This window comes from Polypterus senegalus, chromosome 3 (genome assembly GCF_016835505.1).
Source record: "Polypterus senegalus isolate Bchr_013 chromosome 3, ASM1683550v1, whole genome shotgun sequence".
In the NCBI taxonomy this organism is placed as follows: domain Eukaryota; kingdom Metazoa; phylum Chordata; class Cladistia; order Polypteriformes; family Polypteridae; genus Polypterus; species Polypterus senegalus.
Genome location: NC_053156.1, coordinates 149585811 through 149657899, shown reverse-complemented (window position 1 = coordinate 149657899; position 72089 = coordinate 149585811).

The window sequence follows — 72089 nt, the reverse complement described above, 5'->3', positions numbered from 1 at the left end:
AATATTCTGATATTTGAATATTTTTAATTAGCTCTGTCAAAAAGCCTAACCGCTAAAAATCTTCATATATAATATGCTACCGTGTCTGTCCAGGAATTTAAATCACCTGTAGCTCACAAGCAGTTTGACCTATTGACCTGAAATTTGGTACACATTGTGAACCCGGCCCGGATACAGACAGGCGGACATGTTGATTTTCCACCACCACACGTTTATTTTCTACAATATTTACAATTAATTGTCACTCAGACACAGTCCGTGCACAACACAAACCCCCAACACACAGTCCTGGCCATTCAATGCCTTCTTCATCGGGTCGCCTCCACACTCCTTTTGTGCCTCGTCCTTCTTCCACCCGACTCCACCTCTGAATGAAGGGAGACAGCCCCTTTTATCTATATCCCGGATGAGCTCCAGGTTTTCCACCCCAGCGTGGCAGCTCACCGGGTGTCCTTTTTAATCTTCCCCCCAGCACTTCCGATGTGGCGGAAGTGCTGAGGTAACAGGTCTCCAAGGCATTGGGGCGCCTCCTGGTGGTGACCACAGGCCCCTACAGGGTGGGGCTTCCATGCCCTCAACCCGCGGCCCCCAAAACAACCAGGGCAGTTGCCCCCACGTGATCCAGGGTGGGCGCAGACCCACATCCGGTCCCTCACGGCGTCCCGGCCGGTTCGTTGCCCCTGGCATCCCTGACAACATATACTGCGTGACATCTAATATCCGCTTTCGGGGTGAAGACTGACCTCCAAGGTTATTCCTCTTTTAACTTTATTTTATTGTGGAATCAACTCTTGGCAGTGCCCATTCTTGAGGCAGATTAAAAACTTAAGTGCCAGCTTAAGTAAAATATTAAAGAAAACGTACTAAGTATTTGCAACACAAACACTGACTTAATCAGTTTTAATGGGAAAAGATGCAGACGAGAAAAGAGAAAAACCAGGCCGCTATGGTGGAGAAAAGAAGAGCTGCTCAGGTAGCAGCAAGTGCATCAACCTCTGAGCAAATGAATGCTAAACATACAGAGAAAGAGTGTGAAAACTAGGAATACTCAAGTCAACGTGCAGTGCACCATTACTGGTATCCAATATTTAACTGGTGGGGGTAAGTAACAAATTTCAGCTTATATTTATGTATTCTCTAAACCAATGTAAGCTAGACATACATACTGATAAGTTCTGATTATTCTTAACTATAAAGGAAAAATGATAAAGAAACAAAAATTAAAATGAAAAAACAAATCATTCCTGATTATTGATACTGACTTACACCATTTTCTATTAAGGCATACTTGGACATTAACCAGTCAAAATTTTTGTTAGACACTTGTACAGCAGGTGTAAATAATAAATATTGTATTTAATATTACTGAGTGCTATATTAGTATGAATTGATGAAATGGTGTTATAATTACACATTTGGGACTCTTGTGAGCAGTGAAAGTTAATGTTATATCTAGATATTAGGGTTCATGAAATGGTTAATGATTAGTTCAGTGATCTATAATATGGGTTAAAAAAAACCCTTATTAAAAATATACTATGAAAAAAATGTATAAACAATTAGTAAAACCTAGTTGAAAATAATTAAACTTCAATTTAAATTTACAGGACAGAATAATTTTATTTCCCTGAGAAAAAGTATAAAGGATACAGATATTGAAAAAAAAAAATTAGTAAAAGTAATAAATTATGATGTACAATGAATGAGGGAAATCCAGAATCATTAATATTTTTCTGAAAAGCAGGATATATATAAAATAAAAAAGACATGTATTGTCTTTTCAAAATAATTGTATTTGAATTTGTAATTGTATCCGCTTTAATAAAACCCCTGTGTGCGTCCAGGTGTCCGTGTGTGTGTGTCTTCTGGTGAAGTGCACATGCGCGGGGCCGTGCCGCACATCGCACCATGCCCCGCCCATGCGCAGGGCACTGTGGATGCACACACACTGGAAGCTGGGCACACAGTGAATGGCCTAGCCTCGGTCAAGCATGATAAGCAAATAAAGCACACACACAGGAAGCTGGGCACACAATGAATAGCCTAGCTGTGGCCGCGCATGATAAGCAAATAAAGGACATCATTGCTGGGGAGAGTGCTGATTGGGTAGTCATGACCGCGCACATAAAATCCGTTGCTGGGGACACACCACACATACAATCATCAGCTACACGCCACCACAGATTAAAATACTTGTTGGGGAACTGCACAGTACTTGCTGGGGAGACGCCACAGGCACGATTATCATCTGCACGGCACACATTAAATCAGTTGCTGGGGACACTGTTGATTGCCCACTGTTGTGACAGAAAATTAATGTCATATTACTGACACCAAAGCCAGTATTACTGTCAGAGAAATTTACAGGCATTTTACGGAAATACAAACCAGTATAACTGCGAGAGAAAATTAAAGGCACACAATACAGTGGCGCATATTACAGCCACATACAAGCCAGTATTACTGTAAGAGAAAATATTACAGACATATCTACTAACAACACTCCACTCAAATAAAAAGGACATGTCAAGTAGGACAAAAGACTCAGACAATCAAATCCTATATAAGCAACATCTCCTGGAAGAACGGTCAGCTCAACAAGTAAACATCAACAAAAGAAACGCTGAAAGACGAAGAAAAATGCGAGCAAATAGATCAATTGAAGAAAAAGAAAATGACCGTCAGAAAATGCTAAAAGAGAATGACTCAGAAGAGCAAACCTTAGAAAAAGTTGGCATTTACTTGGCAGAACCAGTATTCAGCCACAGTCAGTTATATTATCAAAAGTTAGAAGTTTTCCAGATGTTGTTGTCAAGGTTGTAGAATGTTGTCTATAATGAAATTTTATAAAAAAAATATTTCATGAGGTAAAAAAATAGAAAATGTTTCCTAAATATCTTCTTCAGATATTGTGTACAACGTATTACAGATTGTTACAAAGTTTTACACTAAGGCAATATTAATTATACTTACTGTATTGTCATATACGTTTCTATTTTATTTTTGTTATTATTTTACTTTAGGCTTCTTGCAAAAATATTTTTGACAAAAAAAAATTAAAACAACAAACAGAATGAGGTCAAGGTCCCTTGCCATTTAATATAGACAGTTCCTACTAATGTTTATGCACTACTGTTCTAGCGCCCGTTATTGTAACGGGATTAATGTCTAGTTGTATTGTATTTGTATAATAATGTGTTTTCAAAATAAGAAACATTTTCAAAATATCTTGATGCACAGCTTATTTTATCTTATTAATACACAACTATTTTAATAAGTATTAGTCCTTTGAAACTTTGCCAAAGTTTCTATAGTACAATTAATATTTTTAAACACTTGAAAACATTTTAAGTAACTTTTGATTGACAGCCATTAGGGTATAGACTTACCATAAAAAATGCCTTCAGCTAAAAGAAAGCATTACAAACTTGAAAAAGTGGATTATTTTCTGACAAACTACAGGAAACCATTACTGGTGAAATATTACTTTTTTCATATTTTTGAAAATTGTGACAGGATGTGATGATTTGTTCAGTCTTTCTGAAAATTTAAATAAAAATCTTTTGAAATCTAAATCCGCCTGCTTAAAACACCAATGTTTTAAGTTTTTTGAACAAAAAGAATACAGTAAAATGTATTTTTTGAAATTCTCTTACAATATAAAAATGAAAAAGTCATTCAAAATTGGGCTACATTGAAAAATGTGCAGATTCATCTCAGACATGTCACTTCTCAGTCTCATTCAGGATCTAGATTTGACTTACTGTAAGTAAAACCCCAGCTTTCTCTTCCAATTTATCAGGTTTTTCGCTATTAATTTAACCTGGTATTATTCTCTTTGTATTTTGCTATGGTTTATTCAGCTATCTTGTACAGTACAGATTATCTTGGAAAGTATCAGTAAAAAGGTGAAATATCTGTAAGATAAAAAAAAAAATTCATTATTCATTTTTTTATTTTTCTTCATTAGCCTTGTAATTGGAGCTGAGCAAAGCCAGAATATTTTTTATTTGATTTCAATAAAACCAAACCAGGAAGTATATACATTTTAAACAAGCAGGAGATTTAATAATCATTACAAAATTCACCGAACATACATACAAATGTTTGTATTGAGAATAAACATAAATGTTTTTGGAATTGTTAATACAATTTATTCTCCCATAGAAAATGTATGGGGAATTCTAGTTGATGACCTTTATTCTTACAAACAAGCTGAACATAATTTAGTGACCCAACACCTTCAACACCGATATTTTTTAATCAATTGTAGCAAATAATTACAATATTTGAAATCTTAAAAAAAAATTGGGACAAAATATACCTTTATGGAGTCATGAAGAACCTTAAGTTTATTATTTTTGTTTGTCTAGAAATGCATCACTTATAGCTACACCCTTAGGCTGAATTTTATTCAAATAGAATTGCATAAAATGAACATTTGGAGTTTTTTTTTTATCTGATACAGGGTTGGAAGGTGGAGAAAACCATATCCTGTTAGAAATTTTATTGAGGAATTCAAACTCCAGAGTTAGGAATTTTCTTTTTTTCCCCCTCGCGTAGTAAATTACATGGAATATTCCTGCGTTTGAGTCAGACAGCTTCATCTCTGTCACTAGATAATTTTTCTGACTTGCCTATGTTAGCTGTGTTAAAGGAGAAAAACAGCCCTACTCCATCTCCGAAAGCATACTAGAGGGAAATAAACCAATATTTTTTTTGATCTAACCTTTAAAAGGGTAGCGTGTTTCAATTTTTTTAATGTCCTTCAACCGTGTGCTGCTCTCTATTGGACGGTACTAGTTATAGATAGATAGATAGATAGATAGATAGATAGATAGATAGATAGATAGATAGATAGATAGATAGATAGATAGATAGATAGATAGATAGATAGATACTTCATTAATCCCAAGAGGAAATTCACATACTCCAGCAGCAGCATACTGATAAAAAACAATATTAAATTAAAGATTGATAACAATGCAGGTTAGGTTAGGTTTTACACCTTTTTAACCATCCCAAGTCCATTTTTATTTCTAAAAGGTGAAAAGCATTCAGGATGAATATTATTCAGTTTATTACCTTGTCACCTTTCTGGATCTCACTGTTGAGATCAATAGGGTATGTTATACACTAGCAGGCAGTGGATCCAGAGTTTGAGGGTCCTGTAGCTAAATCTTATACTATAAACAGGTTTATAGTGGTGTGTGTGTGTGTGAGAGGGAGAGAGTGTGGTGTACTATGATGGGGTTTATTAATGTAATTATTATTAATTAATGCACACCTCTGTCACACACACAAGCCACTACAGTTGTGGAGATTCACACACATTTATATTTTTCCTATTCTCTATTGTACTATGATAAAATTAACAAAACATGAAAGTTGATCTAAAAAGGCTTTTAGCTAGCATTTTGCATGCCTCTTTGAAGATTTCATATTCTGAAATGAGTCCAGGCATTGTCTGTATAGTGTCTGCATATTCCATCTGTGTGGATGAATGAGTGAGTGTGTGTGGCTGTGTGTTGCTACTGCAACAAGCACAACTGGTTCTTACCTTATAACTGCTACTCACATAGCTGGCTCCATTCCAGCAGGCTTGTAATGAAAGGTGTAGGTTAAGAAAATGGATTAACAGATTTGAATTTTTTTTAACGGAAAACAGTTCATATTATATTGTTACTGCTATTTTTCCACTAGGAACTACTTTTCAAAGTGACTTTAAGTTCCTTAAAATTCAGATTATATAAAGTTTTTGATATTGGCATCATGATGATGGTGCAATTAGTAGCTGCCTCCTCATGGATGCAGCATTCATGATTCAAGTCCAATACCTGGTCATAGTCTACATGTTCTTCTCATGTTTGCATGAGTCTTCCTCCCAAACCCTAAAGGTGGGTAGGTTAGGTTAACTAGCAATAACAAGCTGGCCCTATGTGTGTGTGAGCATGGCTACATGTGTCAATATGCCCACCACCTTGTCCAATGATATTTCTCATTTCTCACCCAATGCTAGCTGGATATGCACCAGTCTCCTCATGACCCTGACCTGGACTATGAAGGTTTAAAAATGATATGCTATGCTAGTAGTGTGTTAGAGAGTAGAAGTATAGGGTCTTTCAAAACTTGATTTCAATTATTTTAAAAAAGTTTTGTAAATGGCCTCTCCTTGCTAAAATCTTACAAGGTTCTAATAATTAAATCTAATATAGTAACAATCAACTGTGCTGTGCTAATTTTTAGTGCCTCTAAAAAGGTCTTCTAAATTCAAGGCCACTCATTGTCTCTGTGAACTCGGCAGAACCTTCCAGTTTGCCTGAGTGAGATTACTTCAATTAATCTGCATTTATCCTGACATTCCAAAGATTGTGAATGTTATGTTGTTGGCTGTTCCACAAATGTCAGGTAAAAGAGATGTTGGATGTGTGTGCTGATGTGCCTTACCACGGACTGGTGTCCATTGAGGCTGATCTTTATCTAATGCTTAAAGTTTCTGAGTGGATGCTCTTTATTCAGAAAAGCAAATCTGGGATAAAATGTAATCGAAAGTGGTAAAATAAGGAGATACCACTATGTAAAGTTATCTTCATAAAATAAATAATATCACATTCTTGTTAATCTGTACATTTTAATATTCAAAAACCCCTCTGACAGCTAGAAGTTCTTTTGACATTCTGATCTGAATGATATGCTTCACAGATCTGGTAAACATTTTATACAGTCCTCCATAATATTCAGTATATAAATGTGTGTATGTGTTAAATAGGGCTGTTCACTGTAAGCTGTCTCAGAGGACTGCTGAAATGGCCAAAGGCAAAGCTACATAAAGATTATCTTTAAATATTAAAAGAACACTCAAAGCTAGCATGTATAATGCAGGAGCCTTCAGGGTAGTGTGAAATATAGGGGGCCTGTGATTGTTCTGTAAAGTAATTGGCCAGCAAGAACACCCCCAAGCCCCCCTTACACACACTGCACAAATACATATGCAAAAACTAGACAAAAAAACTCTTTCCTTTTATTTAGCAAAAAAATCTGCCAATGGGGTAACATTTACTTGACAAGATTTCTTAAAGTAAGCTAAATAATCATAACTATAATTCTTACAATAAGGAAAAACAAGTTTAATGTCATGATATAAATACCTTTCACTTGTTTAGATTTCATTTTTTCCAGAGTATATTGTAACTCTAACACATGCAATTTGAAAGTGGCCACTCAGTTCTTCCAATTTCTGGCAGCATTTTGCATCTTTGAAAGGGCTGGACCTGCGGTGGGCTGGCGCCCTGCCTGGGGTTTTTATTCCTGCCTTGCGCCCTGCGTTGGCTGGGATTGGCTCCAGCAGACCCCTGTGACTCTGTGTTAGGATATAGCAGGTTGGATAATGGATGGATGGATGAAAGGGCCGGACATGAAGTACATGAAAATGTGTTTTTAGGTAAGGTCACAAAGCACTAAGAATAATAAAAAAAAGACTATCTGCTAGCAAATGTGACAGTCACAGCAATGGCATACACCATTAGGCTGAGTACTGGGAAATCAAAATGGCTACAGATTTCTGTCACAAGTAAGATTTTAATTCATCCTTGTAGTAAATGAATGGAAGAAAATATACACATGTTTCTTCTGTCAAAAATATCCAATATTCTCTACAAGTTACACAAAAATACTTTTTCTAGTATAATATTAATTTTAATTATAAAAAATAATTCTCTCAGGATCTTAAACAGTTTCTCCTCATATAATTCAGATAAGGTCAAAAGTTATTTTCAAATGTATACAGTGTATTGAATAGCAAATTTCTGCATCATATGCATCCATCCATCCATCCATTATCCAACCTGCTATATCCTAACCACAGGGTCACGGGGGTCTGCTGGAGCCAATCCCAGCCAACACAAGGCCCAAGGCAGGAAACAAACCCCGGGCAGGGCGCCATCCCACCACAGTGTATCATATTCAATAAAGTTTTAATTTACATTATGATTCAAGCTTTATTTTTAAATAAATATATCCATCCATCCATTATCCAACCTGCTATATCATAACTACAGGATCACGGGGGTCTGCAGGAGCCAATCCCAGCCAACACACGGGGCAAGGCAGGAAACAAACCCTGGGCAGGGCGCCATCCCACCGCAGTGTATCATATTCAATAAAGTTTTAATTTACATTATGATTAAAGCTTTATTTTTAAATAAATATATCCATCCATCCATTATCCAACCTGCTATATCATAACCACAGGATCACGGGGGTCTGCAGGAGCCAATCCCAGCCAACACACGGCGCAAGGCAGGAAACAAACCCTGGGCAGGGCGCCATCCCACCACAGTGTATCATATTCAGTAAAGTTTTAATTTACATTATGATTCAAGCTTTATTTTTAAATAAATACAACTTTTTAATTTTCCATACCCATTAGTTAGTGTCCGGATTCATTTCTATGATGTCACTTCACAACTATTTTGTGGAGTGTTTGTCTGATGGTATTAATCTGGCAGGAACACAGCATAGGCAAAACCTACCTGTGTTTTTAGTTACACTAGATGCTCCTGAATTTATGGCTGGCAAGACGAAATGCGGTAACCTGTTTGTATCAGGTTTACCAGACCAAGAGATACATATGTATCAAAGAAGCCATTGCAAGCATCGATATTGAAATTCAAAGAAACTATACTGTATTCAAAATGGAAGTGATGAACTATGGATGCAGCCAAAGGTGAACAGCCACACCAGCCAACTACCAAAAGATGTATTGTCACAAAGCTCAAAAACAAAGATGAAAGGTGAAGTGCTGCAAGTCAAAAATCCCAAGACGTGCTGTCTCCAAAATTAGACTCCAATCTGTTGATAAAGCCAAAAGGTCGATTGCTTTGAGTTGAGACTCTAATGGCCTTCAATACCACAAGAACACACAATGAAGTTGTTGAAGGGTTGAGTCCTTAACAAGCAAAGTGTAAAACTGTGATTAATGCCAAAACAAGAATTGTCAGAAGTCAACAACCAAAAGGTATAATGCCACTATAATTCTAAACCTGGACACAAAACAGCTTAAGAATCAGGGGTTATAAAGCGAAACAGGCAGTGTGCAGCAACAGTGGTGCCACGGCCCACCTGCCAAGTTGTTTGCCTGCCTATGGTAAAGTCATCCCTGATGGAGGATCACAGGAATCATGGGAAAGAGAGGTCCTTTCATCGGAGCAATGTTTCAGCCGTGGCATGGCCAAATGGAGATGCAGCTAGATGGATGAGGTCTCCAGGACTCTAAAAATATCGAAACCTAATTATGTCATATCATCTACTGTTAAACCGTAATTCTAAAATTTTTATTATGCTGTCTTAAGGAATTGTTCTGTTGTGTATATTGTATTGTATTGACCCCCTACTTTTGACACCTACTGCACGCCCAACCTACCTGGAAAGGGGTCTCTCTTTGAACTGCCTTTCCCAAGGTTTCTTCCATTTTTCCCTACAAGGTTTTTATTGGGAGTTTTTCCTTGTCTTCTCAGAGAGTCAAGGCTGGGGGGCTGTCAAAAGGCAGGGCCTGTTAAAGCCCATTGCGGCACTTCCTGTGTGATTTTGGGCTATACAAAAATAAACTGTATTGTATTGTATTGTATTGTAGGCCTTAGCAAAACAGTCACCCAATGTCATGGCATGTCAATTTCTAAACTGCTGACATGACCCATTGTTGAAGCAAAACAAAAATGGTGACATTACAGACTTTAAAAATAATGGTAATAAAATTACATTAACCTATTGCATTGGTATAAAAATAAGCCATATGAAGATATTAATGTTCAAAACTCAAAATACTGAAGTGCCCTTTAATCAATATGTAAAATAAGAAAATGGATTGAAAGTGAACTAAGTGAATTAACACTGATTATCCTGCCAGCGATAAGGACACCTGAGTAAACAGACAGCAATTAGAAAACCTGGACCTTTTGACTTTATTTAAACGGAGTCTCCTTGGACTTTTTAAACCTGGACTCTTTAATCCCATGTTAAACACACTCTGTGTCTATTTTGAAACAACTGCTATAGATTGATTTTAAATTCTGTATCTTTACTGGCTTGTATTTTTTAGATAATTCTTTTAGAATCTTAAACAGTTTTGTTATTTTATTAGACCTGGGGGTAATTAGGAATAGGAAGGACAAACAGCATGAGAAAGGCAAACACTTATTGATTATTCTTGTAATCACTGCTAATTTGATGTGAAGTTAGGCCTTTAAGTTTGGGTGCATGCTGAGCACACTGAAAGAAGGAAAGCAAAGAGAGCAGAGCAGGAGAGAGAAAAGCAAAGAGAGCCAAGAAGGAGAAGAGCCCAAAGAAACAGGCAAGTGCCTTAGCAGACTGAACACCAATCTGAAGTAACTCTCCACAAAACAACAACAACAACGTTTATTTATATAGCACATTTTCATACAAAAAAAATGTAGCTCAAAGTGCTTTACAAAATGAAGAATAGAAGACACAATAAAAAATAAAAATAAGTCAACATTAATTAACATAGAATAAGTAAGGTCTTATGGCCAGGGTGGACAGAAAAAACAAAACAAAAAAAAAACTCCAGACGGCTGGAGAAAAAAAAAAAAATCTGCAGGGGTTCCAGGCCACAAGACTGCCCAGTCCCCTCTGGGCAATCTACCTAACATAAATGAAACAGTCCTCTTTGTATTTAGGGTTCTCATGGAAGGACTTGATGATGATGGTCACGTAGACCAAAAAGACTGTTCTTCCATCACCTTAATTTTCTGCAAAAGTATTTTTAATAAGGCTGTTTTTCAAACACATTTCTTAACCTTTTTCAAGTATATTTCTTAATCTTTAAAGTCTCTCTTCAAATACATTTTGTACTTTTGTTACCATTGGTTCAACTGTATTTTTATTAGTGTTGCTTTATAAAAATATTAAGATTATGCTGTTTGATATAATCACGGTATATTGTGAGGAGCGCCTATTGTGGTTGATTTCTATATTCCCATAGGGGTTACCAGCTGAGAAGAGATGTTTTCATTGCAAAGCAGCGCCAAAGCAATTACTTGCCTTGGTGATTGGCACAGGTATAGACAACCGTTTGGTCTGTTTATGCAGAGCTAGTAAGTCTCTTTGCTTGAGGCAGTTGGCCTTGTGCAGGTAAGGCTGTACACATGGGGCACTATAAATCAGATATCTAACACTCATATAAGCAATATAGTTACCAGTAGCTATAGCATAGGTGAACCAAAATAACAAACACAGGAATCTCTATAATATATTCAAGGCATACAGATAAGAACACCTGGTGTGGACAATTGCCATATTCCCACAGGGTTTAGCAGCTAATTGGGGACACCACCAATAAAAAGTAGCATGGTGAGCAAGCACCTGCTTCGGTGATTGGCATAGATGTAGCTTAACTGTTTTACTTGCTTTGATAAACTAGTAAGTTTCTTGGCTTAAAGCAGCTGTCCAACTACAGATAAGTCTGTACACTTGAAATGTTATAAAGCAGCTATATTAAGGCAAATTTCAAACATAATGTACCTGCTGTTAAATCATTAAGCTGACACACCCATGTATTAATATTCCCAGACACATGAAGCCTCCAAGGACCCAAAACAAGGCAGCAGGAAAAATTCTCCTGGAGCAAAAATAAATAAAATAAAATAAAATAGCAAACTTGTCCAAATCATTACAGATGGGTGCCTTCATTTTCTGCATTGTTTTCATGGGTGTTGCCATAATGCTGACGGCATGGCACCCATTACTAATCTCATGAGAAATGGGAAAGAGACATTACCCCACTACCATTTTAAAAGATGGCAACATGTGTCAACCAGCATTTAAATTCTGCTTAAAAACCAAAAAGTAGACTTGTAATTTTTCTTATAAAAAGTACTAGTATGACATTGAATATCGCATGAACATATGACAGCAAATTCTGATCATCATTTTTGATAGAGTTTTTGCTTGATCTCTGTGCTGTGACCACTGCCTATTTATTGGCTACTGTGTGTTTCTCAGAATCTCTCTAAGCTAAAAAAATGTTTTTTCTATTATTAGAAACATATGTATAGTTCATTTGGAATTGTCATTTATTTATAGAATCATTATGGTTCCACTCCTGCATTCCTATTCTTACATTATGTGTGTAACAAATAATCTTCTTTAGAACAAAGTTTAATCTAAAAATTATGAGTTAAAATGATCCACTGTTTAATACCAAAATATAAAACCATCTAAGAAGTATACAAAAATATAGTAAACATTATCACTTTGCAATAAATAGCTTTATTTTTTTTCCGTACGAGTATGAAAAATAGTTGGATAGAAGTGCAATACAACCAGAGAAAACTGAGTTCTACAGGTTTGCAGATGATACTTCTAACTCTAGGGTCGCTCCTTTGGTAACTGTGCAAAACTGAAGGCTTGTATATGAGAACAATCTTTCAACTTGTTGTGAGCTGTTCATCTTAACAACTGTCAGAAGAAAATTGCATCTAGATTGAAAAAGATGTGACTCTATAAGGAATAATAAAAAAAATGACAATATAGTGCAAATATTAATATGGTAACTTGTAGAACTGCACTTTTGTTCTGTACTCTGTAAAATGTAATTTGTTGAAATGATGGTCAGTTGAAGCTCTAGGTAACACTTTGATTGACCAAAGCTGGCCATGTCATCTACTGAATGTCTCAGTCTTGTCCACTGCTGTTGCATTTACTGATAATTCTGCATTTGGGCTTTGACAATCGTTAAAATATTTGGGTTCTGCCACTTCTGAATACATCTTGACTTCCTGATCAAACTGTTCAGAACTAGCTGATTTACATACATGTTCTTTCAGTGGATGGATTATCTTTTTCTGAGAGCAAAGCCTTTAATGAATTTTAAAAACTTTCAAGATGCATGGCATAACATCTAAGGATTTGGACTTTAAACACTGAGGTTGAGGGTTTAAATCCTGCTAATGACCATGCGCAAGATACTTAACGTGGCTGTACTCCAATTGGAAAAACAAAAGAAATGTAAGCAATTGTATCATAAATGTTCTAAGTCATGTTGGATAAATAAACAAGTAGTAAATATTGTTAACATTTTTATTGTGTGTAATTGGGGTAGTGAGCTGTGATTAATATGATTTATCTCAGTCATTTTTATTTATAGTGTCTAACATAATACAATTTTGATTATAGAAAACTGACAAAATGTCTCCAATTTTTACTTTCTCGAATATGAAATATTGGGAAAGTATTGTAATCGTCCAAAGATTCGATGTCGAGATTTTGATGAATCTCGACATTTTAGGCCTCCCTGACTTTCTCGAATACTAAGTAAAAGGAAAGTATTGGAATCCTCCAAAAATTTCATTTTGACATTTTAGACCTCCCTGAGTCCGAAAACAATACATTTTTGGAATTATATCTGTGTGTATGTAAACACAATAACTTGAGTATGCTTTTACTTAGGTCAATCAAATTTTGCATACAACTTTTAGGTACAAAACTTAGATTTCTATCAACGTTTGGGCTATTTCTGCTAACCAGAAGTGGTACTTTACCTGAATACATACTTATTTTTTTCTTATTCATGCAGCTGTAGAGTCTGATTTATTCAACTTTACTTTTAAATAAATATTATTTGTAATAAAAATAGCAAAAGTAATTACAGTTAGAGTAAATCAAATATAACATTGCAGAAATGTATCTTTAATTACTTAAAATATGGTAGCTCTCATTAGTTGAAAAGCCCCAGTGGGCTAAAACAAGATGTGATAGTTTTTCAAAAAGCATTATAAACAGAAAGATAGATTATATTTTTTATTTGTAGCCATTCCTGGTTGCAATGCGTAAAGAGCTTAATGCCAAAAAAATAAATAAATTCAGTTTTAAATCCTGATAAAATCATTCTAAGGTGTCATGCCACAGGTAAGACAGAGTATGCCTCATGTTACCTTTGACTTAAGCCCACTGTAATGCCTTGGTTTCCTTGGGGCCCACTGCAAGGATTCTACTTAAAATTCTTCATACTGTACGGCGTGTTTCAAATACTAGAAGAGTAAAATGAATATATTTCACCCATCTGTACACAATACCTACTGCCACTCTCACACATTTTGACTTTCATTTTTTTTTTTTTTGCTTAAACGGCAGAAATCAGCTCATAATAAATGGGGCTTTGCCCTGCTGCTCAGAGCAGTGATTTTATCTTTCTAATTTCTCTTCTTTTCAGTAGTGGTCATTTTTTCCATTTCTGTTCGACAACATACCTAATGGGCAGCATCAATTCTGCTTCATCCTGCGGAAATGTTGCTCTTTGTAGATGTTACTAGTGTAAATTAAAGAACAGAGTATATTAGCAAACATTTCTCTAATTACACCTGATTAAATTTCTCTTCAAATCAATATTTTACGTAAGGAGTAAACTAATGTTCTCAAAAATACTGTTTCTGAATCTTGTGTTTATCTTGTTTATCCAAAAACTGAAAACATACTGTTTTCTGCTCTGATGCATTTTTTTATTGAATCAAAATGTGTACAATAACAGACACAAAGACAAGACACCTCAAAAGTAAATGAACAATGTAACCCACACAAAATGCACCCTGAGCATCTGTAGATGGTGAGAAACTAACCACAGTTCCTGGGCAGCATCATTAGGACTCGGCTAACCAGACTTTAATGGACTGAGCTTAGACAAAGCAGCTCTCAAAGGATTTCTCAAGCCTAATTAATTTGGGATGAGGATGGTTTAAGGCAAATTAAATTGAAAAATGAGGAATGTCACTTGTTAAAAGTGATGAGCTCAGGGGTTTTCCATCAAAGGACAAAATGTAATTTTATTGTTAAAGTTCCAAGACATAAGAAATCACACTGTTTAGAAGTGTGAGAGTGAGCGTACACTGGTCCTGCAAAAGGAGTGTCTGGGGAAATCTTAGAAATGAATGAAGAGGGAAACAGGCAAAGGTATGAAAGTTTTTAAGTTGCATGATCAGCTAGTTGGAATTTCTGGAACAAAATCTAACATTCATAAGTACGTGTACTGTGCCAGGTGAGTAGGGAAGCCAGGCGATTGACCTATTGAAGAATTAGTGAAAGAGGTTTGCAGGACGATTTGCAAAGTACAGAATAAACAGTGGAGATAAGAATGCTCTCATGTGAAAATTAATGAAATAGCAGGTAAAGATGGTGAAAAGAAAGAGGGTCAGATAAATAGAAGCTATACCGTATATCCTGAACACTGACCTGAGTTGCAAGTAAAAAAGATGGCTGAACTAGGAAGATTAAAACAAGTCTGTAAACACTGGAACACCATAAGGACCAAGGTGTCAAACAGATTACTGAGTAAGCCAGCAAGTAATGGTGGCTGCCTTCCACCATTAGGAAAATAACTTGTGAAAGACTGGACTGCAAGTATGCCATCACATTTAGATGACAATAGGCATCTGAATATGATACCACTGAAAAATAATATAATCCCTACTGTGAGTTTTGGGTGATTTTGATTTTAATAAGACTGACAACAAGCCTTGAAAAAGACAATGAGGAGGCCAAATTGGATTATAGGAGAAACATTGAAGGAGGATGGGAGGTGGGACAAAGCCAAGGCCAATGAGGAAATATTTGGGATGTGAACCAGTGGCGTTAGTAGGTATGACTATAGAGGCTTCAGCCCCTGATTTTTTATGATATGCCCTAATCTTTTCAGCATTTTTTTAAACCCCACTCTATAATATTCTGTATGTATGGTAATGAGCTTGAAGCTCCAAGGGGGAATCCCCACCACCCCGCTCCTCGATGTTTTACGTGAATCAGTGTCCTCAAAACCCAAAGTAGGAAACTACTCTTCATTTCTATGTAGTCACCTACAAACGAGGCTAAAGTCCTTCATATAATCAAAACTTACACAAACCACTGACGTGAACACTAGGTCTGCTTATTGCTAGGCAATTACGCTATCACTGCTCCACTATGCCAACCGCATCAGATGTCAGTTTTCATAATGAAAAAGAGTGGAAGTGAGTGTGGGATTTATTTAAGACTGGAACTGTCACAGCATTAGCCAAGCACAAGAGCATTATTGAAATGTTTGCACAGAGAAGTTAGATTAGCAAAAATGGAGAGGTGGAACAGAGTATAATCATAAAATCACCAGTTCTCAGGTTGCAAAGATTAGGTCTGCCCACATCACATCACATTTTTTAGTCAAAATTGAGGAAATAGCTGCCATGTGATAGTAGTAGTAGTAATTATTACCACATCAAACTGGTGAAGATGCAGAAAGTCAAACACACCTTTTGGTGATCCATGATAAAGGCCCTGAAATTAAAAAGATACTTTATTAATCCCAAGGGGGAATTCACATAATCCAGCAGCAGTATGCTGCTACAAAAAAAAACCAATATTAAATTAAAGAGTAATAAAAAATGCATGTAAAAGCAGACAATAACTTTGAGTAATGTTAGCATTTACTCCCCCGGGTGGAACTGAAGAGTGGGGGAGGAACGATCTCCTCAGTCTGTCAGTGGAGCAAGACAGTGACAAAAGTCTGTCACTGAAGCTACTCCTCTGCCTGGAGATGACACTGTTCAGTGGATGCAGTGGATTCTTCATGATTGACAGGAGTTTGCTTAATGCCCGTCGCTCTGCTACAGATGTTAAACTGTCCAACTTTACTCCTACAATAGAGCCTGCCTTCTTAACAAGTTTGTCCAGGCGTGAGGCGTCCTTCTTCTTTATGCTGCCTCCCCAGCACACCACCGCGTAGAAGAGGGCACTCACCACAACCGTCTGGTAGAACATCTGCAGCATCTTATTGCAGATGTTGAAGGATGCCAACCTTCTAAGAAAGTATAGTCTGCTCTGACCTTTCTTACACAGAGCATCAGTATTGGCAGTCCAGTCCAATTTGTCATCCAGCTGCACTCCCAGGTATTTATAGGTCTGCACCCTCTGCACACAGTCTCCTCTGATGATCACAGGGTCCATGAGGGGCCTGGGCCTCCTAAAATCCACCACCAGTTCCTTGGTCTTGCTGGTGTTCAGGTGTAAGTGGTTTGAGTCGCACCATTTAACAAAGTCTTTGATTAGCTTCCTGTACTCCTCCTCCTGCCCACTCCTGATGCAGCCCACAATAGCAGTGTCATCAGCGAACTTTTGCACGTGGCAGGACTCCAAGTCATATTGGAAGTCTGATGTATATAGGCTGAACAGGACCAGAGAAAGTACAGTCCCCTCGGCTCCTGTGTTGCTGACCACAATGTCAGACCTGCAGTTCCCAAGACGCACATACTGAGGTCTGTCTGTAAGATAGTCCACGATCCATGCCACCAGGTGTGAGTCTACTACCATCTCAGTCAGCTTGTCCCTAAGGAGGAGAGGTTGGATGGTGTTGAAGGCAATAGAGAAGTCCAAAAACATAATTCTTACAGCACCACTGCCTCTGTCCAGGTGGGAGAGGGATCGTGTAGCATATAGATGATGGCATCCTCCGCGCCCACCTTCTCCTGGTATGCGAACTGCAGAGGGTCGAGGGCGTGGCGGACCTGTGGCCTCAGGTGGTGAAGCAGCAGCCGCTCCATGGTCTTCATCACATGTGACATCAGAGCAAGAAGTCATTCAGCTCACTAGGACGTGATACCTTTGGGACTGGGGTGATACAAGATGTTTTCCAAAGCCTTGGGACTCTCCCTGTTCCAGGCTCAGGTTGAAGATGTGCTGTAGAGGACTCCCCAGTTCCAACGCACAGGCCTTCAGCAGTTGTGGCGATACACCATCTGGACCCGCTGCTTTGCTGGCACGAAGTCTCTGCTCACCTGTGCTGCTGTAATTGTGGATGGGGATGTCTCACCTATGCTGGTATCAGCAGAAGGATGGTTGGAGGATGCAGTGCTCCGAGGTGAGAGTGGGTTAGGGTGGTCAAACCTATTAAAGAAGTTGTTCATTTGGTTTGCTCTCTCCATGTCTCTCTCGATGGTGGCACCGCGCTTCGAGCTGCAGCCAGTGATAATCTTCATCCCATCCCACACTTCCTTCATGCTGTTATTCTGCAGCTTCTGCTCCAGCTTTCTCCTGTACTGCTCTTTCGCGCGCCCTGGAGGGCTGGACTCGGAGTTCCTTCTGCACGCGCTTGAGCTCATGCTGATCAGCCCTTTTCTTCTGATTCAAAAGGCCCTTCATGTCACTTGTAATCCATGGTTTATTGTTAGCATAGCAGCATACTGTTCTTATTGGAACTACAATGTCCATACAGAAGTTGATGTAATCAGTTGTGCAGTCAACAGCCTCTTCAATGTTCTCACTATGTGACCCCAGCAGTATATCCCAGTCTGTAGTTTCCAAGCAGTTTCTCAGAGCCTGCTCTGCCTCAGGAGACCACTTCCTGAATGATTGTGTGGTTGTAGGTAGCGCCTTCACTCTTGTAGTGAGGATGAAGCAGAACCAGGTTATGATCTGCTTTCCCAAGCGCAGGCAGCGGGGTGGCGCTGTATGCATCTTTAACGTTTGCATACAGTAGGTCGATAGTCCTGTTTCCCAGAGTGTTACAATCCACATACTGGGAGAAGGCAGGTAATGTTTTATCCAGTGTTACATGGTTAAAGTCTCCAGCGATTAGCACAAGTGCCTCAGGGTGCTGCGTTTGTAACTTAGCAACTGCGGAATGGATGATGTTACCCGCTATCTCTGTATTCGCTTGAGGGGGGATGTAAACAATAACAACAATCACGTGTTCAAACTCTCTGGGCAAGTGATAGGGGCGCAAACTTACGGCCAACAGTTCAATGTCCCTGCAGCAAGTGGAGATTTTAATTACAAGAGATTATACAGTATTAAGCTTACTCATTGTCAGCGTAAGATAGGAGGGAAAAGAGAGTAAATGAGAAAATAGAAGCAGTGTGGCAGTTGGAAAGCTCTTTGACCCATACATCCAAAGACAACTGAACTCAAAGTCATCTCATACCTTTAATCACAAACATAACACACAAACTCCAAGCTGAAACAGGTTCAATGAACAAAAGAAAAGTTTAGAACAAGACCGTGAGGCCTCCCCCACCCAGACTCTCAGCTCTCTCCCTCTTCATTTAGTAATAACCCTAAACAGAACCCCCCAAAGAAAAAGAATAAATGTGAATAAGCCAAAAGGAAAGAATAAACAGGGAGAGGAGGAGGCTAGAATATGGCACCTAGCAGTGAGGTAGAGAGCACAGAGGAACCCTTGTTCTTAATGTCTCTATGGAGTCCAATAAACACTAAGGTTAACAATTCTCAGAATCGGCTTCTGAACAGCGGATTGGATTCAAGTATGGTGAACGAGCTAATCAATGGCACCGATGCTTTCGTCATCCAGCAACTGCCTCCACATTCTACCCACTACCAAAGAGTCTTTATGAATAAATCATTTACTGAAAAAAACAAAGGAAGGCACAAAAGTAAGGCAAACTTACAAAAAAATGACAAGCAGATTTCCCCTAAAAACACATTTCATTGCAAACAAGCACAAAATCACAATATGATAACAAAAATCCAATCACCAGAAGCATAACAATCCAGATCCAGAAAATCAATACTTATGATAAATGTTCCTTTCTTTAGTAAATCGATAAACCACTGCTGAGAGCATCTCTTTCACCTCAATATAAAGGCTGCGAGTAGTACCAAGAGTAGTGACGTCAAGTATGGTGCCGCTTCTTGGGGTTCCACCTATAGAATACAAGGAATGTGAACAAAGAGAATACAGGGTACATACACAGTACATAATACTAAATATTAAATACATTATAAACCTAATTACACTAAACAAATGAAAAATAGTACTACAGAAATAGCAAAACAACAAAATGAAAATGCATACAAATAAATCTTTCAGGAACACAGCCAGTTTAGATGATATTGTTACAGGAGTCTGGAGTTGATAAACATTCAATCAGGTATTTAAGTAGTAAACAGGAAAGAATTATCCCACTGTAGTTAAAGAATACCTTTCAATCAAATGGGGACTTTAATAACTTATTAGTATTTCACTAGGGCAGGGGTCCTCAATCACGGTCCTGGAGAGCCGCAGTGGCTGCAGGTTTTTGCTCCAACCCAGTTGCTTAATAAAAAGCACTTATTGCTAAAGTAACACTTCTGCTTCACTTTAGTGATTTTGAGCTCTTATTGCTTAATTTTGTCTTAAACAGCTATTTTAATTGCTCCTTATTATCAATAACATGCAAATGACAAGAGAGAGCAGCATTTCTCCATTTAGCTTATTTACATTTACACCTGTGTGTATTTATCTGCACTATTGGGTTTAATTAAATACTATATTAAATATAAAAAGTGAAGGACTGAGAATTACTCGTCCATTTTAGCCTTCAAATCATTTGCATGATAGAAAGGGAAAGAAAATCTAGGATATGAGAATGACCTGACATAGCAGAGTTAATTTAATTTCATAGCTTGTTAGTGCTTTATTGGCAAGAATTGCTTTCTAATTAAGCAACCAGGTCAGAACAAAAACCTGCAGCCACTGCGGCTCTCCAGGGGCCTCATGTATAAACGGTGCGTACGCACAGAAACGTTGCGTAAGAACTTTTCCACGTTCAAATCACGATGTATAAAACCTACACTTGGCGTAAATCCACGCACTTTTCCACGGTACCTCATACCTTGTCGTACGCAAGTTCTCCGCTCGGTTTTGCAGACTGGCGGCACCCAGCGTCAAAGCAATGGTACTGTTCCTGTGTGGTTACACCTTATTTTCCTGACGCGCTTTATAAATACACCGAAACTAACCGCATATTGTTTATTAGTGTAATGCATCTGATTGTAATTAACTTGTAACAATATAATGGTAGAGGGAACAGCCATAGTATTCCAAATACCATAACTGCTTTAGCATTGTTACTTTCACTTCTTCTTCTTCTTCTTCTTTCAGCTCCTCTTGTTAGGAGTTGCCACAGCGGATCATCTTTTTCAATATATCACTGTATCTGAGTGTGAATCACAGCAGCAGCTGATCGGAAAGGGAATTATCGGTATACAGCGTCAAGGACACGCTGTCTCAGCCACTGCAAAATGTTTTAAAGCCTTTCCTGTACGGACCTCGCGGTTCAGAAACAGAAACGATATCATTTATAAGGTGAAATTCAGCAAAATATGTTTATTAAATTATACAGATAAAAGTTTAACTTCATTTAAATAATCTATATTCTTCACTGGGAGTGTCGTTAAGGATAGAATAATTAAACATGTACTACGAAGATATTTCAATGTTCTTTAAACGTTTTGAAGAATCGGCGCTAAGCTTACAGATGGCTTAACGTCTATTACAGAGCTGATTGTATGGCGATCGGTTACTTGGGGAAAGATAAGCACTGACTACAGTGACGGCTACGCCAATATATATTGAATATAAAACAGAAAGAGAAAATAACAACACAGCTAAAAACACAGCGACAAATTTCGGCAAAAGTTAAATGCTTGTGTCATGAGCACGAGGCGGCTATGCAGTGTCCGCAATGGACGTAGCCATCCACTGTGCATAAGCTTACCTTACTGACGGGCGGGCGAAAGAGCCACCGATTCTTCCTCTGCCCGGTGCCACCACAAGCCTAGAGCCGCCCCTGATTGTACTGCTGCAATAAATTATTTCATCGAAGTGAAACACATGTTTAATAACGTGCTTTCCTATCATCATGAAAATGATATCACGTATACATCTCAGTATTTTAGTTATTCAGAGAACTGTAATATTACGAATGTAATTGATTCTGTGTCCAGTTGGAGGAAGAGAGCCGGTTTAAAAAGCAAGTAGTGATTCACACACACAGAGCACATAGAAGATCAAATACAAAAAAAAGCATTTAACGTGCTACTTTAATTACGATGTGATTTGAGAAACTGGTTAATTAAACGATTTTAAGATGAAGTTTATGATGTTCTACTTTAATGACAAAATAAACTATGTGATTAAAGTGGAAATGTCGAGATTGAAGTTGACATTTCGTGCTTTTTCCTCACTGTGTGCCTTTTTTCTCTGTACCCTAAGCTTAAGCTTTCATATGACACTCAGACAGTGGGCTTACAACTCGGCTTTCATGGCGACTTTGATATGTGACTTCTTTTTTATTTCCGGCACTGTGCGATTTGTGAATGTGAGCTTTCAAGTTTCTCCAACACGCTATGTCACTCGATCAACTTCCTTTTGTTGATTATACCACGGTTTATTTGAACAAATAGTATGTTTTTCCTTTGCCTCCACTTGGTATTCGCTGAAATTCTTATATTTTCCCCGTGCTTTTCCCATTGTCTTTTCACAGAAGGCTGCGCTTAAGGGCGATTTATATTGATTTGCATATTCAAATAGGCGTAATTCTGGGAGGATTTGGGGCGTTAAATAATGCGCGTGCACGAGCGTTAGTTTTCACGCTGATCGGGATTTATGTAGCGGAAGAACGTGGAAGTTGGAGTACACACAGATTCCTGCATCTGGATTTTTCTGTGCGTAAACACATTTCGGCTTTTGTGCTTACGCCATGTTATAGTGCGAGTTCTACGCACAGTGTTATACATGAGGCCCCAGGACTGGGATTGAGGACCCCTGCACTAGGGGAAGGAGTCCCCACAGGCTTAATCCAAGTGATATGGTCTGCTTCAGGTTTTGAAGGCCCAAAACAGATTTAAGCCTTAAAAATAAATAAATGATCTAAATATCTATATATATAATTCACTAAGGCAAGACACCCATGGAAAGCACGCTGGAAGGGGCGTGGATTCACTAAGCCGCCGACAAGTAAGACACCTATGGCGCACGCAAGAAGGAGCCACGCCCACCAAATCCAAGACCATTGGATATGACGACAACTTGCAGAGCCACGCCCACCAACTCGGACGTGACGACACAGAAAAAATGGCGTCATTTATATTCGTCTGTTGTAGAGGCCACATATGCACCTCCGAGCCACGTTGACTGTTCATAGAGGCATGTTTCTCGCGGAGGTGAATCGCCATATGTAGCGTGTAAAACGGTTTGTGAGGGGTATCCCATGGGATCCTTAAAAAAATCCTTTACAACTGAGGTTAAAACACAATGAAGTCAGCAGTCTTTAAAAAACGAGTTTTCGGTTACAATGCACGGCCGCGTGCACCATAGCAGACTGTTTTACACGCTACATACAGCAATTTGCATCTGCAACAAAAATGTGTCTTCTTTTATGCTCCTGCACGAACACGGAAGACATTTCCCTGCCCACCAACACTCCTTTTTCCCCAGCCCGCGTCTACCCTCGCTCTCTAGGCATTCACACTGCCTGCCCATGTGCCCGGACGTAAAAACTCACCGCCCACCCAGTTAGTCCCTTTCGTCTGTACTAGGAGTCCACATGCACGTCTGAGCCACATTGACTTTTCATTATTCTTTTCGGTTTCGACACCCAACCCCGTCCACCATGAAAAGCCATGCAAAAGGAACAACGAAGCCCCGCCCAGAAACTCTACCCCTCTTCCCACGTGCTCGGGAATGCACCTCAGACCTCTGCCCGCCAACTCAAACAGCTAGTCAAACACATACTCACTCACTTTGGTCTGTGCTGCGGTCCAAATCCAGCTGTGAGCCACGTTGACTATTCTTTTGCCCTCCATGGCTACCGCTTCAAATGTATTTTATGGAAACAATACTTCTTTCAATGTTATAGAAATTCCTGCTTCAGGTAACTGTTTGTTTCTGTCAGTTGGGTTTTTTTGGAAAAATGTCATTTGACGCATTTATTGCTCTCAAACTTTGTAACATGGCTGTTAGCTTTGTTTGCCAACATTGGGATAACTTCGGTGACGTGGTCTCCGTTGTTGTTGGTCACAGAGGCATTGTTATGCAGTCTGCTCAACAATACGCTGACTACATGAATACGTCCGGTGTCTATGGTTTCGAGGCAGAAATTGTGGCAATGTCCCAAATCCTTCCAGCTACTATCAGCATTTACTTCCAAGAACGTCCTCATGCCTCTCCTCGAGTTTACAATCCGGCCCAGTGTCTCTTCATATCCCTGCTCTTTAGCGGTCCTTTGGATCATGGGCATTACGAGGTTCTCATGTCTCTCAAATACCCACGTGATAACCTTCTGGTGACATCTTTTGACTCTGTTGGTATGTGCACACAGCGTGCACACCCACTTGCTCGCCACACTAATGTGACATCACCTGCCCACTCTCCTATACCTGAAAAACATTTAAAGACACACTCATTCCACACAGGACTTTCAATGCACCTTTTGTTCGAAAAGCTTCAGAGTGCACAGATATCTGAATGCACATTTAAAAAAATACAACACTAACGGATGATTCAATGTGAACATTGCCAACAATGCTTCGAGACAACTCGCGCTCTCAAAAGACACTTACGAACTCATTCTACCCTCACCTTCAATTGCACATTTTGTACCGAGAACTTCACGGGTGAGATGGATCTCCACAACCATATGTAGATCCATTCCACACAAAGATTTGTATGCAAAATTTAAACACTTTCACGCACACAGATACCTTACTAACCATCTCAAAACACATTCCCTGATGAATTCTTTTCAGTGTCAACACTGCTCCAGAACCTTCACACACCAGAAATATCTCAAAGCACATTTAAAAACCTACTCCACTGAACAAATGCATTCCAAACAGATCTTTAAATACACGATTTTTTCAAAAACGTTCCTAGTGCAGAGATTTCTCAACATGCATTTAAAAACACACTCCACTGAACAAATTATGCAATGTGGTCATTGCCAGCAATGCTTCGACACAACTCATTCCAATTCCCTTCACTGTCAACACAGCACTAAATCGTTCATGCACAAACATTGCATTCACTTTTCTGCAGCTTTTCAAGAAGATACCGCCATTCACGTCCAAGAACATAACATTGGCCTACCTACCGCACTATGTGCTTCTTGCAATGCTCTTCATTGGCCAGCAGAGGTCAACAAATCCGGACATTACACTAAGTGTTGTCATGCCGGCAAGGTGTCTTTGCCACCACTATCCAAACCCCCTCTTTTATTGGAGGACCTCTTGACTGGCAAGAACCCGCTGTCCCGAAATTACTGTGATCATATCAGGGAATACAACTCTGCTTTAGCTTTCGCGTAAATGGGCGCACACATAGCTCAACCATCTGGACAAGGACCGTATGCTATCAGATTCCACGGTCAAATTTATCACCAGGGGCCTCATGTATAATGCCGTGCGTAGAACTCGCACTATAACATGGCGTAAGCACAAAAGCCGAAATGTGCTTACGCACAGAAAAATCCAGATGCAGGAATCTGTGCGTACTCCAACTTCCACGTTCTTCCGTTACATAAATCCCGATCAGCGTGAAAACTAACGCTCGTGCGCGCGATATGTAACGCCCAAATCCTCCCAGAATTACGCCTATTTGAATATGCAAATCAATATAAATCGCCCTTAAGCGCAGCCTTCTGTGAAAAGACAATGGGAAAAGCACGGGGAAAATATAAGAATTTCAGCGAATACCAAGTGGAGGCAAAGGAAAAATATACTATTTGTTCAAATAAACCGTGGTATAATCAACAAAAGGAAGTTGATCGAGTGACATAGCGTGTTGGAGAAACTTGAAAGCTCACATTCACAAAATCGCACAGTGCCGGAAATAAAAAAGAAGTCACATATCAAAGTTGCCGTGAAAAGAAGAGTTGTAGCCCACTGTCTGAGTGTCATATGAAAGCTTATTAGGGTACAGAGAAAAAGGCACACGGTGGGGAAAAAGCACGAAATGTCAACTTCAATCTCGACATTTCCACTTTAATCACGTAGTTTATTTTGTCATTTAGTAGAACATCATAAACTTCATCTTAAAATCGTTTAATTAACCAGTTTCTCAAATCACATCGTAATTAAAGTAGCACGTTAAATGCTTTGTTTTGTATTTGATCTTCTACTGTATGTGCTCTATGTGTGTGAATCACTACTTGCTTTTAAACTGGCTCTCTTCCTCCAACTGGACAGAGTCCATTACATTCGTGGTATTACAGCTCTCTGAATAACTAAAATACTGAGATGTATATGTGATATCATTTTCATGATGATAGGAGCTAAAGCACATTATTAAACATGGGTTTCATGAGCCTCGTGCTCATGACAAGCATTATCTTTTGTCGAAATTTGTCGCTGCGTTTTTAGCTGTGTTGTTATTTTCTCTTTCTGTTTTATATTCAATATATATTGGCGTAGCGCCCAAGAGTCCTTGCTTTTCTTTCCCCAAGTAACCGATCGCCATACAATCAGCTCTGTAATAGACGTTAAGCCATCTGTAAGCTTAGCGCCGATTCTTCAAAACGTTTAAAGAACATTGAAATATCTTCGTAGTACATGTTTAATTATTCTATCCTTCACGACACTCCCAGTGAAGAATATAGATTATTTAAATGAAGTTAAAGTTTTATGTGTATAATTTAACAAACATATTTTGCTGCATTTCACCTTAAAAATGATATCGTCATCATATGTAAATACGCGCTTTATAAAGTGGCTCAGGTTGTGAGATATTATAACTGTAGTGCAAGTTTACAGTGGGGTGATTGTACTTATAAGTACAAACCGTTCTACAAGGAGCAATTGATTGAGTGCATTTAAAGTTCTTGGGATTAAACTGTTTCTGAACCGCGAGGTCTGTACAGGAAAGGCTTTAAAACGTTTTGCAGTGGCAGAGACAGCGTGTGCTTAAGCGTATACCGATAATTCTCTTCCGATCAGCTGCTACTGTGATTCACACTCAGATACAGTGATATAAATACTCCGAGTCGTGCAGTGAGAGTAATATGGAAAAAGATGATCTGCTGTGGCAACTCCTAACGGGAGGAGCTGAAAGAAGAAGAAGAAGAAGAAGAAGAAGAAGAAGGAGAAGTGAGAACAGTTATGGTATTTGGAATACTATGGCTGTTCCCTGAACCATTATATTGTTACGAGTTAATTACAATCAGATGCATTACACTAATAAACAATATGCGGTTAGTTTCTGTGTATTTATAAAGCCACGTCATGAAAATAATGAGTAATCACACAAGAACAGTACCATTGCTTTGACGCTGGGTGCCGCCAGTTTGCAAAACCGAGCGGAGAACTTGCGTACGTCAAGGTATGAGGTACCGTGGTAAAGTGTGTGGCTTTACGCCAAGTGTAGGTTTTATACATCGCGATTTGAACGTGGAAAAGTTCTTACGCAACATTTCTGTGCGTACGCACCGTTTATACATGAGGCCCCAGGTCTCTTCTTTTTATAACAATTACAATCCTGACACGTCACCACAATACGGACAGCTATATATCTTCGATTCTGCTGAGGCTACCAGTCAATGTTTGCAAATAGAATGTTATACCGCTTGCAGTGACATCGTGTTGCTTCAACTAGACAACATGCTACGACAGGTTAATCCCTTCGCAAAGTCTTACATGCAAATGCATGACATTATCACTCACGGTAACCCTGTTACTGCTGTACAAATGGTGTTCATGGAAAATCCAGGTCTGGATATGAGAAGGTATAATGCCCCGTCCTGTCAAAATGATGTTGCTGCTATCTTTGTAGGTGAAGACGGGAAACCTCCTGCACAACGCGACATTTGCATATATCCAAGGGGAGATGCTTGCAAATGTATCTCTGTTCTCAATATAAACTGTGACCCCATGGTTTATCCACTGCTATTCCCTTACGGAGATCCAGGCTGGCACATACAATTAAACCATGTTGAGGAAAAGCGAACCGCGAAAAGAACGCGAATCACACAGCTCCAATTTTATGCTTTCAGGCTTGCCATGAGATCTTCATTTAGTGTCTTGCATTCCAGTGGCAAACTATTCCAGCAATACATCGTCGACGCATATGTCAGTACAGAAGGCACGCGTCTACATTACCTTCGCTCACATCAACAAGATTTGCATGTAGAGCAATACAGGGGACTTATGGATGCTGTCACTGCGAAAGCACATCACCATGATCTCCGTCCTGGACAATTGATCATTCTACCTTTCAAGGCAGTCCAAGGTACATGCAACTGTACTACCAAGACGCAATGGCAATTGTCCGCAAATGTGGAAAGCCTGACTTATTCTTCACCTTCACCTGCAATCCTGCTTGGCCGGAAATGTGCAATGCCATTTCCCATCATGAGCAAATAAAACACAGACCTGACATTGTTGCTCGCGTCTTTCATATCAAACTGCGACATTTTCTAGCAGATGTTCTGGAAAGGAATATTTGCATTGTTACAATGTTGCTTTTCTTGCTGATTTATTACATTACCGATTTTTCAGATGTTAATTTTCTCCCTGTGCTTAAAAATCATTAAAAAACCACCTGATTATGCGGCGTATGGTATGCCGCGGGCTGGCTAGTCAAAAATGATTCTCAAACAAGGAAACCCTAACACCTTTGGTTTAAGAGATCAACTAACCAAAGGATCTTTTTAAATAAAGTATTTATTTGAAAAACACTAACACCACAAAGTTACAAAAATAAGCAAAAGTAGTTGCCTTAAAATAAAATCCACAGCAAACAATTACTAATACAAAATCTGAAAAAATAATCCAACAATAGCACAAAAATAATATAAAATCCAACAAAGAAATCCAATACTTTCTGAAACAGCTTCACAAATACAATGTACAACAACTCAGCTCTTCCAGCTTTGGCCAGATGTAGACAGAGGAAGGCTCAGGAGTTGGGGTATAGCACACAAAATATAAGGGACATATAAGAACATCTGTTCATCATATATGGAAACATAATAATTTAAGAAAGTAAAATCAAAGAACAGCATTTTACATGAAAGGTATCAATAAACATAAACAAACAAATACAAAAACCTAATAAATAAGAAAAGACATTACATTTGTCAGAAATATATGAAACACTGGGCAATAAGCCTGGGTGAATCATAACATGAGGTTAATCATAACTCAAGTGACCACCCTCAGACTTTGCAGTCCCAAAAAAGGTTTAATCCTCAGAAATATCCCAAAAACCCACAAGAGTAGTTAAAAGTATAAACCCTTTGCTTGAATCAAAATAAGCAAACAAACAATCATTATAAATGGAAGATTTATCCAACCAAAACAGAAAAATACAAACAAAAGCTCAAAAGCACAAACATGGTCAAAAACATTATAAAGGCACAGAATGACAAACAACAATAAAACAAGTTATAATACACAATTCAAAAGAATAATCCAAGGACAGAGATTAAACAGAATTTAAAAGAATATGTAAATCCAAGAAGAAAATAATATTTACAAACTCCACAATAAATGAATGACGTCCCGCTCCCAAGCCTTCTCCTCAGCACATATTGGTAGAGGGAGGGTCTCAGGAGTGGTTACTTCAGGGTGGCCTCACCTACTGGGGCTCCCCCCACAAGGAACAGAAGAACGTTTAAAGAGACAGTACTCAATTACAGAATTACAAATATAACCGAGAAAAATAATATAAAAACATAAAAGATAATAATTCAAAATGAACAAAAACAACAGTAAAACATAAAATACTCAAATGTCACACTGATACATAACAACCATGAATTCATACAATTCACATAACTATCATCATAACATAAAAACAGCCTTTTCATGTGTATATTTTATTTAAGGTAAAATAGATATTTATGTAAAATCTACTTTTAGGTATGGTATTTATTAAAAATGTACAACAAAGCAGATAGTAAACCATTATAATCAGTGATTATTTCCATTTTCATTCATCTATTGTTTCTTGTTTTAGTGGTAATTTTAAAAATGAATTGATTCTTATCAATTATGCAAGGTGGAACTGGATTCTTAGTTTAATATATATATTGTAAGCACATTTGCATCTTCTGTGGTAATTTTTATCTTTACTAATCTATACTAATAAAAGGCAAAGCCCTCACTGACTCACTCACTGACTGACTCATCACTAATTCTCCAACTTCCCATGTAGGTAGAAGGCTGAAATTTGGCAGGCTCATTCCTTACAGCTTACTTACAAAAGTTGGGCAGGTTTCATTTCAAAATTCTACGTGTAATGGTCAATAACTGGAAGCTATTTTTCTACATATACTGTAATGGAGTTGAGTTCGAAAGCTGTGGGGGGCGCAGTTTCGTGTTACATCATCACGCCTCCCACGTAATCATGTGAACTGACTGTCAACGCAGTACGTAGAAAACCAGGAAGAGCTCCAAAAAGCGCTGAAGAAAACATGCATTATATAATTCAGAAGGCAGCGAAACAATAAGAAGCGAGCGAGTGACTTATACAACCATATTCATGAGTGCTGCTACCTCGGAAAGAAAGCAAGGTGTAAACCTAAAGTTTAAATTAAGTTCATAGACAGGCTACCGCTGGCGTTTCACATGCCCACGGGTAATGCGGGATACAAGTTTAATGAGAGGACGCAGGATATAAACGAGAGTTTTGATCACTTTGTAACTAAGTTAAAATTGCAGGTGAAGGGCTGTGCTTATGCAAATTCTGAGAGACTGTGTTTGTGGGGGATTGACAGTTAAGGCGGGTGGGGGAGTCACGTCATCATCTCCCCTCCCATTAATCTCATTTCGCTCTGAGCTGCGCTCCGCAGCTAACGCAGTATTACGACTTTGTGACGCTGCCACCAAATACTCACAGAAAAATCCACAAGTTAATACACATGCTGTGTCTAGAGTTTCTCTACACTGAATCCTCCAGGCACTACTTACAAAAGGTTACATTAACAAGCGTGTTATTTTTAAAATAGTTCCTTTTCTTAGCACAAGCACAGCTGAGAAGCTTCGATGCATGTCCTCTATAACGCGTTAAAAATCACGCATTTAATCACAAGCAAAGGGGAACTTCTGTCAATGCATGATTTCCTGGTACACTGATTACATTGATCAGCGCTTCCCGATTCATTTTAGCCTTGCACCCCCTTGGTTTGAGAAGAAGTATGAAAAAATATGAGGTTAACACAGAAAAACAGATCACCAATTCAAGCTTTATGAATAATCGATTCGCCATCAATAATTGTTTTGGTAAAGCCATACTCAGTGTAATCCTCCTTCCATTTTATAATTTTTACGCCACTAGCCATGATTAAATGAACGGTAAAAAAGTAAGAGCGAAGCAAGGGTGATTTATTCAGGCAGGCAGGCGACATCTCAATAGCTCGAATTTGGATATAAGTAGCTTCTATTTAGTCGCCAGAAATATCTTTGTTAGGAATGGAAGTTGAATTTAGTCTTTAAATTTCTATGGTAAAGAAAAAGTTATGCAATGATGACTACATTTAACTATATAAAGTCAAAACTTGTATATATAAAGTCATTCGCGAATATATAAAGTCAAAACTTCAATATATAAAGTCAGCGTCAGTATATATAAAGTCAAAACTTGTTTCTGAATATATACAGTCAAAACTTGAATATATAAAGTCAGCGCTGGAATATATAAAGTCAAAACTTGAATATATAGCCTAAAGTCATTCCCAAATATACTGTATAAAGTCAAAACCTGAGTATATAAAGACGGCGTTGGAATATTTCGGAATATATAAAGTAAGCACTGGAGTATATAAAGTCAAAACTTAAATATATAAAGTCAGCGCTGGAATCTATAAAGTCAGATCTTGAATATATAAAGTCAGCGTCGGAATACAGGCTATAAAGTAAGCGCTGCAATATACAAAGTCAGCGCTGGAATATCCATCCATTTCCCAACACGTTGAATCTGACCACAGGGTCACGGTGGTCTGCTGGAGCCAATCCCAGCCAACACTGGGCACAAGGCAGGAACAAATCCTGGGCAGGGCACATGCGTCATTTTCAAAACATTAACCGAACAGTGTTTTTTTAATTTATTTTTCTGAATACGTTTTTGTTCACTTAGTTCAGTTCAGAGTCGTTTCAATCAATAGATTTTCACTTTGACTTTATATATTCAGGAGTGAGTTTATATACTCTGATGTTGACTTTATATAATCAGGAATGACTTTATAAATTCCGACGCTGACTTTGTATATTCAGGTTTTGACTTTATATATTCCGACAGTGACTTTATATATTCAAGTTTTGACTTTATATATTCGGGAATGACTTTATATATCCAAGTTTTGACTTTATATATTCTGTCGCCAACTTTATATATTCACAAAATCAATTTATTTGCCTGTTTGGCACCCAATAGTATATGTGTGTGTGTATATATGTACACATGTATGTATGTATATATATATATATATATATATACAGTGGAACCTCGGTTCACGAACGTCCCGGTTCACGCATACAACTCGGTTCACGACCAAAAGATCGCCAAACTTTTGCCTCGGTTCACAACCACACACTCGGTATACAAACAAGCAAGGTTCCCTTGCCTGCCTGCAAGCTGAGCTGAAAAGAGAGAGAAAGAGAGAGAGAGAAGGCGAGCGAGCACGTGCCTGCTAGGGAGGTGGAGGAGGAGATTGCTTCACGTGTTTGCTGAACAAGCCAGTTTCCCTTGCGTCCTCAGTTCAGAGAGAGAGAAAGAGAGAGAGAGAGAGAGAAAGGGCGAGCGAACACGTGCCTGCTGGGAAGTGGGAGGAGGAGATTGCTGCACGTGTTTGCCTGCCTATCTGTAGGCTGTAGTGCAAGCGAAAACATCCCCCTCCCCCCACAGGCAGCCTGAGAGAGAAAGAGAGCTGCCATGCTTTTTCATTTAAGCAAAGCCGCTCCTTGTTCATTGTTTTCAATAAGGCGTGCACTCTCTTTGTGCTCTACAGTATTTCGTGTGCTTTTGCAGTTAACTATGGCTTCTAAGCAAGTGGAGAGTGGTCAGAAGAAAGTTTTGAAGAAAATTGAAATCGAAGTAAAGAAAGAAATTACAAAAGGTGGAAAAAATGTTTACCAGTTTACTCATTTACCAATCGGAGAACCCTCGTGCTTTCAAGCAGCATAATGTAAACAAAGCCAGACTGCCAGTAATGTGGAGGGTCACAAGAACGTTCTTTTTGGAATGGCTGCATGAGGCTTTCACTCCCACCAGCTAAACAGCTAAAAGCACCAGAAACCTAAGAAATCACAGAGAGAAAACACCTGAAGGAAAACACTTCATGCCAGAACTCGTTTCATGCAAGGTTAGTTTTCTTGGTGGTTTTGTATTACGGATTTTTCAAAAGTAATTTTTTTAGTTCATAATGCGATTTGTTGCAACGTTATTTTTCTCTTTTTTCAAATGTTTGCTTTTTTCCTTGTGCTTAAAACTCATGAAAGGTTTACAGATGGAGTTTTTCATAGCGCGATTAGGTGCGATGTTACATTTCTCTTTTTCAAATGTTCGCTTTTTTCCTTGTGCTTAAAACTCATGAAAAATTGTTTACATGGAGGACTTCATAGTGATTTGTTGCAATGTTACTTTCTTGGTTTTCAGTTGGTTTTAAATGAAGTTCGGATTTGTGCGATGTTTTTTCTGCTGTGCTTAAAACTCATTTTAAAACATTGTTTACAGCGATCAGGCTTTAGGTTTAATAGCGTGATCTCCTGCAATCTCGCTTTCTTGTTTGCTTGTGAGTTGGTTTTTGCAAGCGCTTTGGAATTTTTTCTGCTGTGCTTAAAAGTCATTTTAAAAAATGCTGAGCACGTGCTACAGAGAGATTAGAGAGCCGGGCAGCTGACAGGGAAGGGATTGGGGGGACGGATAGGTGTGTGTGTGTGTTTGTGCGCTCGCGCTACACAGAGAGAGAGCGCGTGAGCGAGCCAGCTCCTGTAGCTGATCAGGGAGCCTGGGTGTTTTGTGTCAGTGTTATTCAATGTTTTTACATTAGTTTACTATTACACTGTGGATTCTGTAGTGTAATTAACTATATTTGTGCTTAATCTTTACATATTTTTACATATTTACATACAGTTTGTACGGTCTGGAACGGATTAATTGTATTTACATACAATCCTATGGGGGAAACTGCTTCGGTTCACGACCAACTCGGTTTACAACCAAAGTTCTGGAACGAATTGTGGTCGTGAACCGAGGTTCCACTGTATATATATATATACATTGTGGCAGTAGGGGGCGCTAGTGCTCCCTTGAACCCTCAGGTACAACTCCAGACACCAGGTAAAAGTCCAAGAGTTTTATTATTCTTCTCAGTGCACCAAGCACCTTCCACACTACTCATAGAAAATCACTTTATTCCAACACAGTACACTAATCACTCCTCCTTGCCCAGACACTTTGCTCCTCTCCCTCCCAGCACAGCTCAGCGTCTGGACTGAGCCTTCGTCCTTTTATAGCCTCTGACCCGGAGGTGTTCCTGTCCCAGCAGTCCACAGTTCCTTACTCCTTCCGGGTCAGGGCAATCAATCCATTACTTTAACCCGGGAGCACAACATTCCTTCCCGTCACGTGACCATGACGTACTCCCGGGTCATAAGGCATCACAGAGCCCATAAGCCCCCCCAACAGCGACTCCTGGTGGTCCCCAAGGTATCCAACAGGGCTGCATATAAATACTATAAAGTCCATAAAGCCCTGCTGGACCTCGGGGCACGATCCTGCTGTTGGGAGAGCTCCTCCTGGTGGCTCAGGGGTGAGGACCGGCATGGGAAGCCGGCAGTCCTCCACAATATATATATATATGCCAGCAACACTCATGACAATGACAAAACAATTACATTGTCAATCATGTTACGTTATTATTAAAATGTTTCCTTTTCTTTTTACTTCTCTGCTGCCAAGCGTGGGTATTTTGCTGTATATATATATAGATATATGTATATAGATATGACAACAACACTCATATCAAAGACAAAACAATTACATTAACAATCATGTTACGTTATTTTTAAAATTTTTCCTTTTCTTTTTCATAACTTCTTTAACACACTACTTCTCCGCTGCGAAGTGCGGGTATTCTGCTAGTTAATTATAAGGCTGACCTTTCTCTTATTTTAAGATTTTTACTTTCTCTGTTGTGTATAGCTGTTGTTAAAGAAAAATGATATTTTAATATTATAAAATTTGAACCTTTTTGGTGACCATTGTGGAGTTTTGAATTATTATTTTATACTATTGTTACTATTTACTAAATTTACTATTGTAAATATATATATATTTGCAGCTGGAGATCCACAAAGGGAGAAAAATTAATCACGTATCATAAAGTAGTTTTTATTCCTGTGCTTTCATCCCCTGCCTTCATCGGAGGATAATGCTTAGACTTACAAGAAGTAAAGGCAATATATAGCAAAAAATTACGCTGAGGTGGCTAAGTCAGTATGGTCGGGGTAGGTATTGGGTGTAAAGTCTTGTTTATTATGAATATGTTCTTCTTAAGTTTGCATATGCTGGATTTATGTCCGTGTCTTTTGATGGCATTCTCATTTGATAACCAGGATTCGGCCAGCTCTCTGGCACTTTTCGTACTGGCCTTGAATTTAACTTGTACATTGTCCCAGTTAAATGTATGTCCTGTTGATTTAGTATGCCTATAGATCAATGATAATGAGTCCTTTCTTCTGATAGCGTTGCGATGTTCCTGTATACGTGTTGCGATTCTTTTTGAAATTTTGTCCTATGTATACCGCTGAGCAAGAAGTGCATGGAATGCTATAAACTGCGTTTCATGTTTCTGCTGTCGATTTCTTGTTTTTAGCATTAAAGAGGACCATGTGCAAATTGTTCGTGGGTTTGTGTGCTGTTCTGACGCTTGACTTGGCCAGGATGTGCGCTGTACCTTCAGATACCTTGTGGTGATAAGGGACTGCGTGCCAGGTGGGGTGGGGGTTCTGATTCAAGTCGAATGTTTGCTGAGTTTTTTGGCATCTTCTGTGTAAGCTCTGATTAATGAATGTTTTTGAGTATCCGTTTGAAGTGAAAAGATGGAAGAGATAGCGTCTCTCATTCATTTTTGTTTCCTTCGTATTGCAATGGTTGTGGACTCTTCTGAATAATGTTTTGAAAACACTGTCTTAGCCACCTCCCCCACCCCCATGTAATTTTTTGCTATATATTGCCTTTGATTCTTGTACGTCTAAGCATTATCCTCTGATGAAGACCCCGGTAGGGGTTGAAAGCTCAGGAATAAAAACTACTTTATGATACGTGATTCATTTTTCTCCCTTTATGGGATATGCAAACCATATCACAGACCTTTTCGTCTATTTTAAGGCACCTTGTCTCTCTTTCTGCTCAGAGCAGACAAGTGTGGTTGCCTGTTGAACCCCGCCAGCACACCAGCGCCACTCTCCAATAGTGTGGATTGATGAGTGAATTTAGTTTAGTTTTCCTTCGTATTGTACTTTATAAATGCAAAGAACTGTTATTATTTATTATTACTTTTAGTTTTATTTAGTTTTTACTTCACAAAGACATTTCTATTTTATTTTTATTTATATTAGTTGCAGTTTTAGTTTGAGTAATTATGGTATGGTTAAAGAGCTACAACAGAGTTGGGTTTTGTGTCACAATCACACATGACTGTATACTTAATGGGTTGGGAGCTTACTACACTACATGGTTTCCTATCTGGCATTGTTTTTCTCTGATAAAAACAAGTATAATCAAAACCACTGATACTGAATATGAACAATTTTATGCAATTTTATAACTTTTAAAATATTATCTATGTCATTTGTGCTGAACAAATGTGTGCTGACTATTGGCATGTTTCATCTATATAAATGCAAAGAATTATTATTATTATCTTTCCCTTTTCTTGCCCAGAATGAGCCAATTTGTAATCAAATTTAGGTGAATTTTAATTTTAAGCACACAACATATCCTACTCCAATACAATATGCTTACAAATAATACCTTCAATATTGTATTGAAAAATCTCCCATACTGTTCTTTGTTATTTTCTACTAGCCATCTTGATATCTTATTCCATCTCTGACACATACAATTTATAGACAGAATTTTGCCACCTGCAGGCTTGAAAAGATATTAAAAATTGTAAAATAGATTCTACTGTGTTCTCTGACAGGTGTGATCACAAAAATCATGGGGGCTTAAGAAGAACAAGGCTCTTAGGCTTGAATCAGTGTGCAGACCCTACCTAGCTGTATTAAGGGAAACAAAGAAAATATATTTTCTAAACTCGCTCTTCCAGAGCAGGATTGCAGGAAACCTGGGGCGTCATCTATAAACAGTGCATATGCACAAAAATGTTGCGTGCGTGAGTGTTTCCACACTCACATCGCGATGTATAAAAACTAAACTTGGCGTAAAGCCGCACACATTTTCACACCAAGTGAATGCAAGTATGCAAGTTCTCCGCTCGGTTTTACAAACTGGCGACAGCCAGCGTCAAAGCAGTGATTTTGTTCAAGTGTGGTTTCCCTTTCTTTTTTAGATGCACATCCCAGACACCTTTATCAAATACACTGAAATTAACCACATATTGTTTATTAGTTTAAGGCAACTGATTGTAATTAATCTGTAACAATATAATGGTCCACAGAATGGCCAAACTATTCTAAATATCATAGCTGCTTTAGTGTTGTTACTCTCAAGTATTTATCCCACTGTATCTGAGTGTGGAATCACAGCTCTCAAGCATCTGATCGGAAGGAGAATTCTTGGTATACACCATCAAGCACACGCTGCCTCAGCCATGTGCTATTTGAACTGCTCCCATAGGGCAAACACTTCAAAGCCTTTCCTGTAGGGACCTCGTGGTTTAGAAACAGTTTCATCCCAAGAGCTCTAAACGCACTCAATCAGTCCATCAAGTGATCTTTATAGAACTGTTTATACCTATAATTACAATTACTTCACTGTAAACTTACAATACAGGTATAATATTGCACAACCTGAGCCACTTTATAAAGCGTGTATTTACATATGATGACAATATTATTTTTAAGATGAAATGCAGCAAAATATGTTCTGTACATTATACAGATATAATTTTAACATCATTTAAACAATCTATATTGTTAATAATTAAACATGTAAGAACATGTTGCTGCAGCGCTAGGGATTCAGGGATTGTTCCTGCCTTGTGCTGTATTCTTGCTGGAACTAGCGCGACACTGGATGGAGAAAATAAGTATGTACTACAAAAATATTTCAGTGTTCCTTAAAAGTTTTCAAGAAAAGAAAAAGTTTTCTGTGTTCTGAATTTACAGATGGCTTGACATCTATTACAGAGCTGATTGTGTGGTGATTGGGTACTTGGAGAAAGAAAAGGAACGACAAGAATTGGAGGATAGTACATATGAGAGAGACAGTGCTGCTGCAATAAATTATTTCATCGAAGCGTCTTGCGGGAGGCAGGAACAATCTCTGGACAGTGCGCCAGCTCATCACTACAACTGCGCCACCGTGTTCCCATATTTAATAGCATGCTTTAATTCTTATCATCATGAAAATATCAAGTACACATTTCAGTATTTAATTTATTCAGAGAGCTGTAATATAATGAATGTAATGGATTCTGTGTCCTGTCGGAGGAAGAGAAAACCCGTTTAAGAAGCATGTAGTATGGCAATAATGTAGAAGAACACACACAATACAAAGCAGTTAACATGCTACTTTAGTTACAATGGTATTTGAGAAACTAGTAAATTAAACGACTTTAAGATAAAGTTCATGATGTTTTGTTTTAATGACAAAATAAACTACTTGATTAAAGTGGAAATTTCGAGATTAAAGTTGACATTTCAAGCTTTTTTGCCACTGTGTGCCCATTTTGTGTTCTTTCTCTAATAAGCTTCCATATGACCCTTAGATGGTGGGCTACGACTCGCCTTTTCACTGTGACTTTGATATCTGACAACTTCTTTTTTATTTCAGGGACTGTGCGACTTTGTGAACTTAAACTTTCAAGTTTCTCCGACAATCTATGTCACTCGATCAACTTCCTTTTGTTGTTTATACCACTGTTTAAACCAACAAATAGTATGTGTTTCCTTACCTACACTTGGTATTTTCCCCTGTGCTTTTGCCATTGTCTTTTCACAGAACGCTGAGCTTAACGGTTATTTATATTGATTTGCATATTCAAAGAGGTGTAATTCTGGAAGGAGTTGGGGAGTGGCAGCAGGTGCGTGCATGTGCATTACTTTTCATGCTGACGGGGATTTATGCAGCGGAAGAACATGGAAGTTGGCGTACGCATAGATTATACATCTGGATTTTTTTGTGCGTACACACATTTCTGCTTTTGTCCATACACCATGTTTAGTTTGAATTCTACACATGGCATTATGAATGAAGCCCCTGGAACCTACCCCAGCATTTTGGATACAAGATAGGAAAAAATCCCTGCACATGGTACCAGCCTATTGCAACAATATTATATATATGCAATATGTATGACATGGCTGATGTTAAGAACTAAAAGAATATGATATTTCAACTATCTATTTTGAAGGAGAAAAAGATTGAAAAGAGAGACATACTGTATGTTTTAATACATAATTCTGCAACCAGATTATTTTCACAATATCAGGTATTTTGAGCTGTGAATGTAAAACTAAAAAAGATAAATTAATAAATACAGAATAAGTACAAAAAAATTAGTAGGTTTAGTTTTTCACCAACTCAAATTTTACAAGGTGTGTATTGCTTCACTGTCAAACGACCTCAAAAGTGATTAATGAACAGCAATATGCTGATCTTTTATGTTGAACTTGTCAGTCTCTCAATTAGTGACATTTTATTTTCAAAAAGGATTTCTCCTGTGTCAAGTGGCAGGTGAATTGCTGTCAACAAAACGGAGACAACTGAAAAATAAACTGAAACGTTACTCACTCAAGATTTTTCACTTCATACGGTAAAGGTTTTGTTGACCAGCACATTCCAACTTCAGGCATTTGAATTACATCTTGATATGCAAGAAGCGCAAAGAAATGAGTCGGGAATATTTATTCAAAAACCAAATATGGAATTCTTATTAAAATATTTTGATAAATTTTGGGACCCCTGCAGCTCAGGTTAGCCCTTGTGTACGTCTGGTTCTTACAAAAACTAAACATATATTTTTTTTAAATTAATTTTATTTCAGTTGGTCTTTACAGCTGCTTTAATAGTTCCATTTAGTTTTAATTCTTCATTTCGGTTTTGTTAATTATTTTATTTCAGTTTACAAAAATGTTATATGTAATAGTTTCAGTTTTGATTTTAGTTTTTGTTAACTGTATTAACCTTGATGCACATACTGTCACGATTTAGGCTTTGTGCACTGTTATCAAGGTCGCAACCCTCATCTCTAGGGGGAGGGATTTCCAGGGTCGTGACCTTAAACTTGTTTAACAACCGGCATAAAAGGTCAGCCTTGCACCAGGGATCTTATTCGGTCTTCATTTTGATATTGTGTGTCTTCTTTTCTTGTATTGCCTGTAATTTGATTTTGATTTTGCCTCTGGTCTGGCTTATGATCACTATCATTTATTTTTAGTTTCTCTTGTTTTGGCTTTTTGCTTCTTCTCCCGGTTTACTCAGAAATTCATCTCTCCTGTTTTCCTGCTGAGTCAGGACTAACATGTAACATCAAGGGGGACCTGGTGTTTCCTTGAGTTTATTATACCCCATTTGTTTGTATGGACCCCGTCCCCAAGGTCTTGTACCCACCATTAAAATTAACCTGTAAGGGTGCAACATTTACACTTTCACCAATGGTACCAAAAATGCTAGTGCCTACACTGACTGCACATTTAGTTATTATTTCTATAAGGTGCCGCTTAATTTATTCTTCACAGTACATAAACCAAATCCTGAAATGCTTACACTATGTACTCAAAAGAAAGCACTATCTATTGTGAACGTCATTCACTGTGCCAGCATTATTTTGACTCTGTTCCTGACAATACATATAACTTATGTTGATATTTTGTCTCATACACAATACAGTATATTAACATTTACTGATTTGACAATAAGAGACCTGGAACAGCACTAAAATGGAGAATGTTGTAAATTTGTGTGTTTTATGCTATAAACATCCTGGCAGGCAGCATCTAGGCATGAGCATTACTCTGACTCACACTTTGGTGTGATGTTGTACTGAAAATCTCATCACACGTCGTTCATCCATCCATCCATCCATTATCCAACCCGCCATATCCTAACTACAGGGTAATGTGTGTCTGCTTGGGCCAATCCCAGCCAACACAGGGCGCAAGGTAGGAAACAAACCCTGGGCAGGGCGCCAACCCACCGCAGCACATGTCATTCTCCCCATAAAATAGAAAAATCTGTTCATTAGTATTTTACAGATAGGTTCTATTAGACACAGATTAGTTTAGTACTCCTTTGCTTTTTTTTTTTACAAATTATTCCACTCTCAAAATCACTTAATCCAATTTCTTGCCTCCTTGCTCAAGGAGGGGTACTGCATTTCAGTATGCCATGTATGTGTTTCAATATGTACAGTAATATAAGCATTCGTTTAATTCATTTCATGTGTTGCCTAAATGTGCAGCCCATAAACTTCATTGCTTTTTGTAGTGAGCTATAGTAAAACAGTGTTACAATTTTACTATCTGCCTATGGCTACGGCAAAATAAACAGCTTGAACATACAACTGACGAAAAACATGAAAAGTAATGCTTGACTGAATGATGTAAACAAATGAAAAACATTAACCTGTACCAATCATAATAACAGTAATCAATTGATCCATTTTCTATATCTACATCTGATTAGCCAACAGCACTGAAGCCACTTGTCTTTGGAGGTTTCCTGGGTGAAGCTGGATAACACATCTAGGACGTAAAATAAAATTACTAATTCTCAAACCAATCCCACATGGAACACCCATTTACTGCTGGGCCCATTCACACTTACACACACATAAAATAATACTGGACCAAGTTAGATTCACCAATGAACTTACAGTAACACCCAGGTCTTTGGGTTGTAGGATAAAAACTGGTATCCCAGAGAAAATCTCCTACAGAAAAGGGGAGACTGTGCAAACACAACACAGACAGCAACCAGGTATGGGATTTAAACTGAGGAATCTGTATCTGTGAGGCAGAAATGTTAATTTGCAAGTCTTTATATGTTTCACTTATGAAAATACTGCAAAAATGTATATTAGTAAAATAAGTAATGTAATTTTACTTTCACTGATTTGTTCCCGGAAGTATTCAATTATATCAAAACAACAAATCCCTATAGAAAATTTATAGTTCTGGACTGACTTGAAAAATAAAGATTTTTTTTTTAACACTCCTATATATTTTTAATAAAATGTCAACATTACCTTTTGCAGCATACAAATGAACTATTTTATATTGTATACATTGCCTTTTCAAATTTACATTAATATTGTTCTATAATACCCTTGGAGGTAAGATAGGGAAGAGTGCCAAATGCCTTGAAGTGTATACCATAGCAAAAACCCTGAAGTGTGCTTATAACAGCTTTCTATTTTAGCCATAACCTCCCCAAATTACATATGAAAAAGGCCCATAATCATACAGGAGTGCAGCCCATCGTTTTTTAAGTGGTAGGTATGTTTCATCCCCTTTAATTGTGTGTGTGTGTGTGTGTGTGTCAAGTGTGCATCTATCTCTAGGGGCTTTCAGTCTCACATAATCTAATTAAGCAATCAATGTATGGAAATTGGAGACCAGTGACACATTTCATGACCCATTAACTAGTCAATTATACTTTGTATTAAGCAAATGTGCAACATTTATATTATTAATAAGGCTGCCAAAACAAATAACACACTTTGTGAAATCAGCAGTTTAGAATTAATAAACAAACATCCACTGAAAACAATGGACTTCTTAGTTATTAGTGGTCAGACAATATAAAGCCTCCAAGAGGCCATAAAGGTGAATATTGAGGGGACAAATAACTCAGTCACTAGGAATCTTTTGAATTCATTTTTAAGTTTTAAGGCTAAAGTTGCAGTGTTGGACACTTTTTTTAAAATAAACCTACTGTTAAAATCAGTCAATAAAAAACAATGTAAAAGAAAAAGGGGCTTAGAACTGTAGTAAGGGGTGTGAACTTGGGCCCGGACACAGGCAGACGGACATCATATTTTCACCACACACCGTTTATTTACAATAATATTTACAATAATCACGTGCACAAATCCCAGTGCCTCCAGCACCAATTCCCCCAATGTCCAGGCCACACAGTCCTGTGCCTCTTTTCCTCCTGGCCGCCTCCAGTCCTCAGTCCAGCTCCGTCCTCTTCCACCCGACTTCCACTAATGACCGGAGGGAGGCGGCCCCTTTTATAGGAACCCGGATGGGCTCCAGCTGCTTCCGGCAATCTCCCGCGGACACACCCCCGTGTGGCGGAAGTGCCGGCTGCGCACACGGAAGCCGTCCGGGAGTCCCCTGTCGTCTTCCCCCCGGCACCTCCTGGTGTGGTGGAAGCGCCGGGCTCCCGGGATAATAAGGCACTGGGGCGCCGCCTGGCGGTGGCCACGGGTCCCTACAGGGCTGGGCTTCCACGCCCTTTACCCGAGGCCCCCAACATAACCAGGACGGACGCCCCCTCGCGGTCTGGAGGAGGCACAAGCCCTCCTCTCGTCCTCCTGGGCGTCCCGGCCGGGCTCCAGCCCCAGCCGGGGACCACAGTGCCCCACCGCTAGCGAGGACACGTGGGTCCGAACGGCACTTCCCGAAAGGGCAGCACGTCCCCAGAGAGGGTCCTACTATGTCCCCAGGGTCCAACACGGCACCCTGGGACATCTCCGTTCGGCACCCCCTCCGACGCAAACGTGCCCCTCTGGTCTGCACCGCTCTTGTCCCCACCGGCTGGGTCACCTTTGGCCTCCCGGTGTGGATCCCTCCCGCGGAGCGGCCCGTTCCAGGAGGGCAGGTCCTACACGACATCGGCTCCAGCGCTCGTCGGGGCTTCGGGCCTGTGGAAAAAAGAAAATGAGGGCCAGAAGCACTGCTAGGACACTCACCCCGAGCGTCCTGTCGGTTCCCGTACCGGCAGTGCTCCTGCCCCCCTCTGACAGCCCCTGACTTGCCTGCTAGAGTCCTCCGCCGCAGGTTCCATGCCTGTCCTTTTGCTGTCCGCGGGCCCGCTCTCGCAGGCAGCTCGCCTAGCCGCCCAGGGGATTCCCTCTGCCCCCGCAGAGGATGGCCCTTCTCCGGGCGCTCGCTCCCAGCAAGACGCCCCTTCCTATCGGAGGTCCCGGCATTCACCCCTCGGTTCCTCCTTCTTCTCTTGAACGCCTTGACGATCTGGGTCTGAGCATGGCAACAGCTCAAATCCAGTCCCGTCTGCATCCCTGCAGAGCGACAGGAGACTGCCGCAGGCTTGGAGCGCAGGGCGCTAGGACCCAGGGCACTCATCAGCCCCTGTCCTGCCAGCGCCTGCGTGCTCGCTCTCCTCGCCCGATCGGCCTTCTGCACCGCCGCGTCCGCTGTGGGGGGATCGCTTACTTGAAGTCGGTCCTCCTTAAATAAGTCGCAGCCATGTTCGGCGGATCCCCCTTTACGCTTTATGGGGACGATACTACTCACCTTCCCCGTGGTGTCCCGATTGCCAAATGCTCCAGTGTCGCGCCGATTTATAAAATTCTATATTTGAATTTATCAAAGTCCTTCTCTTCCTCATTCACAAAAATACAGGCAAAATTATCTAAGGGTTGCATGTGATGTAATTTCTAAGATAACCGTGCTTTTTTAAATTTATTGTGAAGTGCAAGGCTGAGTTTAAAGCTGATTGGCTGAAACTTACCTAGACCCTCAGCTCTCATGGCTTTTGTCCACTTACTCTTGTGAGTCCTGCATACAAAATCTCAAAAATGGAGGTGAAGGCTACAAATTGCAAAAGCTAGACCAATCCTCTGCTAGGTTTGGGCCATAGGATCTCTCCAAGCAGCCTAACTCCAAACTCAAGTGAAAGGTATTCTGGCCTGCACATGCCCATAATGGGGCCTACTCTTTTAAAGGATGACCAAAAATCTCTCGCTTAAAGGACAAAAGCAAAACAAACATCTTTTATAAATGAATAGTTTATTGAAAAAAAAAGAAAAAAGTGTTGTAATGCAACAACACACAATTACAAACAGGCTGTAAGGCCCAAAAAGGGAGCAATACCAGACGAGGACCTTCACCATTTTGCCTAGTGATAGGCCTTACTCAAGGCAGCCTAACCACAAACTCAATAGACAGGCTTCATGTTCTGCTCTAGTTTAAAATGAGACAAAAGTTTTACAACTTTAAAATTACTCAAAATACTCACAAATGTACAAATGACCTTCAAAGGAGAAGGTAAATCATAAAACTAGTTTGAGAAACAATCCATATAATGAGTCTGTATAAAAGAAAAATGTATTTGTTGTGATACAGCCTGGATTTTGTCCTGGTTTTTATTTATTTTTGTTTCATTGTGTTTTTTAATTATTGAATTATTATTTTATGTAATGTCTGTTATGTTTGTTTATTATTTAATGTTTTTACATTGTATGACTCCATTCTGTGTACTTTCTGGATGAAGGCCCAGAAGGTGGGGCCACCCTGATATCACTCCTGCTGGATCCTTTCTCTACATTTATATATTAGTCAACAAGAGGAACATGACAGTGGATCATTAAGTTGGTAAGTTTTGCCTTTCTTGTTATTTTTCTTTGGGTTTTTGGATTTATTGCTTCTGTTTTGAGTTCCGACTTACTGACTTTCTTGTTGAGGCTTGGTTGCCTTGTTTTGATTTTTAGGCACATCTTGTTTGCATCCTTTTTGGATTTGTGCCATTTTTGTGTTTCCTATTCATTAATATAATAGGTATCTTTATTTTATCTTTATTTTATAAGATTTCTTTGTGAACCTGACAGATTGAGCCAGGGATTTTAATGATTCCCTTCCTATATAAGGCATTTGGGAGTATTTTGAACTTTTAAAGCCAGCTCCCTGTTTTAGGCCTGTGAAGTCTGCAGCCTACAGGGAGCAGTTGGGGGCAGGTTAACCTGGGGATGAGCCTTTTCTGTACAGGCTAGTGAAATTCCTGGGGCCTCATGTATAAACAGTGCGTACGCACAGAAATGTTGCGTAAGAACTTTTCCACGTTCAAATCGCAATGTATAAAACCTACACTTGGCGTAAAGCCATGCACTTTTCCACGGTACCTCATACCTTGTCGTACGCAAGTTCTCTGCTCGGTTTTGCAGACTGGCGGCACCCAGCATCAAAGCAGTGCTACTGTTCCTGTGTGGTTACTCTTAATTTTCCTGACACGGCTTTATAAATACACTGAAATTAACCGCATATTGTTTATTATTGTAACGCATCTGATTGTAATTAACATGTAACAATATAATGGTCCAGGGAACAGCCATAGTATTCCAAATACCATAACTGCTTTAGCGTTGTTCAAAATATTTCAATGTTCCTTAAACGTTTTGAAGAATCTGCGCTCTAAGCTTACAGATGGCTTAACGTCTATTACAGAGCTGATTGTGTAGCGATCGGTTACTTGGGGAAAGAAAAGCAAGGACTGCAGTGGCGGCTACGCAAATATATATTGAATATAAAGTAGAAAGAGAAAATGATGACACAGCTAAAAACGCAGCAGCAAATTTCGACAAAAGTTAAACGCTTGTGTCATGAGCACGAGGCAGCTATAAAGTGTCCGCAACGGATGTGGCCATCCACCGTGCATAAGATACCATATTGACATTGGACTTTCTCTATTGGACACAGAGCCGCCCATGAGTACTGCTGCAATAAATAATTTCATCGAAGGTCGCACACAATCACTGCGCCGTGAAACCCATGTTTAATAACATGCTTTAACTATCATCATGAAAATGATATCACGTATACATCTCAGTATTTTAGTTATTCAGAGAGCTGTAATATCACAAATGTAATGGATTCTGTGTCCAGTTGGAGGAAGAGAGCCGGTTTAAGAAGCAAGTAGTGATTCACACACATAGAGCATATAGAAGATCACATACAAAACAAAGCATTTAACGTGCTATACTTTAATTACGATGTGATTTGAGAAAATGGTTAATTAAACGATTTTAAGATGAAGTTTGTGATGTTCTATTTTAATGACAAAATAAACTACGTGATTAAAGTGGAAATTTCGAGATTGAAGTTGACATTTCTTGCTTTTTCCCCACGGTGTGCCTTTTTTTTCTCTGTACCCTAATAAGCTTTCATATGACACTCAGACAGTGGGCTACAACTCGCCTTTTCACGGTGACTTTGATATGTGACTTTTTTTTTTTCAGTACTGTGCGATTTTGTGAACGTGAGCTTTCATGTTTCTCCAACACGCTATGTCACTCGATCAACTTCCTTTTGTTGATTATACCACGGTTTAATTAAACAAATACAGTGGAACCTCGGTTCACGACCATAATTCGTTCCAGAACTTTGGTCGTAAACCAAGTTGGTCGTGAACCGAAGCAGTTTCCCCCATAGGATTGTATGTAAATACAATTAATCCGTTCCAGACCGTACAAACTGTATGTAAATATGTAAAAATATGTAAAGATTAAGCACAAATATAGTTAAATTACACAATAGAATCCACAGTGTAATAGTAAACTAATGTAAAAACATTGAATAACACTGACACAAAACACCCAGGCTCCCTGATCAGCTACAGGAGCTGGCTCGCTCACGCGCTCTCTCTGTGTAGCGCGAGCACAAACACACACACACACCTATCCGTCCCCCCAATCCCTTCCCTGTCAGCTGCCCGGCTCTCTAATCTCTCTGTAGCACGTGCTCGCGCAGCATTTTTTTTAAAATGACTTTTAAGCACAGCAGAAAAAAAAATCCGAAGCGCTTGCAAAAACCAACTCACAAGCAAACAAAAAAGTGAGATTGCAGGAGATCACGCTATTAAACCTAAAGCCTGATCGCTGTAAACAATGTTTTTAAAATGAGTTTTAAGCACAGCAGAAAAAAACATCACACAAATCCGAACTTCATTTAAAAACCAACTTGCAAGCAACCAAAAAAGTAATATTGCAACAAATCACACGATGAAGTCCTCCATGTAAACAATTTTTAATGAGTTTTAAGCACAAGGAAAAAAGCGAACATTTGAAAAAAGAGAAAAATAACATTGCAACAAATCGCATTATGAACTAAAAAATTACTTTTGAAAAATCCGTAATACAAAACCACCAAGAAAACTAACCTTGCATGAAACGAGTTCTGGCATGAAGTGTTTTCCTTCAGGTGTTTTTCTCTTGTGATTTCTTGGGTTTCTGGTGCTTTTAGCTGTTTAGCTGGTGGGAGTAAAAGCCTCATGCAGCCATTCCAAAAAGAACGTTCTTGTGACCCTCCACATGTCTGGCTTTGTTTACATTATGCTGCTTGAAAGCACGAGGGTTCTCCGATTGGTAAATGAGTAAACTGGTAAACATTTTTTCCACCTTTTGTAATTTCTTTCTTTACTTCGATTTCAATTTTCTTCAAAACTTTCTTCTGACCACTCTCCACTTGCTTAGAAGCCATAGTTAACTGCAAAAGCACACGAAATACTGTAGAGCACAAAGAGAGTGCACGTCTTATTGAAAACAATGAACAAGGAGCGGCTTTGCTTAAATGAAAAGCATGGCAGCTCTCTTTCTCTCTCAGGCTGCCTGTGGGGGGAGGGGGATGTTTTCGCTTGCACTACAGCCTACAGATAGGCAGGCAAACACGTGCAGCAATCTCCTCCTCCCACTTCCCAGCAGGCACGTGTTCGCTCGCTCTTGCTCTCTCTCTCTCTCTCAACTGAGGACGCAAGGGAAACTGGCTTGTTCAGCAAACACTTGAAGCAATCTCCTCCTCCCCCCTCCCTAGCAGGCACGTGCTCGCTCGCCTTTCTCTCTCTCTTTCTCTCTCTCTTTCAGCTCAGCTTGCAGGCAGGCAAGGGAACCTGGCTTGTTCGTATACCGAGTGTGTGGTTGTGAACCGAGGCAAAAGTTTGGCGATCTTTTTGGTCGTGAACCGAGTTGTACGTGAACCGGGACGTTCGTGAACCGAGGTTCCACTGTAGTATGTTTTTCCTTTGCCTCCACTTGGTATTCGCTAAAATTCTTATATTTTCCCCCATGCTTTTCCCATTGTCTTTTCACAGAAGGCTGCACTCAAGGGCGATTTATATTGATTTGCATATTCAAAGCGCGTGCACAAGCATTACTTTTCACGCTGATCGGGGTTTATGTAGCGGAAGAACGTGGAAGTTGGAGTGCGCACAGATTCCTGCATCTGGATTTTTCTGTGCGTAAGCACATTTCGGCTTTTGTGCTTACGCCATGTTATAGTGCGAATTCTACGCATGGTGTTATACATGAGGCCCCAGGTCTGTTTGGGGAGCTTTTGATAGGCATCACACCCTTTCTCCATATTTGTATGGACAAATCACAACAGTATTATATCTATATTAATAAAAGTCTAAGCCCTCACTGACTGACTGACTGACTCGCTCACTTACTCACTCACTCACTCAGTGACTCATCACTAATTCTTCAACTTTCCATGTAGGTAGAAAGCTGAAATTTGGCAGGCTTATTCCTTACAGCTTACTTACAAAAGTTAAGCAGATTTCATTTCGAAATTCTACATGTAACGGTCATAACAGTCAATAACGGTCGACAACGTCCACCATGTTGAACTTTCTTATTTATGGCCCCATCTTCACGAAATTTGGTAGGCAGCTTCCCTGCGCTAACCGAAACTGATGTACTTACTTATTTCGATGGTATGACACCACTGTCGGCTGCCATATTGAACTTTCCAACGTCGCCAATTTTCCAACTTCCCGTGTAGGTAGAAGGCTGACCCCATCTTCACGAAATTTGGTAGGTGGCTTCCCTGCGCTAACCGAAACCGATACACGTACTTATTTCGGTGGTATGAAGCCACTGTCGGCCGCCATATTGAATTTTCCAAACGTCACTAATTCTCCAACTTCCCGTGTAGGTAGAAGGCTGAAATTTGGCAGGCCCATTCCTTACAGCTTACTTACAAAAGTTAAGCAGGTTTCATTTAGAAATTCTTCGCGTACCGGTCATAACGGTCAACAACGTCCGCCATATTGAACTTTCTTATTCATGGCCCCATCTTCACGAAATTTGTTCGGTGGCTTCCCTGCGCTAACCAAAACCAATGTACATTCTTATTTCGGTGGTATGACGCCACTGTCAGCCGCCATATTGAACTTTCCAACGTCACTAATTCTCAAACTTCCCGTGTAGGTAGAAGGCTGAAATTTGGCAGGCCCATTCCTTACAGCTTACTTACAAAAGTTAAGCAGATTTCATTTCGAAATTCTACATGTAACGGTCATAACGGTCAAATACGTCCGCCATGTTGAATTTTCTTATTTATGGTCCCATCTTCATGAAATTTAGTAGGTGGCTTCCCTGAGCTAACCGAAACCAATGTACGAACTTATTTCGGTGGTATGACGCCACTGTCAGCCGCAATATTGAACTTTCCAACGTCACTAATTCTCCAACTTCCTGTGTAGGTAGAAGGCTGAAATTTGGCAGGCTCATTCCTTACAGCTTACTTACAAAAGTTAAGCAGGTTTCATTTCGAAATTCTACGCGTAATGGTCATAACGGTCAACAACGTCTGCCATGTTGAACTTTGTTATTTATGGCCCAATCTTCTTGAAATTTGATAGGCGGCTTCCCTGTATTAACCGAAACCAATGTACGTACTTATTTCGGTGGTATGATGCCACTGTCGGCTGCCATATTGAACTTTTCAACCGTCTTTGTTACTTATTGGCCCATCTTCAAGAAATTTGGTACACGGGTTCCCAACGCTAACTGAATCCTACTTACGTACATATATACGTCCATAGCCTGCAGCTCAGTCACCGTGTGAGGTGGCGTTGGGTCCCCCATCCAAACGCCTCCCACGTTGTTGGCTGCCTATATAAGACCGTTCGTCGCTCCGGTCTCTACATTCCCTTCCTTGCTTCGCCACTGGATTCACGTCTCCCTACTGATAACTACAGTCTTTTTGTTTAATCCACGGCTTCTCCGCTGTTTTATTGTTTGTTTATTACAATTATAGTTATTGTATAGGTATTTTAGACTTACTTTACATTGCTCAGGTACCCATTTCCTTTATCATTCCAACCCCCATTACCATGTCTATCGAGGTGATCACCATCGATCAAAGAACTGTCACTTACTAAGTGGTTTCCACGCCCGGAAATGGCACCTGCCTTTTCCATTCTCTTTGTTAAATATTGCACGGCCATATCAGGCTCACTCTTGATATCTGGAGGAACATTGTGTCATATGTATTGAATGACTGGAACAGGTTTAAGGTGTGGACTGATGACGGTACAGGAGATAATTATACTACATGAGCACTATAAGAATGAAATGCTTAAGCCCTTCACCTATGGTTCTGCATGTGAGTTGATGGCTGCTGCTGAATTGTTCGGTTGTCGCTTTCAAGTGTACCAAAATGGCCAAATATTTTACACCTTTCGACAACCGCCAATGCCTCTTAAACATCTTAGATTCACAGGTGACGATTTCAGTAGTGGACACTTTGATGTTTATGAATGTTTAAACTCTCAAAAGCTGGATGTGATTTTATCGATAAAACCGGTTGTGTGCTTACAACGCTTGACAGATGCCGAATGTTACTTCAACACGACAAATACCGTCGTAATTGAAACAAACCATGAAACTCAAACCGATTATGACAGCAGCAATCCAAGCTGTGAGATTTGAGACAAGATTACTGTTCACATGGCCAACTGTAAGTTGCATGCTCAAGAGTAAGCTCAGCGCACAGCTTGGTCATGTTACAACCGGAGGGCAGAACTGACAACATGGTATACAAAGAGATGCTTAACAAATAATTATTGGCATATTTTCCCTCTGTTTAAAAAGGTTACATTTTCTTAATAAAAATTTTAATGCAGTACTTCGCCACTGCGAAGCGCGGGTATTTTGCTAGTATGCAAATAAAACTAAATATGAAAAAAAGGCAGAAAGGCAACCCAAGCCTAAAAAACCCAAATTTGTACACTGGTAAACAGAATCCAATAACTATAAGCAAAAATCTAATAAAGCAAGAATCAAAAACAATATTTACAAAATGATTTTTAACTTCCAACACTACTCCCCAGCCTGATATGTATAGGCTGAGGATAATCCATTAGTAGTGACTTAATGGTGACCTTGAATCATGGGGTTACATCCACAGGAAAAGAGCCAACATCCATAATAACAACCCCCCCATCCGAACACCACCACCACAGGTGGTTAAAGTGTTATTATACCATGCTTGTTTGGCACAACGAGACACAATATCTGTCAACCCCACTTAGGCCTCCAAATGGGCTTTGACTTACACATAGAATGAAAATGATGGTTAACAAAGGTAAAACAGGGTGTGTATTAAACTAAATGAATCAGTGCAATAGTATTTAGAGAAAATAAGCAAAAGCAATAAATACTCAGTCCCAAAGAAGAATAAAATGCAAAGCACTCATAAACACTTTCAACAGATAAAAAAAAATTCTTAATGGCAAGGTTATCACATATTTTACGTGATTTTATTTGTTTGTTATTTGTAGATGTCTGAGGGAATGATTGTCCGGTGATATCTTTTTAAGGGGAGCAGGGGGCCAAACCACGCCTGGGGGTCCTTGCCAAAACGCGCTGTTGTATGACGTAAGGTTAACCGACTTAAAAAGGAAAGGAGGCGCGCATTTAAAAAAAAAGGAGAAAGATTGTTTAAGAAGGAGCTGGGAAGGTGAATATAAAAAGGAAGCTGTTGGTAAAGCAAATAAGGCTGTGTAATAAGAACGGTTCAGGCACACGGATAAAGAGAGTGCTGGCTAACCAGGAATGATCTTCAGAGCGCACAGCTTTACTTTGTATTTTTGATGCTGGCGTCTGCAATGGATGGATGTTAACACCAATATACCTGGTTGAGGCAGACTTCAATATTATACAAAAGAGTTGTTGCCAAGCTGGTGAGATCGCTTCTTTTATATAGATTTATAACGAGTCAGTGGAATATATTTGGCTTGTACCCTGGATTTATCGGTGGACTTCCCAGGCCAGTTGGATTAAAAAGTTAGAACAAAGTTAATATAAAAGGGACCAGGGTGAAGCCCTAAAATTTTTATTTGCCATACATTCTGGTCACTACACAAGATCTTATTCTTAAAGATCAGTTCAAAATAAATAAGTTGTTGTAGTAATTAAGTCACAAGTATGGGAATCAATATGTACCCAATGACAAGCTGACCAGTTTAGCTACACCCTTATTTTAGGTCTGGTTTTGAACACCTCTCCCTGTCCTCTGTGTTCATCTGAAGTTGTCTGTTTGTACCTTTGCTTTTTTCGAATATGTGCCTCAATTTGAGCCATTAGAAACCTCTTTAACTAATTATTTGGCAAGGCGTTTGTTCAAAAGACATTATCTTGGTAACGGGGAGTGCACATATTAAAAAAAAAGAAACCAAGATAAGACTCAAGAAGAAACTAGTTAAATGGTACAAGTTGCCAACCTGTGATGCTTGCTCCATTTGGTATGAAAATTGTCACACACATGTACATGGGAGGCAGCTAAAGGGCTCGAAGGAAGGTAATTCCACACCAGATCAGAGGGTGGCGAGGCGCACTGATCCTTTCTTTTTTTCCACTGCAGATACATTACGAGAAATTCCTCCTGGCCTCCATGACATCACTTCTGGTCAGGAGCCCCATGACGTCACTTCCAGTCCGGAACACGCCTTTTTCAGTGACAAGCCCGATGACGTCACTTCCAGCCCAGAAGACACCCCTTCCGGTCATGAGCACAATGATGTCACTTCTGGTCCTGGTCATAATTACCTCACTTCCTCTGCCACACTTTAATTACCCACCATCTCAACCTCACTAGTTAGTTCTGTTTTGGACTCGAAACTATACATTTCTGTTCTAAAAAACTCTTCCATTTACAGCCAGGAAACATTATACGGGTGGCCACCCCAAATCTTTTTATGGCTCTTGCCTCATCTTTGACAACATCTAGTACTTATATTCTTGCTTGGTTACGTTTTTTTATAACGTTCTAGTCCTTTTTCTTTGCTGTCTGTTGTGAGGCATGTATAGTTGTGGAGTTAGCGGAGTATCCTAATTAGAACAGCTATTTTTCATATGTTATGAAGTATAGAAGACAGATGTGCTGGTTCAAGCAGCAATCAGACAAGGTTAAGTTTAGGATGGGTATTGAATTTCACAAAGTACTTTAACTTGAATTGATTACATCCATGCCCAACAAACTCTCAGTATAACAAGTCTTAATTTAATTTAGATAAGTTATGGCAAAATAATTTGGAAGTTTAGTAGTTAATGCTTCTCCCTCAAAACGCAGGGAACCTGGATTCAACTTCCAGCACAGTTACTATCTGTAAGAATCACGCCTGCTCTTCTCATTGTTTTTTTTCCCCAGACACTTTTGTTTCCTCCTACAGCTTGAAAATATTTAATTAAGCTCTAAATTTGCTCAGTATAAGTTAGTTTGATAGATTTGTTTCCTGACCAGGGCTAGATCCTATTTTACATACTGTTAAAAAAGACTATAATGGGGTAAGTGGTCTCAGCATATAGATAAAAAGAACAAATTATTTAAAATATTCTTAACCAATTACATTACATTAATTATTGTCAAATATTTTTTTATATTCCCTCGTGTAGTTATGTAAATATATCAAGCCTCATCTTAAGAATCCTTACTTAGCCACTTTCATCTGCCAGTTGATTTTCCAGACATTATTGCTGAAGTACTTTATCTTGGTTGTCAAGCAGCATAGCATAAAATACATATTATAAAGTGTTAAGCTGCAGTGATGAATGTGTTTGTAAGAGTGTGGCTAAGAGTGATAAAACAACTCTCATTAAATTCATCACTGTGCACGTAGGTGTAAATACACAACAAATTGTTTACAAAGAGTAATGAGTGACTTGACAGCAATAAGTTTGTCAACCATTAGTATTATGAGAAACAGACAAACAATATGCTTAAGGCTCTAATGAGTGACCCCTTTGACTAATACATTGCAGACTGATCTTAGGCCTCTCAGAAGTTGAGGATCTTTGTAAATTAAAACAGTAAGAAAGGGCAGTTCATAAACTCCTTTCAGCCAGTGCCCCAGTGGTAAATGTTTGCTGTTCTGTAATTCGTGATGTTTATATGTGTTATTATTTTAAATATGTTCATGACTAATTATGTATACATATGTCTGATTTTATTGAGTTTGGTCAAGATAGACATTTGTTCTTTTATTCTTATAGGTCTGAGTAAACTCGTACTGTAGATTCTCATTGGATACTGCTTTTCACTTTAGAAATTGTGACCAGTGGACTGACCAGAGCAAGGCAGCTGAAATCGTTGGGGTACCAACCTAGTTAATAAGTATACTAAAAACTGGCAAAAATGTTCAGTGCAGCACAAATGAAATTACAGGTAAGCAAAAACTGCCCACATAGAGTTTCTTTTTCCTTTCTTGTAACTCAATCACATTGTGCTTGTTTAGTCTCAACTCCTAGCCATGAATGAGATGCCACTTTCCAGAGCCATCGACCTGGTTCAACACAGCTACCAGGCTTGTGTTCTGAGGCATCTGTGTGAAGAAGGAAAGGCAAAGGAAGGTTAGAGGTAATCAATTTTAAGGTCACACAATGCTGCCTTCGTCCAGGGACTTCATGCCACGGTGTTTTTTATATCAAATCCATCAAAGGCACATCCCTTTTTGAAAAGCAGAGCACCAACCTCCTATAGTATCTTGTCAGCCTAAAAGAAGCCTGTATTTGCCTTTTAGTTTGCAGCCCTGGCCTGTCACAAAAGCAATCCAATTGAGACACTACTGCTTGACATGTTCCCTGCCTACCATGTACCACAAATACTTAGCCTCAGTCAACCTGAAACACTTCTTAGGATTGATACACAGACCAGCACTGTGAATGGTTTAGAGGATGGCAAGGACGAAATGTATATGCTCCTCCCAGGTGCTGGAGTATTTGACCATTTTGTCCAAGTAGGCAGCACTGTAGGCATTTCTCCCCCTGATGTTCCACCACCCAGTGAAGTAGTTCATGGCCTAGCATGAAATGTGGGATTTGTGTGTTCCCACTAATGGAGACTACATAATTTCTTGTAGACTTCAATGAGTCATTGTTCCACAAGCAAGAACTTAAAGCATGAAGGGAGGGAATGATACAGAAGATGCAGGAAGCCCAATGGATTTGTTGTAGTCTCCATGACATCTCCACATCTGAACATTCACCTTCTGGATGTTGGTCCTGTCAAACTGAGTAGCCAAACCTTTACCTGCTTTTTTGCAAGCTGGGGGATCATCTTGGAATGGTGGGGTGCTATCCAGGGCCGGGCTCAACTCCACTCTGTCATCAGGCTGTAGCGGGTCCTTGTTGCAATTTTTCTCTTTCTAGTCTCTGCCCGATATAATGGGGATAATGAGGTAACTGTAATACCATCATCCTCAACTGGTGAAGCTGCCTCTGAGAGTACACTCATGTATACAGGTAAGTCTTGCCTTTTTTTCCAACTTAATGCTGTGACAGGACTAGTGGTGTACAATGACAGTGACGATGCTGCTGGTATTATATAGGGCCTGAACTGGGTGTATTTTTAATTGGGCTGCACCTGAAAAATAGTGAGAGTGTTTGCTATGGCTGCAAAAAATGTGATTGTCTCCATTGTCCACATTCAGGCACCCTGCATATAGCAGTGAATGAAACTGTATGGGTGCTCTTCCCTTCTCTGCTCTTTGTCTGTTCACTGCCGAAAGCATCTGGAAGACAGCACCTCCTTTGAGCTTCTCCTTACCTCTGGCCTCTCTGTCTGGACAATGGTTCAGTGCCTTTCAGTTGTTCCCACAAGTCACTCCAAATCAGCTTAGGACTGCCGACGGACTGGGCAGGGCCAGATGTTTGAAGAGCAAGTGAACAAAGAAATCACAGACCACTATCTTGACCACACACTCCACTGTGTGTTCCCCAGGGTGAAGCCAACAAGCCATCTTCTCCCAGATGTCAAAAACTTATACCTGTGCCGGCCTTTCAGAGTCAAACCACCAGTTGTGGCAGGGCTGGACCTGGTAGGACTTACCAAGCCAGAATTTCACATTTGACGGTTTAGTAGTCCTCCACAGTGCACTCTTCTTTGTCTAAATATGCACATTGTGCTTTTCCAATGAGGAAAGGGGCCAGTTTTTAGGCCCATTCATGTCTGGGCCAGTGTTGCCTGGTGTGCTGAATGATTACAAAATATGTGTACACATCATTCCTCTGGTGCATTGGGTTTAACACCTGTGCCAAGCTTTGTGTTCTTCCCAGTGGCTGTGCCTTAGACACCTCTTGCCAGGCCCCTGCTTTGGGGAGCTTTGTTTGCTGAGCCACCATCTGGTTTTCGGCCTTGTTCCCTTGTGTATAGAGATTTCTCCAGATTCTCTAAACCCTATGTTCTACCATAGATAATGAAATCATTACAATTTTATATTGAGGAACATTATTCAAACATTGTTACACTATTTGAGACTCTGCTTTTCTGAGATTGTTTTTATACTCATTCATGTTTCTGACCTGTTGCCAATTAACCTATTTATTTGTGAAATGCTCCACTAGGTGTTTTTTTAGCATTATACAACTTTTCCAGTTTTTTGATGTTCCTGTATACATGCAATCAGCAATACCATTTCTCAGTTTCAACATTTGATATATTTGTTCTATTTTCAATTAAATATATGCTTAAATAATTTGCAAATTATTGCATTCTGTTTTTGTTGATATTTTACACAGCATCACAACTTTTTTGGTTCTATATGAAATGTGTGCATTGCTCAATTTCTAGTAAATGCTGCAACCTGCTTCTTTGCTTTTTTGACTGCTGTAAATTAATACACACTTTAATGCTTGTCCAATGTTGTGTCATTCTCATATGGTTAATACCATTTCTAGAACTACCATCACTTCATCCTTTCTAAATTGTTTCATTCCACTTCAGGGTTGTTGGGTGCCAGAGCATTTTTCATGTAACATTAGGCTCAGGGCAGGAAACAAATGTGCATTATGGGCACAACCACAGACCACCGTAGAGTCAGTTTAAAGCTGACAATGAACATAACATGTATGTCTTTGTAATTCTGGGAGGGAGCCAGAGTACCCAGAAAAAGATCCATACAGACAAATGGAGAGCATGTGAACTCCACATAGGAAGTGATTTTTGTATAATTTGAACCACAGGAGCCTGTTGACAGTGGTGTTAACCTTTATGCTTGTGTGCTTGCATCCAGAATTCTTCTTCTTCTTCTTTTGGCTGCTCCCGTTAGTGGTTGCCACAGCGGATCATCTTTTTCCATATCTTTCTGTCCTCTGCATCTTGTTCTGTTACACCCATCACCTGCATGTCCTCTTACCACATCCATAAACCTCCTCTTAATCCTTCCTCTTTTCCTCTTCCCTGGTAGCTCTGTCCTTAATATCCTTTTCCCAATATACCCAGCATCTCTCCTCTGCACATGTCCAAACCAACGCAATCTCGCCTCTCTGACTTTGATTCCCCACCGTCCAACTTGACTCTGTGGTACATGGCCGACCGTTCATCCCGGCCAGTACCGCCAGGCCGCCAGATGGAGCCCTCCTTGCAGCATAGAGGTGCCCTGAATGCCAGCAGGGAATTATGGACAATGGACTTGTAATGCACAGCCCTGCTGGATACAATGGGGGCCGACAGGAGTAGCTGCAGGGAGGCCCAGAGACTATTTGCCTTACGCCCAGGAAGTACGTCATAGTCACGTGGACAATGGAAACGATGTGCTTCCTGGATGAAGAAAAGAAGGATTTTTATCTGACCCGGAAGTGTTCCAGGTCACATGGACAGAGAGGGTGAAACACTTCCGGGTCAAGGACTATAAAGGACTGTGGGGAATCCCAGACGGACAAGCTGAGTTGGGAGGCAGGGTGACTAAGCGTCTGGGAGTTTGGAGGATTGGATTATTGTATTGTATTGTTTATTGAGTATTTGGGAGTGGAGAGTGCTTTGTACACATTATTATTATAATAAATAATAATTGGACTTTTTATCTAGTGTCTGACGTGTGGTCTGAGGGTACAAGGGTGCGAGAAAAGCCCTAATCTGTCACAACTCATTGTACTCATTTCTAATCCTGTCCATCCTCATCACACCCAATGCAAATCTTAGCATCTTTAACTCTGCTACCTCCAGCTCTGTCTCCTGCTTTCTAGTCAGTGCCACAGTCTCCAACCCATATAACATAGCTGGTCTCACTACCGTTCTGTAGACTTTCCTTTTCACTCTTGCTGACCCGTCTGTCACAAATTACTCCTGACACTCTTCTCCACCCATTCCACCCTGCGTGCACTTTCTTTTTCATCTCCCTTCCACAATCACCATTACTCTGCACTGTTGATCCCAAGTGGTTGGGTTAGAATTATGAATGGTCTTAAACTGGACAATTTGCCCATATAACTAATACAATTAGATGTTTATCTAAAAATCCTTGAAGGTGATTAACAGGCAGAAACATCTTAAATCTAACAGTGCAAACTATAAAATAGCATGTTTACTTTATAATTATCTTTATTCTTCATGTTATCTCCCATCTTACCTTTGTTTGGTATTGCACCTCACCCTCATCCTTCACTTAAACTATGGCCACCTACAACAAGCCCCTACACAGATTTTTGTGCTGAGTCTAATCAGATTATATGGGTCACCTGAGAACACTAACTCCAGGCCTTGTTCTAGGAGTGGGCTCCAATATCCTTATTCTAGGCACAAATTGTCTGGATCTTCCTATTAAATGAATTTCCCATTGGCATCCAAGTAAGAACTACTCCAGTTAACAGCTTCTGCAATGGGATGTAAAATTGTAAGGCCACAAGACCAAGGAGTAAAGGATCAGATGATCAAATCAGAAACCAAAACACTAGGAGGATTGTAACCAAGAAAAAAATATTGTGTGATTATATCCAGCATGTGAACAAGAACTCTCAGTCTGAAAATTCCTAGCCTAAAAGATGGTAACCAAATAGTAAGAAAGAAAAGCAGTTTTTAGAATTGTATCCACAATCTTGGACGATTTTAAACGAATAACACTTTTTTAAATAGCATCTCACCAATAATGTTACATAACGCAGATTCCAAGAAATTTAGCATGGCAACAGACACCTGCTTCTGAGCAAGCCAAGCTGTACAATAGCTGAGCTCATAAAGAAAAAATATTGTGTTGCAAATTATCCAGAAAAATAAAACCACAAGTGTTAAAACAAGATGATGAAGCAAAATAAAAGTGGAAATCCAAAGGGTGGCATTCAAGTCTTAGAATAAAAAAATAAGCAAAATGACACCTTTTATTGGCTAACTAAAAAGATTACAATATTCAAGCTTTCAAAGCAACTCAGGTCTCACAACACCCTAGTACAACTAATAAAAAAATTGAAACCTTCAAAAGAAAATAGTCTGAGTGCAAAAAAAACAAATAAAATTAAAATAACAAAGCATAGGTTTAAGGATCTCCGTGGTGGTTAGAAAGGAGCTAAACCCTTGGATGAAGCTCTTCTCTTACTGGTCAAGCAATATTCTCATGCTGCCACCTGACCATTAGCACTGGATAGTGACCAAAAAAATTAGATTGTGAGTACTAGCAAACAAAAGGGGGTTATTGTATAACATTACTGGACTTACTCAAAAACTCAACAATAAGTGAAAAGTTTGGAGTTGAGCTGCTGCCTCTCTGAATTGACAGCAGTCTGCTCTGGTAGTTTGCATACTTTGTTAGTATGCCCTTAGGTACCTCCCATAGGAGGTGTAATGGGCATAGACCTGGCAGATCAAGGATGTGTTGAAGGGATTGCATCTCTCAAGGGTCTGGAAATATCAGGAAATTCCAATGGATAGTTTGGGCATTTTACCATCATGACCCTCAAAAGTTTTTTTTTTTCCTGGACACATATCTTACAAAATATACTATCCAGTGAATTTAGAACGATTTTCGTAATTTTGTTTCCTTTGATTTTTCTCTCTGACTTGTTTTGAAATGTTTTGGTTATTTAATCCATTTCTTGCTAATGATCTCATGGTCCAGCAGTCAATAACATTGTCTCTTGTGTCCTTTGTTTAATTATCACTACAATTCAGTAACCAAACTGTAGAAAAAATTTTGAATTCAAATATCTTTGAACATTTCATATTAAAAAGTAGAAAGGATCTCTCTGACTAGAGAATGAGCAATGAAAGTCTCCAAATACCTAAGAAGATGTTTAATTTGTTGTGTCACACATTTATAACAGCAGATGAAAAGATAACAAGATTAATCGCTTTTAACGAAAGGAAGAACTACTCAACAGATTATAACTCTGTTTGGAATGAACATTTGCAATCATACTGGTCTCCCAAAACTGATTTCAAGAGACACTGCTGTAAATGCTTGACAGGAACAGAAAGGACAATTAAGTGGCACATCACCAATATCAGATTTGAATATTTGCTTCAAGTTTACAAGAGAGTATAGCTGTAGAGGATGACCAAAAAGAAGTTCCCATTACAGAGGAGATATTGTGTTAAACTGTACAATTCTTCCAGGAAATAAGTCCTATAGGCAACTGTCAGGGTCATTCTAGTAATGAGAAAATGCTAGAGAGCTATAATATGAGAATTTTTGAGTGATACAGAATGCATGTTGAAGGAGATTTTTTTTATAACCTTAAAAACTGGAGATGTAATTCTATCACTCAATCAGGAAAGACCTGTAAAAGAGTTTTGTTTAATAGTCTGTTGCTTTGTTACACTCTAGTCTCCCTTTGCATATCCCTCCCTTGTGATGTTTTCATAATAAAACTCTTTATTCTGCAGAACACTATTTTTTTGCCATTTTTAATCCTGGCTGGAGCGACCTCCAGGAAGTAGTCTTTCAACATTGAATACAATAAGGCAGATCTGATTTAAAGAAAATTAGCAATTGCACACTTTTAAATGAATAGGGAGAGCAATCATTGAAAGAGACACATTTAGCAGTAGTCATGAGCACAGTTAGTCATTTATGTCTGAATTAAATTAAATCTTTTTACCTAAAAGTAGTATTCACTGTCTATACTTTGTATAGTTTAATTTGATCTTCTAAGGCCCCTGACAGATGAAAGTATGATTAAAAAGAGAATAAAATATAATTTTACTTCAGTGAAATTCTCTAGTAACACTTAATTAAAAGAAACATGTGAATTCCTGGGGCAATGATGTCATTTAGGCTGCCATTTCAAGATGAAATATGAATGCTGTGCACTGTTAGTCTGAAATATTCCTCACAAATTTGGGAAAATGAAAACTGTGGCAGGATTAGTTTAGACTTGCAGTATTTCTGACAAGCTTAATAATAAATATGTAAAAGTAAATGACAAAGGAAAACCCATATAAATTCTCCTAATAGGATGTTGAGGTACCATCAGCTGGGTGAGCAGCATCAATGAGTACAGATTCTGGAGTGTACGTGTCTGGAATGATATCGCAGACATACATTCTTCCTTGGTGAACTGGTGATGTTACTGTAAGACACAGTTACCCATAAGGGTTGGTTAGGCTGGGATATTTTCATGGTAATGTTGTTACAGTCATTGACCACTTGTGTCCTGTCATTTGAAATATTCCACATCCATCAAGATAGACATGGCTCCCAAAAGGAGGAAGGTAATCACTCACAATAGCATTGTATTCGCTGGAATTTACCTTGGCCTCCAAGAAAATCAGAGAGCCTAAACCTTACCTAGAAAAATGAAACCTAAATGAGCTACCAGAAAAAATAGCAAGCTTTTTGTTCTGTCTTTTTGGTGTTCTCCATATGTACACCGCTGCTTGTTGAGAACTAATTTAAAGGCACAATATTTCACCATAGCATGCATTTGTTCAGTGCACAGTAGACCCCTCTTTTGTTTTCTGTGATGTCTTTCTTGCAAAAGTCAACTTTTTAACAAGAGGTTACTAGGAGACCTGCTTCAAAATCTGTAACTAGCCTGGTGGGTGCAAGGACTCAGTGCTGCACAACTGCTTTTCTTTTAGAGTTATTACACCCCATTACTTTGCAGGAAGTTGAAATCAATGAAAACCTAAACAAGCACACTTCATTTCAGGTTATCATTCCTGTATATGAATATACATGCATTTCATAAATATTTTGTCTTTGCCCATCCTACTGTGGACTATGCACCTCAGCCTCAGTGATTGTGCCTTGAAGCTTTAAATATCACTGCATCATAATCCCAACAGTCAACCCTTCTTCCAAGTGCCTTATAATCATTTGCTGAGGCATGATAGCCCATGTAATGAGAAAGTAGTAAATGTCCTATATTTGTATATTTAAACTTGATGTGATGTTAAATTCTTATTTATCTCAATAATGACATATGTGAAGATCATTAGAACATTATATATATGTGTTTCTTTAACAGTTTTTGTTTCTTCGACAACCACCCCCATGGTAATGCATGGTGATGGTGACATAATGCCACGGGAAAGCTACTCAGTAGAATGAACAGGAAGACTGGTCAGAACTCAGGGCAGTACAAATGCAGCCAAATATAGAAAGGTACTTGAAGAAAACCTGCTCCAGAGTGGACGCAACCTCAGACTTAAACAGCAGTTTATCCTTTGGCATGACAATGACCTAAAGTATGCCGCCAAGACAGTGCTAGAGTAACTTTGTAACAATCTCTGACTGTTCTTGAATGGCACAACCACAGCACAGACTTAAACCCCATAAAATATCTGTTTTAGAATCCTGAACTGTTGCTTCAAAAATCTAGTCTAATGGAGCTTAAGAGGATCTTCCAGGAAGAATGGGAAAAACCACCCAAATCCAGGCATGCAAAGCTTATAGGGACTTACCCAAGAAAACTCAAAGCTGTAATTGCTAACAAAAGGGCTTTTACAAAGTATTGAATTAAGGGTCTGAATACTTCTATCAATGGGAGATTTCACTTTTTTGGTTTTTAATAAATATACAAATCTTTCTGAAAATATGTTTTTAGTCTGTAATTATGGATTATTGCTGGGCAAAAATGGTATTATCCATTTAAAATTAAATCTACAGCACGATAATGTATGTAGAAAGTGAAATACAATTCAATTATTCTGTTATCAAGCTTTCATAATCCTGTTCAGGGTGGCAAGGAGTAAGTAACTCATATTTACTTTTCATAATTCAGAAAACTTGCATCAAAATCTGCAGTCAGCGTGGTGGATGCCAGGCCACAGTACTGCAAAGCTATTTATTTTTTTACTCTTAATACTCTGTATTTTGAAAACTTTAGCTACCTAAACATGCATACTTTGTTTCAAACAATACTTATATGAGCTTACACACACCTTATACATTTTTTTTGTTTTTGTCTTCCCACTGTTGGACAGTTAATTTTAAAAGAAGTGATTAGGTTTAGATATTTCAAAAGGCCAACCTATTGTAGCAGATTGTGAATCAGAATTGGCAAGGATAGTGGAATATATGGATTACCTTTTCAGTCCTTTGTTTCAACTACATGCCAACTACATTAAGAATACTTATTTTATTAAGTATAATCAAAAAATTACAAATAACTTCAGATTCTTTTTTGTTTACCCCAGAGCTGACTCAAATCTCACAGTAAATTGTGGTGTTATTTAGTCTAGACACAATAATCTTTTCTCACTTTGCATTTACAGCAACGTTTTGGAATAATATCAAGAAAAACCTGATAGACAGAGCCACAGTTTCAAAACAGATTTTGATGGTGTCCTGATGGTTGCATTTCAAGATAGAAATATTAGTTTGAATCTTGTACATACAACTACATTAAGAATACTTATTTTATTAAGTATAATCAAAAAATTACAAATAACTTCAGATTCTTTTTTGTTTACTATGCATGCAGAAGCTTTATATACAAATATGGATTTAAAGACAGTCCAAAACATCTTTAATAGATTTCCAGGTGTTTCACTATTCTATGACAAGAATGATTTCCAATTTGGAGATAGACATTTTTACAAATACATGGGATGACTATGAGCAAAATAATTTGCCCTTACATATATATATATATATATATATGGTGAAATGGGAATCCGAAGTGCTAGAGAAACGTAAAGAAAAATTGTGTACTGTCTATCGTGCATGCGTTGATGATATCTTTGGTATATGGCCCTATTCACAAATTGAATTTATAAACTTTGTTTATATTTTGAATAACCATCATAAAAATATTAATTTCAAATATGTTGTACAGAAACAAGAAATATTTTTTGACACAAGTATTTATAATACATAATGTGGAAAACATAAGTCTAAGCATTAGGGTGTACTTCAAGCTCACTGATACCCACTCATTACTTTATAAAACTCCAAACATACTTTTTAAGGGGTAATAAAATCACAGTTAATTAGATTTTATAGAATCTGCTCATATTTAGGGAATGTAGAGAAGGCTACAACAATACTACTGAAGTCTTTACAACAATGAGGATATGCTAACAAATTTTTGTACAGGATTAAAGTAGAGGTGAAATGTTTTTTTTTTTCAGTTTTTAAAAGTTGACATTTCTGAAGTTTAAACTATAATTCAATACAAGATCATTCACTTACCTTTCACTTACCTTACCTCACCTAGCTGTCCATTGTCTCAGAGGTTTAGAATGGAGGGCATGTGGAGTGGAAGTGCCAACCTGATGTCATTGGTTAGTATTAAGTTTATAAAACAAGGAACAATTTAATAACAGTATAACAAAACAGTTCCAATCAAATAGTTGCTTTGAATGTACTTTAGATGACAACATGCAGGTACAAACTCAATCACAAGGTTTTAACAATAACTAAACTTTAGGTGAATACTTACCAGTAGATTCACTGCAAAGGCTCCAAGCCTCTATAGTGGATGATTTACAGGATAGAGATGTGGCATTGTTGACTTCTTCTATTGTTGTCCATCCTGTAAATCAAAAAGAACAAAGGGTGATTTTATCAGAAGATTATCTGAGTAATGATATAAGATCTTTTAACCCAACTCTCAATTCTAACCTTAAGGTCTCTATACAAAGCTAGCTTAAAGTAAAACAAATCATTGATGTTAATTCTGGGGAGAGGATCCCTAAACTTAATAAAGATAATTCCTCTAACCTTAAAATTTATAAGGAGAAACATGTCGTTGAGGTTGACTTTAATGTTAACCCTAGTAATGACCTTGATGATAAACCCTACTGTTAACGCAAACGGTGACTCTGGAGTTAACCTTAATGTTGACTTTGGTACTGAACAGGGGGTAACTAGTTTTGAGTTTGAGATCTTGAGAGTTTACCTGATAAATAGGATGGGACTTCTGTCGTGTATAATAAAAATGTAAAACCAAACTTTTAGCCTAAAAATACGAATAATATTAGTTTTAGATTTGAAATCAGGAACATCAGAGAATAACTATCTATTCAGCACCAGCCCAAAAGTTATATAGATATATTAATTCCAAACTGAATATGATATATTTCCAAATACCAGAACCATATATACAGTATAAGCTTATTGTAGAAATAAGAATCTGAAAGATATTTTGGTTAGAGTTTCTTTTAATAAAATAAAATGAAAGTAGCTCCTGGCCTGTATGTAAAAGAAAAAAATTCAGGTAGCATAGCATTCATTGATTTTACTGCTAACCTTGTGATCTGGAACTGCAAATGCAAATTTTAGTTGTTCCCAAATGTGTACTTATCCAAAAAAAAATGCTAGATAGACAAAGCACTCATGTGCAAAAAATAAAAGATACCTTCTGATTGGTCAGCCATACTATCATAATACAACCTAAGATTCACTTTGAAAGGGGCTACAGAGGTTCAAGTATTAGCCAGTTACTGCTGTGTAGCAAAATCTCAACAAGCACTATATTTGCTTTGCAAAGCACCAATGTACATGTTTAGTAGAGGTAATATCTATACTTGTATTGGTCATGGTGTAACAAGACTTTAACAAAGGGTTTATTTGTGCTGTTAGCAATTAGTGTCCATGACATTTTTCAACTATTAGGATTGATTGCATACTCTTTTAGTTTATAGCCAAGTTCCTTAGTCCTTCAGCCACACTGCTTTGGTTTTTTTTTCCATGTAAAGTTTAAATGAGAAAAAGAGGATTTTCCATTCATCTCACAAACGAATAATGCATAATTAACTAATCAAAGACACACTGGTGCAATTCTTATATTTTATGTGATTAAAAAACAAATTGCTTTTTTTATAGCTTAACTTTCCACTCTCATCAGATGGTCATTTTCTCATCAGTGTAGCTGAGTAAGAGCTTCATAGCCCTTCTGTCGCCCCTAACCTGATTGGTTATGACATCCAGTTCTGAATAAAAATAAATTAGTCAACGAGTTAGGAATCACAATTTTTTTCTAAAGAACTTTTCTTTTATCTATATTTTCCATGCCATTACATGATATTTAATTAAACATAAAACATTTTCTCTGCTTGTTTGTTCTTTTCTTTATACTCAATGAGGGGGTAGTATTAGGATGCAGCTTAGGTTCAAAGCAAATTGATGTAACCTCAGAGCTCACTCAAATCTCACAGTAAATTGTGGTGGTATTTAGTCTAGACACAATGATCTTTTCTCACTTTGCATTTACAGCAATGTTTGGGAATAATATCGAGAAAAACCTGATAGACTGAGCCACAGTTTCAAAACAGATTTTAATGGTGTCCTGATTGTTGCATTTCAAGATAGCAATATTATTAGTTTGAATCTTGTACATGACATGCATATATATACAGTATATATACAGTGGTACCTTGAGATACGAGTTTAATTCGTTCCTTGACCAAGCTCATAAGTCAAAATGCTTGTATCTCAAATCAATTTTCCCCATTGAAATTTATTGAAATGAGATTAATTCGTGCCAGCCCACAAAAAACCACCCCAATTTTTTGTTTAATGTTTTCAACATAAGAAAAATGTATTTATAATGAACAAATATTGTATACAAACAAAATAAAACCTAATACATAAAAGTGAATCTAAAGAAATAAACAGATGTCAGCAAAGCCGATTAGCGTATTGTAATGTTTTTCTTCTTTCACTTCACTTTTACTTAACTCAATTTTCTTCTTCACTAGTTTTTTTCTTTTTTGCCATGCTTTCGTCACTTTCATTTGCAGGGCGTTTCAAAAGAAACCTGTCCAAGGAGCTTTGTTTAGTCCTCCCCTTTAGAATGTTTCTGAAATGAGTTAGGCAAGTGTCATTAAATAGCGCCGCTGCACGTTCAGTTTCTTTGCAATAAAGTCAAGCGTTAGGCAGGTGTCATTAAATAGCGCCACTGAAGTTCAGTTTATTTTCAATAAAGTCAAGCGTTAGGCAAGTGTCATTAAATAGTGCCACTGTATGATCAGTTGTAATTTTTTCAGGGTGTTTCTTTTCTTTAAAGTTCGAAACTTTTTCCCACATTGCATTGTCTCACTTTAACAGATAACCTCCTCCACGATACCGATCTCCTGCAGAATCTCCGTATGTTGCTGCGTCTGTAGTACCGTCAACTCCTCTGTCATCAGTTCCTCGGAATGTGCGGGGACAAGCTCTTTGATGGCTCGTATTTCGAATTTTGGCTCGTAACTCAAGACAAAAAATCGACCTAGTGACGGCTCGTATCTCAAAAAACTCGTATGTTGGGGTACTCATATCTCAAGGTACCACTGTATATATACACTCCTGCGAGTATTTAGCAACAGCGTCTCTATGAACTTGTGGATTTCTCTGTGTGTATTTAGTGGCAGTGTCTCTATAAACTTGTGGATTTGCCTGCGAGTATTTAGCAGTACAAAGTCATTTCCGTCTAACTGCATCAGAAAATGTACCACGATGTCTGACACGCCTCCTTTTTACTGTTTTCTCACAGCTTAGATTGCTGCTGTCATAATCGGTTTGAATTTCATTGTTTGTTTCAATTACGTTAGTATTTGCAGGACTTGTTGTGTTGAAGTGACATTCGGCATCTGTCAAGCGATGTATGCATACAACCGGTTTCATCAATAACTTCGCATCCAGCTTTTGAGGGTTGAAACATTTATAAACATCAAAGTGTCCACTACTCAAATCGTCACCTGTGAATTTAAGATGTTTAAGAGGCATTGGCGGTTCTTCAAAGGTGTAAAATATTTGGCCATCTCGGTACACTTGAAAGCAACAACCAAACAATTCAGCGGCAGCCATCAACTCACATAGAACCATAGGTGAAGGGCTTAAGCATTTCACTCTTATAGTGCTCCTGTGTAGTATAATTATCTCCTGTACCGTCATCAGTCCACAACTTAAACCTGTCCCAGTCATTCAATACATAAGACACAAAGTTCCTCTGGATATCAAGAGTGAGCCTGATATGTCAGTGCAATATGTAACACAAAGAATGGAAAAGGCAGGCGTTATCTCCGGGCATGGAAACCACTCGGTAAATGCCTTCTACCTACACGGGAAGTTGGAGAATTAGTGATGAGTGAGTCAGTGAGGGCTTTGCCTTTTATTAGTATAAATTTATATATATATACACATCTATATATGTAACCTCTCTGCATCCCCTTCTTCCTTTTAATCAGTGTGCAGAACCCTGAGTTCTTTAATATGGTGTCACCACCTCCAGTATTCACATTTTAAAAAATACATGTAACATATACTTTCCTCACCTTCTTTGACCATTTAACCTATTAAAGCATAACAAATTCACAATTTTCTGCCAGTTTACCAAAAAAATGCTCAAAATACCAATGACAGATAACCAAATACTAATAATTTATAATACAGTACACCCTCAAAATTCGCGGGGGTTACATTCCTAGAGCACCCGCGAATAGCAAAAAACCACCAATTTTGGATGTGGTTAAAAAAATGCCCGTTTTCATAGTTTAAACCCTAAATATGCCCCCAAAACATGTTAATTTAATTTCATCCTCAGCTTAATACATTACCTAAAAATAAAGAATGTAAAAGTAAACCTGTATACTGCAGTGCTAGAATGTAAAATATCGATGTTACTGCTATATGTACTGTAATTTATGCAAGCTCATTTTCATTGCCAGAAGCCTTAGAAGCTGCAGGGCATTTCGGCAGCATCTTGGGGCTTTAACCCTTAAACTGCCACATACTTGGGGGTTAATGCATCCCACTTTTTTACTGCACTTTAAGTAAACGTCACAATTCACAAAGAAAAAGTAAAATTTTAATGGAACACATTTTTTCATGCAAACAGCATCACAATTACCACAACACTAATCATTATACACACTGCTAATGAACTGTAAAAACTATTTAAAAAAACTACTGGAACAATATGTACAAAGTGCAACTGACACCATGAATGTAAATCACCGAGCCAAATGTGCGTGAACTGGCTGCACTCAAGCACACAGAGGCCAACACTGACACTTACCAGGCTAGTCGAGTGCAGTGGCTTAATCCCAGGGGCAGTGCTGCAGGGTGTCATGCTTGGGTCACAGAATTGCACAGAAACACAGAAGATTGTAGAGACAGCAACTTATTTCAAACACTTCAAACAAACATGTCTCTTTCAGAAGTAAAAGAAGCTCAGTATGAAGGTAGTTCTCGATTAAAGAACAGACAAACATCATAGGGGAGCACAACCCCCAACAGAAGCAGAGAATGTCTGGGGGAGAAACAAAGCAATAAGCCAAATAGAACAGGGACTGTTCAGGCTTTTAAGTAAGCACAGCGTTGTGCGAGAAGCCGCAATCGAGAAGACGGTGATTTATTTATTTTTATGGTGGAGATTCCAGACACACACCCAGCCTTGACCTGAACGCACTCACAAACAGAGACAAAAAAAAAACAAACCGGTAATCAAATAGCAAATAAATAATGTAATGAAAATAGATAATCCAGAGATCTGAACGTTGAACGGGAATGTACAGATAGTCCTACCAGTAGTTCCTGAAACGGTGAAGACGGGTGGACGAGTTCAGGAGTGCTCCTTTCTTTGCGGATGGCCATGATTCCACTTACAGTCCCCATGTACACAGGCAGACGGAAGACAATCCAGACACACAAAACGATCCAGGACAAAATGAATAAGTACAGGTAACCCAACAGTAGGGAGACAGACAGATACTTAAAACACAAATTACAAAAACTTTTTTTTTTTTGCTTTTGGTCACCAGCCCCCTTTTTAAAAGCCGCGCTGACATCCTTTGACCTCAACAGCCCTAGCACCCTCAGCAGAAGACCAATCAGAGCCACTGCATGGACTGCTGGGAGTTGCAGTTTCAAATTCTATTGGCTACTTTCGCCATCCCAAGTCACGGTTTTCTCTACAGTTGCTTCCTGTTCTCTCTACAGTACAGTATTGCCTCGAAAAAAGGCATAAAATTTGTGGAGGATATTTGCGGTTTCCGCTAACAATTATTAGTTCTTAGGAAAAATCTGTGAATGACTGAGGCCGCGAACTCTGAACTATGACTTTGCGGGGGTCTACTGTATATAAAATGCCCTCACAATTACTAATAGTGAGCTCACCCTCTACTATTTATACCGTTCAGGAATAATTATTCACTCTCCATTGGGGCTCCAAAGTTGAATGCATGGTGGAAAAACAAACAAAAACAGAACTGGCCTCTTCAGGTAAGGTTTTACTCCAATCCAATTAAAAACCAAAAGAAAAACAGAACTTTGTTGGGTCAACTTTCACTGCATCTCTCTCCTATTGACTTCTCATCTCACCCTGTCAGGAAAACACTAACTCACCTGCAGATCTGCCAGAGCTGAACTCATGTCCTCCCATCTCCTGTGTCTTTGGCTAACCAACACACTCCTTTCATGTCCACATGTCATTTCTTCTCTTTGCTCGGGTCTCTTTCTGCCCCAATGTGGCACACTTCTTTTCGCTTATGAACCACCCTCTTTATGAGAATACTTGGCTGTGATCAACACTGTCTTTCCATTATCCTGAATTGTCTCTGCTCTCGGGTTTTCGTTTGTGGCAGAGTTTTGGTGGTGCTTTTCTTAACTGCATTTTTTTCAGTGTTTTCATATAGCTTTCAGTCTCTCTTTGGTGGTATACTCAAGGTTTTTTTCTGCTCTTTCTTGTAGCTTTGTGCAAAAGTTTTCCTTTTCTTTTAAGTATTTCTGCATAAGTTTTGTGTGCCATTTTCATGCTCTTTTGCTACACCAT